The sequence below is a fragment of the Bombina bombina genome, chromosome 7 (genome assembly GCF_027579735.1).
Source record: "Bombina bombina isolate aBomBom1 chromosome 7, aBomBom1.pri, whole genome shotgun sequence".
Classification (NCBI taxonomy): Eukaryota; Metazoa; Chordata; class Amphibia; order Anura; family Bombinatoridae; genus Bombina; species Bombina bombina.
In genome coordinates, this window is record NC_069505.1 from 580,193,610 (window position 1) to 580,265,698 (window position 72,089).

General features: G+C 39.0%; 1 protein-coding gene across 1 annotated transcript; it reads right to left on the reverse strand.

Annotated features, from left to right (window-relative positions):
- Nucleotides 1-23,719: 23,719 nt before the first annotated feature.
- Nucleotides 23,720-51,112, reverse strand: FLOT1 (flotillin 1). The gene is made up of 13 exons (XM_053722036.1): nt 50,958-51,112; nt 48,751-48,796; nt 43,769-43,844; nt 43,561-43,651; nt 35,883-36,026; nt 35,596-35,715; nt 33,274-33,369; nt 32,532-32,684; nt 31,935-32,116; nt 31,283-31,328; nt 31,035-31,172; nt 30,761-30,925; nt 23,720-24,459 (listed from the first exon to the last, which is right to left on the reverse strand). The coding sequence occupies exons 2-13, from the start codon at nt 48,794-48,796 to the stop codon at nt 24,427-24,429; spliced, it is 1,290 nt and encodes a 429-aa protein (XP_053578011.1). The 5' UTR covers nt 50,958-51,112; the 3' UTR covers nt 23,720-24,426.
- Nucleotides 51,113-72,089: the final 20,977 nt, after the last annotated feature.

Genomic DNA, 72,089 nt, shown 5'->3' on the forward strand with positions numbered 1-72,089 from the left:
AGTACAGTGTGATCATTGTCAGTGTATAGATACTCATCATTATTATTTAGTGCAGTGTGTTTATTATCAGTGTATAGATAATCATCATCATTATACAGTGCAGTATGATTATTATCAGTGTATAGATACTTATTATCATTATACAGTGCAGTGTGATCATTATCAGTGTATAGATACTCATAATCATTATACAGTGCAGTGCGATCATTATCAGTGTATAGATAATCATCATCATTATACAGTGCGGTATGATTATTATCAGTGTATAGATAATCATCATTACACAGTGCAGTGTGTTCATTATCAGTGTATAGATACCCATCATCATCATACAGTGCAGTGTGTTCATTATCAGTGTATAGACAATCATCATCATTATACAGTGCAGTGTGTTCATTATCAGTGTATAGATAATCATCATCATTATATAGTGCAGTATGATAATTATCAGTGTATAGATACTTATCATCATTATACAGTGCAGTATGATTCTTATCAGTGTATAGATAATCATCATTATACAGTGCAGTGTGTTCATTATCAGTGTATATATACCCATCAACATTATACAGTGCAGTGTGTTCATTATCAGTGTATAGATACCCATCATCATTATACAGTGCAGTGTGATCATTATCAGTGTATAGATACTCATCATCATTATACAGTGCAGTGTGTTCATTATCTGTGTATAGATACTCATCATCATTATACAGTGTAGTGTGATCATTATCAGTGTATAGATACTCATCATCATTATACAGTGCAGCGTGATCATTATCAGTGTATAGATACTCATCATCATTATACAGTGCAGTGTGCTCATTATCAGTGTATTGATACTCATCATCATTATACAGTGCAGTGTGTTCATTATCTGTGTATAGATAATCATCATCATTATACAGTGCAGTGTGTTCATTATCAGTGTATATATACTCATAATCATTATACAGTGCAGCATGTTTATTATCAGTGTATAGATATGCATCATCATTATACACTGCAGCATGTTTATTATCAGTGTATATATACTCACATCGTTATACAGTGCAGTGTGCTCATTATCAGTGTATAGATACTCATCATCATTATACAGTGCAACATGTTCATTATCAGTGTATAGATACTCATCATCATTATACAGTGCAGTGTGATCATTATCAGTGTATAGGTACTCATCATCATTATACAGTGCAGCAAGCTCATTATCAGTGTATAGATACTAATCATCATTATACAGTGCAGTGTGTTCATTATCAGTGTATAGATACTCATCAGCCTTATACAGTGCAGTGTGCTCATTATCAGTGTATAGATACTCATCATCATTATACTGTGCAGTGTGATCATTATCAGTGTATATATATACTCATAATCATTATACTGTGCAGTGTGATCATTATCAGTGTATAGATACTCACATAATTATACAGTGCAGTGTGCTCATTATCAGTGTATAGATACTCATCATCATTATGCAGTGCGATCATTATCAATGTATACTCATCATCATTATACAGTGCAGTGTGATCATTATCAGTGTAAATATACTCATAATTATTATACAGTTCAGTGTGTTCATTATCACTGTATAGATACTCATCATCATTATACAGTGCAGTGTGATCATTATCAGTGTATATATACTCATAATCATTATACAGTGCAGTGTGTTCATTATCAATGTATAGATACTCATAATCATTATGCAGTGCGATCATTATCAGTGTATACTCATCATCATTATACAGTGCAGTATTTATTATTAGTGTATATATACTTACATCATTATACAATGCAGCATGTTTATTATCATTGTATAGATACTCATCATTATACAGTGCAGCGTGTTTATTATCAGTGTATAGATACTCATCATCATTATACAGTGCAGTGTGATCATTATCACTGTATAGATACTCATCATCATTATACAGTGCAGTGTGATCATTATCAGTGTATAGATACTCATCATCATTATACAGTGCTGCGTGTTCATTATCAGTGTATAGATACTCATCATCATTATACAGTGCAGTGTGATCATAATCAGTGTATAGATACTCATCATCATTATACAGTGCTGCGTGTTCATTATCAGTGTATAGATGCTCATTATCATTATACAGTGCAGTGTGCTCATTATCAGTGTATAGATACTCCCATAATTATACAGTGCAGTGTGATCATTATCAGTGTATAGATACTCATCATCATTATATATTGCAGTGTGCCCTTTATCAGTGTATAGATACTCATCAGCATTATACAGTTCAGTGTGATCATTATCAGTGTATAGATACTCATCATCATTATACAGTGCTGCGTGTTCATTATCAGTGTATAGATACTCATCATTATTATACAGTGCAGTGTGATCATTATCATTGTATAGATACTCATCATCATTATACAGTGCTGCTTGTTCATTATCAGTGTATAGATGCTCATTATCATTATACAGTGCAGTGTGATCATTATCAGTGTATAGATACTCACATCATTATACAGTGCAGTGTGACCATTATCAGTGTATAGATACTCATCATCATTATATAGTGCTGCGTGTTCATTATCAGTGTATAGATGCTCATTATCATTATACAGTGCAGTGTGATCATTATCAGTGCATAGATACTCACATAATTATACATTGCAGTGTGCTCATTATCAGTGTATAGATACTCACATCATTATACAGTGCAGTGTGATCATTATCAGTGTATAGATACTCATCATCATTATACAGTGCAGTGTGATCATTATCAGTGTATAGATACTCACATCATTATACAGTGCAGTGTGATCATTATTAGTGTATAGATACTCATCATTATACAGTGCAGTGTAATCATCAGTGAATAGATACTCATCATTATACAGTGCTGCGTGTTCATTATCAGTGTAAAGATACTCATCATCATTATACAGTGTAGTGTGATCATTATCAGTGTATAGATAATCATCATCATTATACAGTGCAGTGTGATCATTATCAGTGTATAGCTACTCATCATCATTATACAGTGCAGTGTGATCATTATCAGTGTATAGATAATCATCATCATTATACAGTGCAGTGTGATCATTATCAGTATATAGCTACTCATCATCATTATACAGTGCAGTGTGATCATTATCAGTGTATAGATAATCATCATCATTATACAGTGCAGTGTGATCATTATCAGTGTATAGATACTCACATCATTATACAGTGCAGTGTGATCCTTATCAGTGTATAGATACTCATCATCGTTATACAGTGCAGTGTGATCATTATCAGTGTATAGATACTCATCATCATTATACAGTGCAATGTGATAATTATCAGTGTATAGATACTCACATCATTATACAGTGTAGTGTGATCATTATCAGTGTATAGATACTCATCATCATTATACAGTGCAGTGTGATCATTATCAGTGTATAGATAATCATCGTTATTATACAGTGCAATGTGATCATTATCAGTGTATAGATACTCACATCATTATACAGTGCAGTGATATCATTATCAGTGTATAAATACTCACATCATTATACAGTGCAGTGTGATCATTACCAGTGTATAGATACTCATCATCTTTATACAGTGCATTGTGTTCATTATCAGTGTATAGATACTCATCATCATTATACAGTGTGTAGCGTGTTCATTATCAGTGTATAGATAATCAACATTATTATACAGTGCAGTGTGATCATTATTAGTGTATAGATACTCATCATCATTATACAGTGCAGTGTGATCATTATCAGTGTATAGATACTCATCATTATACAGTGCATTGTGATTATTATCAGTGTATAGATACTCATCATCATTATACAGTGCAGTGTGATCATTATCAGTGTATAGATACTCATCATCATTATACAGTGCAGTGTGATCATTATCAGTGTATAGATACTCACATAATTATACAGTGCAGCGTGTTTATTATCAGTGTATAGATACTCATCATTATACAGTGCAGTGTGATAATTATCAGTGTATAGATACTCATTATCATTATACAGTGCAGTGTGATCATTATCAGTGTATAGATACTCATCATCATTATACAGTGCAGTGTGATCATTATCAGTGTATAGATACTCATCATTATACAGTGCAGTGTGATCATTATCAGTGCATAGATACTCACATAATTATACATTGCAGTGTGATCATTATCAGTGTATAGATACTCTCCATCATTATACAGTGCAGTGTGATCATTATCAGTGTATAGATACTCTCCATCATTATACAGTGCAGTGTAATCATTATCAGTGTATAGATACTCTCCATCATTATACAGTGCAGTGTGATCATTATCAGTGTATAGATACTCACATCATTATACAGTACAGTGTGATCATTATCAGTGTATAGATACTCATCATCATTATACAGTGCAGTGTGATTATTATCAGTGTATAGATACTCATCATCATTATACAGTGCAGCATGTTTATTATCAGTGTATAAATACTCACATCAATATACAGTGCAGTGTGCTCATTATCAGTGTATAGATAATCATCATCATTATACAGTGCAGCATGTTTATTATCAGTGTATAGATACTCATCATTATACAGTGCAGTGTGATCATTATCAGTGTATAGATACTCATCATCATTATACAGTGCAGTGGGCTCATTATCAGTGTATAGATAATCATCATTATTATACAGTGCAGTGTGATCATTATCAGTGTATAGATACTCATCATCATTATACAGTGCAGTGTGATCATTATCAGTGTATAGATACTTAGTATTATTATACAGTACAGTGTGTTCATTATCAGTGTATAGATACTCATCATCATTATACAGTGCAGTGTGATCATTATCAGTTTATAGATGCTTATCATCATTATTCAGTGCAGTGTGATCATTATCAGTGTATAGATACTCATCATCATTATACAGTGCAGTGTGATCATTATCAGTGTATAGATACTCACATCATTATACAGTACAGTGTGATCATTATCAGTGTATAGATACTCACATCATTATACAGTGCAGTGGGATCATTATCAGTGTATAGATACTCATCATCATTATACAGTACAGTGTGATCATTATCAGTGTATAGATACTCATCATCATTATACAGTGCAGTGTGATCATTATCAGTGTATAGATACTCATCATTATACAGTGCAGTGTGATCATTATCAGTGTATAGATACTCATCATTATACAGCGCAGTGTGATCATTATCAGTGTATAGATACTCACATCATTATACAGTGCAGCATGTTTATTATCAGTGTATAGATACTCACATCATTATACAGTGCAGTGTAATCATTATCAGTGTATAGATACTCACATCATTATACAGTGCATTGTGTTTATTATCAGTGTATAGATACTCATTATACAGTGCAGTGTGATCATTATCAGTGTATAGATACTCATCATTATACAGTGCAGTGTGATCATTATCAGTGTATAGATACTCATTATACAGTGCAGTGTGATCATTATCAGTGTATAGATACTCTCCACCATTATACAGTGCAGTGTGATCATTATCATTGTATAGATACTCTCCATCATTATACAGTGCAGTGTGCTCATTATCAGTGTATAGATACTCACATCATTATAGAGTGCAGTGTGATCATTATCAGTGTATAGATACTCATCATCATTATACAGTGCAGTGTGATCATTATCAGTGAATAGATACTCATCATCACTATACAGTGCAGTGTGATCATTATTAGTGTATAGATACTCACATCATTATACAGTGCAGTGTGCTCATTATCAGTGTATAGATACTCACATCATTATACAGTGCAGTGTGATCATTATCAGTGTATAGATACTCACATCATTATAGAGTGCAGTGTGATCATTATCAGTGTATAGATACTCATCATCATTATACAGTGCAATCATTATCAGTGTATAGATACTCACATCATTATAGAGTGCAGTGTGATCATTATCAGTGTATAGGTACTCATCATCATTATACAGTGTGTAGCGTGTTCATTATCAGTGCTTGAGGCAGCATATCATTTCAATGCATTGAGAGGAAACACGTTGTGCTTTAATGGCCATATTGCTATACCACTTATGGTCAACAGGGGCTGCCAAATTCTTTTACTGAAGCTAGTATTCTGGAGCATAAAATAATGTCCCTCCTCCTCTTCTGATAAAAAAAAGGCATCCTCACCACACAGCAAATCTCTCACCCACTCTTTATTCAGAAAATACACCCACTCACTCTTGTTCCTTAGCACGTGGTTTACACCAATCATTTTACCTTATTTATTGTGGTTCACATAAAGGGTTAAAAGCAATGTTCACTTCTGGATTTGCACAGATCTTTAATGTTCTGCACTTTCACAACAAGAAATACAGCTCCAAAAAAGAGCCGAATTCTGCGAGCGGCTGCCTTCTTCTGCATTCAGAAGCTAATCGCTATTTCTGCTATCTTATAAAGTGATTTTCAGCTATGTTTACAATTTTCAGTAACAAAGATTGAATTAGTTTACCGGAGCACTCAGTTAATAGTATTTAGTGCATATGGTTTAAAAAAAAAAAAAAAAAAAGTTTATCCAGGAAATTAAAAATAGGTCATTAAAGGGACAGTGAAGTCATAATTAGTCATTCATGATTCAGACAGAGCATACAGTTTTAAACAACATTCACGTTTACTTATTATTATTTAATTTGCTTCCGTCTCTTGTTATCCTTTGCTGAAAGGTTTATCTAGGAAAGCTCAGGAGCAGCAAATAACCTAGGTTCTAGCTGCTGATTGGTGGCTGCATATATATAACGATTGTCATTGGCTCACCCATGTCTTCAGTTAGAAACCAGTAGTGCATTGCTGCTCCTTCAACAAATGATACCAAGAGAATGAAACAAATGTAATAATAGAATTAGACTGGAAAGTTGTTTAAAATTGTAAGTTCTTGCCTAAATCATAAAATACATTTTTTGGGGTTTCATGTCCCTTTAAATCTAAAAACAATGCAGAGATGATACTGTGATGACAAACATTGGATATATCACAGGATAATCACTGGAAAGTGCACCTGCTCCACAAGGGCAAATAAGTAGCTATATAAAGCTATTTAAAGGGACAGTCTAGTCAAAATGAAAGTGAAGATAAAGTTTCTTCCGTTTCAAGACATAATTGCATTATTTGCTGCTAACATAAGTTAATCGCTAAGTTTTTTTGAAGATATTTTTTTATAGCTTTTTTATCAATATATAAAACTCCCTACCGTTATGATGCCTGACTCCTCCCAAATACTATTTCCTGCTTTCCTTGTCTGACGTATAGATTAGTCCCACCTGCTTTCTACGTCTGTCTAAAGCGCATTCACGAGGCTCAGTGAAACTGCACATGATTGGACAAATTGTGCAGACAAACTCTTTATAATCAATATTCCCCATAACACTGTCATATAAGGGGCGAGTTGTTCTTAGAATCCTCAACTCACCACCGGGATTCCATAAAAGCAGATAAACCAAAATCACACCCAGACATCAGGCGGAACCATACAATTAGTACACACTTCGGAATGCTGCATCACTCAACATTAGGGCCACCAGAAGTTGCAGCTTCTAAATAACATAGTGTGTTGTCCGTATTAGAGGCGTCCGCAAGAACTATATCTCGTAATATGGGAAACCATATCTAAAAGGAGCGCGCGTGTACCCAGAAATGAAGAACTAAAGAGTAGCGCATGCGCATATCATCAAGTCGGCAGATGACGTGGAGTGACGGCTGCCTAATGGACAGAATTTCAAGTGGCTGATAGAAAAACGTGATCAAGAGCAGAGAAAAAAAAACGGTTGATTTTGCGGAATTGGAAACAGAGAGTTAAAACGGCGATTACTTTTTTCCAATAATTTTTAAAATAAATAATTAATTTTGATCTAAGATTAATATTTGAGATAGACATCAAGGTAACTTTACCTTCACTTTAAAGTTTCATGATTCTTGGTATTCTTTGTTGAAAGCTAAACCTAGGTAGGCTCATATGTTAATATCTAAGCACTTGAAGGTTGCATCTTATCTCAGTATCTTTTGATAGTTTTTCACAGCTAGACAGCGCTAGTTCATCTGTGCCATATAGATATCAGTGTGCTTCACCTTTAATACATTATAGTAATATTATCCTATTGCTATAATTGCCCATAGTAAATAGGAAGCTGTATAAAGTTGGGTACATTTTTGAAAACCTTATAGTTTCCTTATTAGCGCAATTACGTTATTATACTATAGTACTAATGAACAAATACTCACTAACATATGGGTTTTGACTGCAATAACAGTCAATCTGCAGACAATGTTACCAGAGGTTATTCATGTGTAGTGTAGCAATTACTATTGTGTCCAATTGCCAATTTGCCATACTGTGGCCTTTAAAATTTTACTACTGTATCAGTAACTTATATAAACTAAGGAGCTCTTACTGTTCAATAATCTGTATTACTTACTTATTAAAGGAATATGAATCCCACATTTTTTCTTTCGTGATTCAGAGAAAGCGTGTCATTTTAAGCCACTTTCTAATTTACTTCTATTATCATTTTTTCTTCGTTCTCTTGGTATCTTTATTTGAAAATGCAGGAATGTAAGCTTAGGAGCCAGACCATTTTTTTTCAGGACCCTGGGTAGCGCTTGCTACATTTAGCCACCAATCAGCAAGCACTACCCAGGGTGCTGAACCAAAAATAGGCCGGCTCCTAAGCTAACATTTGTGCTTTTTCAAATACCAAAAGAAGGAAGAAAAATTGATAATAGGAGTAAATTAGAAAGTTGCTTAGAACTGCATGCTCTATTTGAATCATGAAATAAAAATTGGGTTTAATATACCCTTTAAAGGGACACTGAACCCAAAAAATTTCTTTCGTGATTCAGATAGAACATGAAATTTCAAGCAACTTTCTAATTTACTCCTATTATCAAAATGTCTTCATTCTCTTGGTATCTTTATTTGAAATGCAAGAATGTAAGTTTAGATGCCGGCCAATTTTTGGTGAACAACCTGGGTTCTTCTTGCTGATTGGTGGATAAATTCATCCACCAATAAAAAACTGCTGTCCAGAGTTCTAAACCAAAAAAAGCCTAGATAACTTATTTTTCAAATAAAGACAGCAAGAGAACAAAGAAAAATTGATAATAAGAGTAAATTAGAAAGTTGCTTAAAATTGCATGCGCTATCTGAATCATGAACGAAAAAATTTGGGTTCAGTGTCCCTTTAAATAAACAAAATTGTCTTGTACTGGAAAATAGGATTGTATAAAAGAGGCTGCATTAAATAATATTATTGCATTTTGCTGTTGTATCATACACAGCACACCCTATTTTATTTAACCTTTTAACGCCGTTATGGCGTTCTATACTTTCCTAACCGTACCAAGCTTTAGGGCCGTTAGGACGGAATAGAACGTTCGTAGCCGTTTGGCTGTCCTGAAGCATTTCCAGGATGCGATCGCGGTCTGGAGGGCGTGCCCAGCATCATAGCGACGCCCCCCTGACCCGATCCCATCATTGAAATCTCATGATCGCATGCACGATCGCAGGATTTAATTTTGTTTACATAGGAAAGTTTGTCCAATGTAGACAAATTAACCTTGTCATCAAAAGGGTTAATAATAATAACTGTCTCTTAAATGCTAAATTTGCTCTGAACCAGGGATAGGCACGGACCAAAACTGTGGCGGACACCAAGGTAGATTTCAAATTAATAACATCACAAATCTCAAATCACAATTCACAACCTTACTATACATTATATTTCTGATTAATTATAAAGCTCCAAAGATACAAGCTGCATTGGTATGTGTGTGGCTTGGTCTTTCCTTGTTTTGTAATGTAAAAGGGTGAAATAGAGCAATACATGGGGAGGAATCATTCATATGACTCCTAGAACTGTCACTATTTTATTCACAATGCTAATTAATTCCCATGAACAAAAGGTAGTTTATTATTTTTCTTATATTTTTACATTCTAAGTTCCCCTAACCCAGGGGTGTCCAAACTTTGCTCTCCAGAGGTTTTGGAACTACGTTTCCGATGATGCTCAGCCAGCATTTTATCTAGCTGAGCATCATGGGAAATGTAGTTCCAAAACCTCTGGAGAGCAAAGTTTGGACACCCCTGCCCTAACCCCTTCCATGTTTGCTAACCCCTTCTATGTTATAGCAAACATGGAAAGGGGAACTTAGAATGTAAAAAAGTAAGAAAAAAATACCTACCTGTTGTTCATCAATCAACATGGGAATTAATTAGCATTGTGAATATATTACTAGATCCACCATGTGCATTCACATTGCTTGTTTTCTGTTTCATTTAAAAAAAAAATAATTTAATGTCAAGCTTTTCTTTTCAGTTATAATTTCATAGGTGCTGCATTTTATATATTGCAAATCAGAAATCAACAGAAGACATTATTAAATGGACACTGAATCCAATTTTTTTCTTTTGTAATTCAGAAAGAGCATGCAATTTTAAGCAACTTTCTAATTTACTCCTATTATCAATTTTTCTTCGTTCTCTTGCTATCATTATTTGAAAAAGAAGGCATCTAAGCTTTTTTGGGGGTTTCAGTACTCTGGACAGCACTTTTTTATTGGTGGATGAATTTATCCACCAATCAGCAAGGACAACCCAGGTTGTTCACCAAAAATGAGCCGGCATCTAAACTTACATTCTTGCATTTCAAATAAAGATACCAAGAGAATGAAGAAAATTTGATAATAGGAGTACATTAGAAAGTTGCTTAAAATTTCATGCTCAATCTGAATCACGAAAGAAAATTTTTGGGTACAGTGCCCCTTTAATCAATCAAACAGCATGAAAAGCTTGTTTCTTTTATTTTTAAAAACGTTTTTAATTTTAGATTCATTATATAAGATCATAGAAAACACACTTTTTTTTGGCATTAAACCTTTTGATGGTCTCTCTCAAATTCTTATTATGTACTCATAAATAAACTCCCCTTTCTAAAGTTTAAAAAAGGGAGTTTATTTAAAAAAAAAAATGCACAGTGAGCCACTCAGGATTGGAACAGATATATACTATACAAAATATATAACTAGTAGCAACTAGCAAGTAGTATTAAACATTAAAGTAAAATAATTTTATTTAAAATAGGACAGCTGCAGCCTGCATTTTGCACAGCACAGGTTTCAGACTCAGTCTTACCGTGCAACAATGACATTTTTTTTTAAAGTAATCTATCTATTCTTCTAGTTCTTGTGCTCTTGCCTTCTTCGTTATCTTCTTCCCTCTCAGTCTCACGTCTCTACTAGCTCACTCGTCACTAAATTGTTTCCCCGTCACTACAGACAGTGACCCTCTCACTCTGAGCTGAGACTGAGCGCAGCGTCAAGTGACGGGGGCGTGGCACGCAAAACAAACCTGGCTGGTGCTGCGAGCATGCGTCAAGGAGGAGACTCAGGGTCAGGGAGAACAAATCTGACCATTCTTGGACCATTTCCACTGCAAACGGGTGGCGGACATAGGAAGGGCCTGTCACATACACCAGTGTCCGTGTACGGATACCTTGCTGATCCCTGCTCTGAACACTCTGATATACACACAGTATTGTGTACTATGTAGTTGCTACAGTATGGCGTTGTAAAACGCTAATGAATCTATTTCAGCTTAGAAGCGTTTAAAGTGATGGTAAATTCTCCCGTTTATAGTAGATGGAGTTTAATTCATTAGTTGTAATAAAGATGCACTATAACCTACTTTTTAATATTGATATGAAATTCAAATACCCTGTGCCCCGCCGCCCACTTCAAAAGTCAATTTTTCTGTGAGCTAACTGTCTGAATTGTTGTCTAATCAGTGCTCTAGCTACAACAAAAGTACCATAAGGCGAGAGTGGTATTTGGAGAACAATTCAAACCTTTAGCTCGGCAGGGCGCGGGTATATGAATTTCATATCTTTATTAAAAAGTAAGTTATAGCTCATGTTCATTATAACTGATGAATTAAACTCCATGTAAAATATTACTAACATTCCAGATCTGTTTTTATAAAGGGAGAGTTTACCAATTTAAGCTACCTCTAATTTGTTCAGATAAGTGAACTATCCAATATTGAGTAAGGTAAATCACAATATAATCTTAATCTTAAAAAAGGGTTCCCATTATCCTTCTCCCCCCCCAATCACTGTGAATTTTCAGCTATGCTCTATACCAGTGATTTTTAACCTTTTTTTTTGCCGTGGCACACTTTTTTACATTAAAAAATCCTGTGGCACACCACCATCCCAAAATTTTTAAAAAAATCACACATTGTAGCCTAATACAGCACATATATATACACATACACACAAACACACACATACTGTATGTATTGTGCTGTTATGCCATGCTTCCTACAACCTACCCCTGTGCTGGGAGTAAAAAACAAGAAAAGTTTAAAAAATATGTCACACTGTTGTCAGTCTGCCGTGGCACACCTGAGGATCTCTCACGGCACACTAGTGTGCCATGGCACACTGGTTGAAAAACACTGCTCTATACCAGTAATGGCTAATCTTGGCACTCTAGATTTTTAAGAACTACATTTCCCATGATGCACTCTGAAGTCCAGTTGAGCATCATGGGAAGTGTAGTTCTGAAACATCAGTACCAAGGTTCACCAGCACTGCTCTATACTTATCTGGTATCATTGAACTCTGAACTAAAAAAGAGCATAGGAAAAAAAAATTGTTTTGCTTACCTGATAAAATTATTTCTTCAAAATATGTCCATGGGTTCATCTTAATTACTGTTGGGAATATCACTCCTCGCCAGCAGGAGAAGGCAAAGAGCACCACAGTAAAAACTGTTAAGTATCACTTCCCTACCCATAAACCCCAGACCAAAAGTAAATGGAGAAAGAAAAGCAACACAAGGTGCGGTGGTGTCTGAGGTTTAGTCAAAAACGCTTTAAAAGATAAAAAACAAAAAGGGTGGGTCCATGGACTCACCATATCTTGAAGAAATAAATTTATCAGGTAAGCATAAATTTTGTTTTCTTCTAAAGATGTGGTGAGTCCACGGGTTCATCTTAATTACTGTTGGGAACCAATACCCAAGCTAGAGGACACAGATGAATAGGGAGGGATAAGAATCAGCAAGCCTAAACGGAAGGCACCACCGCTTGAAGAACCTTTCTCCCAAAAGCTGCCTCAACCGAGGCAAAAGTATCAAATCTGTAAAATTTGGAAAAAGTATGTAAAGGAGACCAAGTTGCAGCCTTGCAAATTTGCTCCATAGAAGTTTCATTTTTGAAAGCCCAAGAAAAGGCTACGGCCTGGTGGAATGAGCCTTAATTCTCTCAGGAGGCTGCTTCCCAGCAGACTCATATGCCATATGAATCACACTTCGCAACCAAAAAGCAAGAGTAGAAGCAGACGCTTTCTGACCTCTATTTTTCCCAGAAAAACAAAGAGAGCAGAAGACTTGCGAAAGTCCTTAGTCGCCTCCAAAAAGAACTTAAGAGCACGGACCACGTCCAAATTATGTAACAGACGTTCTTTATCCAAAGATGGCTTTAGACACAGAGAAGGAACAACAATCTCCTGATTAATATTTTTAGTAGAAACAACTTTGGGAAGGAATCTCAACTTAGTGCGAAGAACAGCCTTATCTGCATGAAAAATAAGATAAGGAGAATCAAACTGCAAGGCGGAAAGTTTGGATACCCTCATCGCAGAAGAAATCGCCAACAGAAACAAAACCTTCCAAGATAGTAACTTAATTTCAAGAGAATGCATTGGCTCAAACAGATGCGGCTGCAAAACCTTAAGTACAAGATTAAAGCTCCAAGGTGGAGCAACAGCTTTAAACACAGGCCTGATTCTGATCAAACACTTATGCAATAGCACAGATAAATTTGACCCTTCAAAGTGCTAACAGATAACCATTTCTACAGACCCTACTGGAGAAAAGACTAAATTCTTGGAATCCTAACCCTACTCCAAGAGTAGCCCTTGGATTCACACCAATAAAGATATTTCCTACATATCTTCTGGTAAATCTTCCTAGTAACAGGCTTACAAGCCTGAATCATAGTCTTAATTACTGACTCAGAGAATCCACGCTTACACAGAATCAAGCGTTCAATCTCCAAGCAGTCAGCTTCAGAGAAACAAGATTTAGGTGGAGAAAGGGCCCCTGAAGAAGACGGTCCTTCCTCAGAGGTAACCTCCACGGGAGTAGAGACAGCATCTCCACTAGGATCGCATACCAGATCCTTAGGATCACCAATACCCTTTCCTGTCTTATGTGAGTGATCACCCGAGGAAGAAGAGCAAAAGGTGGAAACAGATAGGCCATACTGAAGTTCCAAGGGACTGCCAGCGTCTATTAGGCAGGCCTGAGGATCCCTCTATCTGGAACCGTACTTCGGAAGCTTGGCATTTGGTTGAGACGCCATCAGATCCAACTCCGGAATCCCCCATTTGGAGATCAACCTGGAGAACACCTCCAGATGAAGTTCCCATTCCCCTGGATGGAAAGTCTGTCTGCTTAGGAAGTCCGCTTTTCCAATTGTCCATGCCCGGGATGTGAATGGCAGAAAGGCAACAACAGTGATCTTCCGCCCACTGAATGATCCGAGACACCTCCCTCATAGCTAAAGAATTCTGAGTTTCCCCCTGGTGGTTAATGTAAGCCACTGAAGTTATGTTGTCCGATTGAAATCTGATGAACTTGCTCAAGGCCAACTGAGGCCAAGCCAACAGCACGTTGTAAATTGCTCTCAACTCTAAGATGTTGATCAGTAGTTTGGACTCCTCTTGAAACCAAAGACCCTGTGCCTTTAGGGAATTCCAGACTGTTCCCCAGCCCACTAGACTGGCGTCCGTGGTCACTATCACCCATGAAGGTCTCAGAAAGCAGGTGCCCTGAGACAGGTGTTCCAGAGGGAGCCACCACAGAAGAGAATCCTTTGTCTTCTGATCTAGAGTTAACTTTGGGGATAGATCCATATAATCTCCGTTCCATTGACTGAGCATGCACAACTGCAGGGCTCTCAGATTAAATCCAGCAAATGGGACAATGTTAATGACGGCCACTATCAGACCAATTACTTCCATACATTGGGTGACTGAAGGGCGAGCCGTCTCCTGCAGGGATCAACAAGATGAAAGGAGCTTTGCTGTTCTGGTCTCTGTCAGAAAGATTTTCACCAGAACAGAATCTATGATCGTCCCTAGGAAAAAATACCCTTTGTCACCGGAACCAGGGAACTCTTTTCCAAATTCACTTTCCACCCGTGTGACCGGAGAAAGGACAATAACATCTCTGTGTGAGATGCTGCTTGCGGAAAGAAGGGGCCTGAATCAGAATGTCGTCCAGGTAGGGAGCCACTGCAATACCCTTGGACCGGACCACCTCTAAGAGGGCTCCTAGAACCTTTGAGAATATCCCAGGAGCGGCGTAGCAAGGCCGAATGGAAACTGAAAATGTTGGTCTAGAAAGGCAAACCTCAGGAACTTGTGATGATCCCTGTGGATGGGAATATGCAAGTATGCATCCTTCAGATCTATGGTCGTCATGAACTGACCTTCTTGGATCAATGGGAGAATCGTACAAATGGTTTCCAGGATGGGACCCTGAGGAATTTGTTGAGACATTTTAAGTCTAGAATTGGACAGAAAGTCCCCTCTTTTTTTGGGAACCACAAAGAGGTTTGAGTAAAACCCCAGACCCTGTTCCTGCTTTGGAACAGGGACAATCACTCCCAGGGACAAAAGATCTTGGACACACTTTAAGAATGCCTCTCTCTTTATCCGGTCTGCAGATAATCTGGAAAGGTGAAACCTGCCCCTGGGAGGACAACTTTTGAACTCTAACCTGTAGCCCTGAGAAACAATTTCCACAACCCATGGGTCTGGAACTTCTTTTATCCAGACCTGAGAGAACTGAGACAGTCTGCCCCCTACCTGAGCCAAGCCTAGATCGGGGGTAACCCCTTCATGCAGACTTAGAGTCGGCCACAGGCTTCTTGGCCTGCTTCCCCTTATTCCAAGACTGATTTGGTTTCCAGGATGGCTTGTTATTGTCCTGTTTGGACGAGGACGAGGATGGCTTTCCTCTAAAATTCCAAAAGGAACGAAAATTAGTCTGACGTCCCTTTTAGTTTGTTCCTCTTATCCTGGGGCAGAAAGGACCCCTTTCCACCTGTAATGTCGGAAATGATTTCCGCCAAACCCGGTCCAAATAAGGTCTTCCCCTTGTAAGGAAGTGCCATCAGCTTTACCTTAGACGAAACATCGGTTGACCAAGACTTCAACCATAAGGCCCTTCTGGCTAAAACTGCAAAACTGGAAGCCTGTAATATAAGAATTGGCTAACTTGAGAGCTCTGATCCTGTCCTGAATCTCGTCTAAAGGCGCCTCTTCCTGGAGAGAGTCCAACAAGGCCTCAAACCAATATGAAGCTGCACTAGTCACCGTGGCAATACATACTATTGGCTGCCATTGGAGACCAAGATGTACATAAATCTTTTTCAGATAAGCCTCCATCTTTTTATCCATGGGATCTTTGAAAGAGCAACTATCCTCAATAGGTATAGTAGTTCTCTTGGTCAGGGTAGAAATGGCTCCTTCTACCTTGGGTACCGAAGACCAAGACTCCTTGATAGATGACTCTACCGGAAACATTTTCCTAAACACTGGTGACTGAGTAAACAGATACCTTATTATCTGAATTCTTAGACTTAGAAACTCGGCTAAAGCTGCAGATACCGCTGAGGATACATGTGCAGCTATCTCTGCCTTTAAAAATGCTCCACTGGGAGTTAGTGAGAACCCACAGGACACAGTGTTAGACGCCATAGAGGCTTGGGATGAAATAGGGGATGGTCCTGGTAACACCTGGACAGTATCCTCCTGAGAGACATTAGGTTCCACATTAAAAAACTTATCTTTACCCTGTAATGTTTGTTTAAGACAGGAGAAACAGAATTGCATGGGTGCTGCAATTTGTGCATCTAAACACAATAAACAAGGATTGAATTGAGCGGACTCCTGATCCATGTCAGACATGCCTGTTATTATCCCCATGGCCGTTACCGTGTGCAGTTAGCGTCAACCTCTAAAGATAAAGCAGTAACAAAATTGAATGGCCAAAAAACCCCTATACCTGCCTAAAGGGGAGAAATAAACACTGCTAATGGTTAACAATAAAGCAGTCTATGTCGACAGATGAGCGTTGTCACTCCGACTAAACCTCCCTCCACACCTCAGTATACTGAGGCTCCCTTACCACCACGTGCAACGGGATCCTCTGACTTCTCTTTGTATGCGCTCCCTCACCAAACACAGCCGCATATAAAGAAACTGCCTCCGTAGTGAGCAGAGCAGAGATAAAGGCCTGATTACCTAAGCAGACGTAAGGGAGGCACGAAAACCTTGCACGGGACGAGGAAGGAGCGGGGCATAGCCAAACTGAATCCACTAGTCGCTATAGTGTGAAGAGAAAATAACGCATAGTTTTTGCAATGTACCCAATACACAGCACCCACCTAAAAACAAGCCCTCAGGTTATAATTAACCATATCAGCCTCTCAATAAAGCACTGTGCCTGCAGACATGTCTTAGCAAAGCCCTTACACCAGGGGTGAGCTAATATAGTCCCTATATACATAGCAAGGCAGAAAGTTTCTCAAGTGCCCCTTCTCCCACCTAGAAGACAAGCACTTCCCTGCTCAGCTGTCCAACATGAAAACAGTCCCTAGGTATGAGAGGACACCTCTTCCTCACAGAGACCAGGTCAAATTGCAGATAAAGTAACTAACTTTGGAATCTGAGGTTAGGGCAGCAAATGTGGGGAAACACAGCAAGTACCTCTTTGCAAGTTCCCCACTGATTTAAAGCCACCACAGCTCAACCTCAAAGACTAACATGGAGTATAGCTATACCCTGTAAACTTCCTTGAAGTAATCCATCACAGAAATAACTATTTTAATTACACACTAAACTTCACCTCCTCCATGCACGAGAGGCAAAGAGAATGACTGGGGTTTATGGGTAGGGACGTGATACTTAACAGTTTTTACTGTGGTGCTCTTTGCCTCCTCCTGCTGGCGAGGAGTGATATTCCCAACAGTAATTAAGATGAACTTGTGGATTCACCATATCTTTAGAAGAAAAGATATGTAATGTTCAGTACAATTACTCATGTAATGTATTCATATCAAGCTACTGGGAATAATTAAGCATCTCTTTGTTAAAGGGATATAAACCCTATTTCTTTCATGATTGAGATAGAGCATGTGATTTTAAATAACGTTCCAATTTACTTTCTGTTTTGTTCTCTCTGTATTCTTAGTTGAAAAGGATACTGAGGTAAACCCATGACATGCCTGTTATTGACTCACCTGATGTGCTCAGCTAGCTCCCAGTAGTTCATTGCTGCTTCTTCAAAAAAGGAATGAAGCAAATTAGAAATTTGTTTAAAATTGTATTCTAAATTTAACCATGAAAAAAAATGTTGGATTATATGTCCTTTTAAAGGGACATAAAACAAGTTAGGATAGAGACAAAATAATATATGTTCATTAATTACTTTACCTGCAAATTTATACTGCAGTGCCTTGCCATTAACCCTTTCTTTTTAGTTTCTGAATTGTAAAGCTCTAACTCCCCCCACACATTTCCTTCTATGACTGTATCTATTTCTATTGTTGCTTTGGTAGAATGCAAAAGTGAATACGGATTATCTGCTGGAGCATGCCTAAGAAGCTGTGAACTCAGCTGAAATACAACACCTGTGTCTAAACACTGATAAGGGGGGTGAAGTTGTCTGCTCCAGGCAGCTTAGCTATGTAATTCATTTTGCTTATTTTCAAAAATTATTTTAAAATACTTGCCAGCAATTTTTGAACAATTTTTTTATGCTATTTTAAATTAACCCTTTTAGGATATGCAGAGATCTCAAACCTGTTTTATGGCACTTTAAAATAACTGCCCACTGCTCAATTTACAAGTATAGAATTCCCAACAGTATATTTTCTATATATTGCAACTGCATTTATATGGTTATTAAATTATCCTGTAATAAAAACAAACAGGAGACAATGTTCCATGAGTTGTCAGTGTAATTACCCATGTAGAAATACACAAAGCCTAATACACATGTCTATGTCTGCTTTCTGCTTTCGGAGTTGTGTAGCTTCGCCAGAGACTGCATGTGGACCCGTCATCACACTACAATATTTATCAGCACAATATTGCCATCTCAAAGGAAAGCAACGGTCAGAAAAATATAACGATTTAAAACAATCTCATTACAGTAGTATTTCTTTAAAAAAATAAAAAATGAAAACGAGGCTGCAACCAAAGTAGGTTAACAAGTGGCTCATTTGATACCGAGTCTGGGATGATTTAAAGGGCTATCCTGCAATAAATGTGAAAAACCCTATAGTGTATATAGTGCATCACAACACAGCACACAGGTCACATATAGAACAAAGCTTGCCCCAGAAAATACCTCTGCTCAGATGGGTCAAAGATTACACTTGACTCAAATGTGCACAAATGTCACAATGTGACATGCTACTAGCACGTACATAGATTGGTGACTCACCAGATACCCAGCAATTGCTCCCTGAGGATAATGGTCCCCTGCCTCTACCTGCCCTGCACAAATCACATGCAGACGTCCCTGAGTGGTAACTTTACAGTCCATACTGTAACTAACAGATTAGACTTCCGTGGGAAGGCCATAACTGGCCAACAGGAGGAGGCTTGGGAACTTCCCAGCGACACCCATGGCATGCTGATTAGCAAAACTCAGTGTAAGAGCATTATATGCACAGCTGCACCTTCCCTAACCCTCTCTTCCGGGTACCATCCATTGAGGGCCAAATTAATAAATCTTGTAGCACACCTCTGTCTATGGGGCCGAATTACCATTGCGCAAGTGGACATGATCCGATATTACGGATTATGTCTGCTGCACATCGATAAATGCCGACAGCATACGCTCTCTGCAGTTATCATTGCACCAGCAGTTCTTGTGAACTGCTGGTGCAATGCCGCCCCCTGCAGATTGGCCGCTAGCAGGGGGTGTCAATCAACCCGATCGTATTCGATCGGGTTGATTTCTAGCGATGTCTGTCCGCGGCCTCAGAGCAGGCGGAAAGGTTATGGAGCATCAGTCTTTAGACCGCTCGCTGCTTCATAACTTGTGTTTCCGGCGAGCCTGAAGGTTCGCCAGAAACACGGGCATCAAGCTCCATACGGAGCTTAATAAATATGCCCCTATGTCTTCTCCTAGATGAGACAAAAAATACTGGGAGGGAAGAGGGATATTTGAAAGCTCTGGTTTGGGGTGTCTTTGCCTCTTCCTGGTGGTCAGGTGATATATTTCCAGAGAGTAAGGATTTTTCGTGGACTCTCACTACCAATAGAAAGAAATATTGAATTTCATCAAATAAAAATTTGTTTTCTTTTTCTAGAAATACCTACATATTCTTCTTGAGTTTGCTTCTTTGCCCACAAATCCTAAAATAGTTTCCATCTCGAACTTAAAGGGACACTGAACCCATTTTTTTTCTTGTGATTCAGATAGAGCATGCAATTTTAAGCAACTTTGTAATTTACTCCTATTAACAATTTTTCTTCATTCGTTTGCTATTTTTATTTGAAAAAGAAGGTATCTAAGCTTTTTTTGTTTCAGAACTCTGGTTAGCACTTTTATTGGTGGATGAATTTATCCACCAATCAGCAAGAACAACCCAGGTTGCTCACCAAAAATGGGCCAGCATCTAAACTTACATTCTTGCATTTCAAGATACCAAGAGAATGAAGAAAAATTGACAATAGGAATAAATTAGAAAGTTGCTTAAAATGACATGCTCTATCTGAATCACGAAAGAAAAAATTTGGGTTCAGTGTCCCTTTAACAAAAAAAGTTTGTCGTCATTTCAGCAGTACAGTCTCTATGTTTTAGCCAGTCAACAGACCGAGCGCCTTTTCTGCTGAAGTTTTGTATGTAATATATTTTTAATAGAATAAAACCACAAAACAAACAGTGTATAAGTACCTTTAATAATCAATATAACTGTAATATATATAAGGCTGTAACTTTTGGAGAGCAGGTACTAAATTCACAGTTAGAAGAACCTTCAATTCAATTCACAATGAAACACACAACTAAGAATAAAGGAACAGTCGGCGGCCATCTTAGGACAAATAAATCTAGCCAATAGCTAGTCAGTTCGAGAGCAGCCGCAGGTCTGGGGTTGGCACACACAGAAATCTGAAGAAGGCAGAGCACCATGCTATTTATATATTTATATAGGGGAACCATCTTTGATTTGGGTTGATATTACCTTGGTGGGCATGTCACAGACTATATTGTGAAAACAAGGCTACTTTCTTTGAGGGGTTTTTGATTTACAAGGTGGGGAAGCGTAGGAAGAAATCTTTCAAAACACAGACATATTGAGAAAGTATTAAGGCATTGTCTAAGGCTTTAGAGGTAGCTAAGGGCAAATTGGAAAGAGATTTTAGTGTAAAAATAAGATTTCATTTTTAAACAAAATGCATCGTCTCTCAGGCATTTTTCAACCAGCAAATTAAAGGGACATGAAACCCAATTTTGTTCTTTCATGATTCAGATAGAGAATACAATTCTAAAAAAAGTGTCTTATTTACTTTTATTATCAAATTTGCTTTGTTCTCATGTTATTCTTTGTTGAGGAGGTATCTAGATAGGTAGCGTGCACGACTGGGGCACTACATGACAGGAAATAGTGCTGCCATCTAGTGTTCTTGCTAATGTATAAGATTGTTGTAAAACTGCTGCCATATATTACTGAAGACTCCTGAATTTACCTTCCTGCTTTTTAACAAAGGATAACAAGAAAACAAAGAATATTTGATAATAGAAGAACATTGGAAAGTTGCGTATAATTTTATGCTTTATCTGAATTATGAAAGAAAAGTTTGGGGTTTTATGTCCCTTTAAGGTTATAATCCCAGGCTCACAGCATTGTATCTCCTGAGAGGGACATAACCGCTGAGCCAATCGGTACATAGTCACCGTGTCCAGTGAGCCAATCGGTACATAGTCACCGTGTCCAGTGAGCCAATCGGTACATAGTCACCGTGTCCAGTGAGCCAATCGGTACATAGTCACCGTGTCCAGTGAGCCAATCGGTACATAGTCACCGTGTCCAGTGAGCCAATCGGTATATAGTCACCGTGTCCAGTGAGCCAATCGGTACATAGTCACCGTGTCCATTGAGCCAATCGGTACATAGTCACCGTGTCCAGTGAGCCAATCGGTACATAGTCACCGTGTCCAGTGAGCCAATCGGTACATAGTCACCGTGTCCAGTGAGCCAATCGGTATATAGTCACCGTGTCCAGTGAGCCAATCGGTATATAGTCACCGTGTCCAGTGAGCCAATCGGTACATAGTCACCGTGTCCAGTGAGCCAATCGGTACATAGTCACCGTGTCCAGTGAGCCAATCGGTACATAGTCACCGTGTCCAGTGAGCCAATCGGTACATAGTCACCGTGTCCAGTGAGCCAATCGGTACATAGTCACCGTGTCCAGTGAGCCAATCGGTATATAGTCACCGTGTCCAGTGAGCCAATCGGTACATAGTCACCGTGTCCAGTGAGCCAATCGGTATATAGTCACCGTGTCCAGTGAGCCAATCGGTATATAGTCACCGTGTCCAGTGAGCCAATCGGTATATAGTCACCGTGTCCAGTGAGCCAATCGGTATATAGTCACCGTGTCCAGTGAGCCAATCGGTATATAGTCACCGTGTCCAGTGAGCCAATCGGTACATAGTCACCGTGTCCATTGAGCCAATCAGTACATAGTCACCGTGTCCAGTGAGCCAATCGGTATATAGTCACCGTGTCCAGTGAGCCAATCGGTATATAGTCACCGTGTCCAGTGAGCCAATCGGTATATAGTCACCGTGTCCAGTGAGCCAATCGGTATATAGTCACCGTGGCCAGTGAGCCAAGAGCAAATTTGAAAAGGACCTAAAGCCCCAAAAATGAATGTCAAGATTCAGCTAGAGCTTGCAATTTTAAATAACTTTCCAATTTACTGATCTATTTTGATTAGTTCTCTTGGTATCCTTTGCAGAACATGATACCTAGGTATGCTCAGTAGCAGCAATGCACTGCTGGAAGCTAACTGCTGATTGGTGACTGCACATAATTATTTGTGATTTGTTCACCTGATGTGTTCAACCAGCTCCCAGTACTACATCGCTGCTCTTTCAACACCAGATTTTAAGAGAATGAAGCAAATTGGAAAGTGGTTTGAAACAGTATGTTCTATCTGAACTATACAAAATGGGTTTATGTCCCTTTAAGAATAGGCCCTATTTAATAACTAGTGGGTGCACAAGGTCTTATAGCCACTGATGCTTAATTTGTGGTTGCAGGCTTCAAAAGGTACATTAACATCTTAAAGGGGCATTTAAAACTAAATACATGTTATACGGATAGTATTGAGGTTTTTCCGCTCCTCTCTCCAGTCAAGGGTGACACCATGAACAAGGACAAACAAACAATGGCACTAGAAAGGCTTTTCTCCCAAAAAAAGTAATATGATTGTGGGTAATATATACCTAATAACAAATGGTGCTTGTGCATAAATTCCAAATCAGAACAAACAGTGGAACAAAAGATATTCCACACGAATGTATGCACTTGTAGCACTCTAGGCCCAGACTAATAGGCAGAAAAATTCCAAGGTTAAAACTTAACCTTTATTCGAAAGTCTATAAGAATAGGGTAAACACATGAAATCTAGTTTTCACTACATTCCAGTGCCGACGCGCTCTCACGTGTGCACCTGCAGTGTAACCTAGGTTCCAATATGGCAGCACCCATGATTAGAGGGAGGTGCTCCTTCAGATACCTGCAGTGTAACCTAGATTCCAATATGGCAGCACCCATGATTAGAAGGTGCATGAAATGTGTTTAGTTTCTAATGTCCCTTTAATAAAGGGAACTCTTTCTTTTTAACAACATAGCAGGTTTTACTTCTAAAACGAATGCCCATATCTGCTAAAGAAATTAAAGCGTTTTTACTTTTACACTAAAATGCCCCTTTCAATTTTGTGTTAGTAGGTGAAAGCTTGATGATGACGCAGACACATGGCACATGGTAGCCATTTCATTTTGAGCATTTAGTCCAGTCCTGCATGCAACATAGGGAGTGAAAAGCGTTTTTTGCATACGGATTTCCATTCACTCAATGGCATTCCCAGAAGCAACACAAATAAAATACAGTAAAAAAAATTAAACACTATGGCAATAAAATGATAACAATCTAACGAAGAGCCTAACATGAAGAATATTCACAGGAACAGATTCCATGTTGAAAACAACATTAATAGATAGTTGATAGCATCGATCGCTACGGTTTCTAGGAAATCCTCGGACATTACGACATGCGTCCTGGCTTCTTATACCCGGCCTGAAAATAATAAACAAAATCTGTTAACAGAGATAATAATGGAGAATAATTAAAGACATTTTGTAGATGATCCATTTATACCGCCCATCTGGGAGTGTTTTTGTAACAATGTATAGTTTTGCTTATTGTTTAATAACATCATGCTGATTTTCAGACTCCTAACCAAGCCCCAAAGTATCAGATGTAGACTGAAGTCTACAGACTCCTACTTGCCACTGTTTGTGTAATGGGTCTTTTCATATGCAGGGAAGGGGGAGGAGGGTAGGGTCTACTCTTTCTGCTTTCCCAACCCCTTTCACTGGGTGTCCCAGCCTAACCTCACTAATAGAGCTAGGTAAGTTTTTAAAGTGTTTTATACAGGAAGTCTATATCAGTATCTGTGCATATTCTTCTGTATAGCAGTGTCTATTACATGCAGTTATATGAATATGGTGTACACTGTCCTTTTAATTTTGGAGTCGGCACTTACATTTTTAACAAGTGAAAAGCGCACATGTTTCAGAATTAAAATAATAGGAAAAGGGGCCAAAATAAATAATGAAAATATATTGCAACACTCTTTTACTACACATTTTATATTACAATCTCAAAGTGGTTAGTATCCCTTTAAAAAAATGGAAGAGGAAATTTTACTTTTACCCAAAAAGACCTTTAACATCTTGCATTTTTTTTTGTGTATAATTATATTGTTATTTCCAATTAATTACTTTCATTTAAAGGGACATGAAACCCAAAGTTTTTTCTTTCATGATTCAGATAGAGCACAAGATTTTAAGCAACATTCTAATTTCCTTCCATTTTCAAGAAGGGTCTAGCTGCAGACTGGAGCTCCACTCAAGACAGGAAACATGTGACCTCCACTGACTCTAGACAGGAAACATGTGACCTCCACTCAAAGCTTTTTTTTTTTTAAAAAAAACTTTAATGTAACAAACAACCTAGTGGTTGTGGTGGTTACCTTATAAATGACAATCAGCATAAACCACTGAGTGCACATTAAGAAGAACAAGAAAGCTGCAAAATGTTTCGTTTTCAGAATGATTGTCTATAGGTTGTTTGTTACATTAAAGTTGATTTAAAAAAAAAAAAAAAAGCTTTGAGTGTAGGTCACGTTTCCTGTCTAGAGTCAGCGGAGGTCACATGTGAGTGAGTGGAGGTCACAGGTTTCCTGTCTAGAGTGGAGCTCCAGTCTGCAGCTAGACTACTTTGCCATTTTCTAATTTGGTTTGTTAGCTTGGTATCCCCTTTGTTAAAAAGAATACCTAGGGTAGGCTCAGGAGCTGCCGATTGGTGGCTGCACATATATGCCTCATGCTATTGGCTGACTCAATGCATTCAGCTAGCTCTCAGTAGTGCATTGCTGCTTCTTCAACAAAGGATACAAAGAATGAAGCAAATTGGAAAATAGGAGTAAATTAGAACGTTGTTTTAAATGGTATTCTCTGTCTGAATCATAAAGGAAAACTTTAAATATTAGATTATGCAAAAGAGAATAACACAATACATTAAATGCAGTGAAAGTGAAAACTTAATTTTATTATATGTTTCCCCCCCCCAAAAAAAAATTAAGATTAATTTAGCTACATTTTTAAACTTTTTTTTTTTTAAAAGGGAAGGAAACACGGACAAAGTTTGCCAGCCTGATCTTTCCATTCAGGTCAACATTCGCTTTAATAACTGAACAATGCTGAATTGTGCAAAAGAATCTTGGCCGGAGTAACACCAGCGCATAATTAATCCGATTTAAAAAAAAAGTCTTTACTGAAGCATGACAGGAGGGAGGTGTTAAAGGGACAGTATAAACCAATTTTCATACAACTGCATGTAATAGACACTACTATAAAGAAAACTATGCACAGATGCAGATCTAAAATCCAGTATAAAAACCTTTTAAAAAAAAGTACTTAGAAGCTCTCAGTTTAGCACCGTTGATGAGGTTAGGATGGAACACCCACTGAAAGGGGCTGGGAAAACAGAAACAGCAGACCCCTCCTTCCCTGCATATGAAAAGACCTATTACACAAACAGGAGCCGCAGGAATCTGTAGACATCAGTATACATCTGTAACTTTGGGGCTTGGTTAGGAATCTGAAAATCAGCACAATGTTATTAAAAAATATGCAAAATCATACATTGTTACAAAACCCTCCCAGATGGGCTGTATAAATGGATCAGCTACAAAACATTTATGCAAAGAAAAATCTAGTGTACAATGTCCCTTTAAAGAGAGAATTTATGACAAAGCAGAATGTGCCAACTTAGGGTGTAGTCTCTTTTACGCTACTTGTACCTTTCACATAGTCAATTTCTTCTGTATTATGATCACATGAAAACCGGCTGTGCAATATCAGGTCATTTGCCTCTGAACAACAGGAAAAGCCGACCACACATGCACATTTCAGGTTGGTGTTAGTGATGTGCTGTAGTGCACAAGCGGTGGATAACACGTGCACGTATGTATGTAACAATGTTATACATGTAGTGTTTAAGACACGTGCATGCCCCTGAACCTACCTCAGTATAGTCTCATGGAAAGGAACAAAGTTTCAACAAACATAACATTTTATAAATACATTGGATTTTTTTTTTTTAAATAGTATGGTCAAATTATGAAAGTTTAAAGGGAATTAAAAGTCAGAATTAAACTTCCATGGTTCAGATAGAGCAAGTCATTTAAAGGGGCAGTCAATGCCAGAATTTTTGTTGCTTAAAAAGATAAATAATCCCTTTATTACCCATTCCCTAGTTTTGCATAACCAACACTGTTATAGAAATACACTTTTTACCTCTGTGATTATCTTGTATCTAAGCCTCTGCAGACTGCTCCTTATCTCAGTTATATTAATATACTTTTTACCTCTGTGATTACCCTGTATCTAAGCCTCTGCAGACTGCTCCTTATCTGTTATATTAATATACTTTTTACCTCTGTGATTACCTTGTATCTAAGCCTCTGCAGACTGCTCCTTATCTCAGTTATATTAATATACTTTTTACCTCTGTGATTACCCTGTATCTAAGCCTCTGCAGACTGCTCCATATCTGTTATATTAATATACTTTTTACCTCTGTGATTACCTTGTATCTAAGCCTCTGCAGACTGCTCCATATCTGTTATATTAATATACTTTTTACCTCTGTGATTACCCTGTATCTAAGCCTCTGCAGACTGCTCCTTATCTGTTATATTAATATACTTTTTACCTCTGTGATTACCTTGTATCTAAGCCTCTGCAGACTGCTCCATATCTGTTATAGTAATATACTTTTTACCTCTGTGATTACCTTGTATCTAAGCCTCTGCAGACTGCTCCTTATCTCAGTTATATTAATACACTTTTTACCTCTGTGATTACTCTGTATCTAATCCTCTGCAGACTGCTCCTTATCTGTTATATTAATATACTTTTTACCTCTGTGATTACCCTGTATCTAATCCTCTGCAGACTGCTCCATATCTGTTATATTAATATACTTTTTACCTCTGTGATTACCTTGTATCTAAGCCTCTGCAGACTGCTCCATATCTGTTATATTAATATACTTTTTACCTCTGTGATTACCTTGTATCTAAGCCTCTGCAGACTGCTCCTTATCTGTTATATTAATATACTTTTTATCTCTGTTATTACCTTGTATCTAAGCCTCTGCAGACTGCTCCTTATCTGTTATATTAATATACTTTTTACCTCTGTGATTACCTTGTATCTAATCCTCTGCAGACTGCTCCTTATCTCAGTTATATTAATATACTTTTTACCTCTGTGATTACCTTGTATCTAAGCCTCTGCAGACTGCTCCTTATCTGTTATATTAATATACTTTTTACCTCTGTGATTATCTTGTATCTAAGCCTCTGCAGACTGCTCCTTATCTCAGTTATATTAATATACTTTTTACCTCTGTGATTACCTTGTATCTAAGCCTCTGCAGACTGCTCCTTATCTCAGTTATATTAATATACTTTTTACCTCTGTGATTACCTTGTATCTAAGCCTCTGCAGACTGCTCCTTATCTCAGTTATATTAATATACTTTTTACCTCTGTGATTACCTTGTATCTAACCCTCTGCAGACTGCTCCTTATCTCAGTTATATTAATACACTTTTTACCTCTGTAATTACCTTGTATCTAAGCCTCTGCAAACTGCCCCCTTATTTCAGTTATTTTGACAGACTTGCTTTTTAGCCAATCAGTGCTCACTCCTAGGTCACTTCACATGCATGAGCTCAATGTTATCTTTATGAAACACATGAACTAATGCCCTCTAGTGGTCAAAATGCATTCAGATTAGAGGCAGCCTTCAAGGTCTAAGAAATTAGCATATGAACCTCTTAGAATTAGCTTTCAACTAAGAATACCAAGATAAAGCTAAATTGGTGATAAAAGTAAATTGGAAAGTTGTTTAAAATGACATTCCCTATTTAAATCATGAAAGTTTTTATTGGACTTGACTATCCCTTTAAAAATAAAATTGTTATCAGCATACCTAGATAGGCTGAAGAGTGTGCACGTGTCTTGAGTACTACATGGCAACAGTGTTTACAACAATATTATATAGTGGAGCGAACATAGCTGCTAAATAGTGCTCGACATGTGCACGCTCCTGAGTATATCAAGATCTACTTGAAGTCGTTGGATTCTGATTAAAGCCTCTGTCAGTAAAATAGAAAATAAACAATTTTTAAAGAACAGTAGCTAATTCTTGGAAGAGTGTGCACGGCCTTATGTGCACACTTTCTGAGGCAGCAGCTCCTACTGAACATGCGCAAGTGTTCACGGCTCATATATGTATATGAATTTGTGATTGGCTGACGCCTGTCGCGTGATGCCCAGGACTAGGAAATTCATTAGAAGAAAAAAAAATCATTTAAAATTCAAAATAAAATATTATTGCATTGTCTTTGTATTACACATCTGTTGATTATGCAGTTCTACTGTATTTAATGGGTCTTTCATTTTTTTCCATGTCCCTTTAATTTTATTTAACGTCCTTTTAATAAGTCAAATCACCTGGGGTCAAATCACAGAGGAAAAAAAAAAAGGAAGAGAGAGATAGTTGAAAACAAACTTTTAATCAATACACTTCCCATAATTCATCTCTCTGTCGATCTTATAACCACAGATAAAAAGAGGCCGCAGCCTAAGTGTTTAACATCCTAAAAACAGCCATACAGGAAAGACATCAGATGTGCATAAGAGCCAGTAGAGAGGGCAAAGGGACACAGAACACAAAAATGTTACGATTTGCAACACCTTTACAATTTGCTTCTATTATTTAATTTGCTTAGTTCTCTTGGTATTCTTTGTTGAAAAGCATACCTAAGTAGGCTCAGGAGCCTAGCCTGGCTGCACCGATATGCCTCTTGTCATTGGCTCACTGATGTGTTCAGCTAGCTCCCAGTAGTGCATTGCTACTCCAACAAAGGATACCAAGAGAATGAAGCAACATTGATAATAGACTCTAAATTGGAAAGTGGTTTCAAAAATGCATGTTCTATCTGAATCGTAAAAAGAAATATTTTTGGGTTTTATGTCCCTTTAATACTAAAGGTGTAAATGCGATTTATTCCTCTCCATAAGTATATCCTAAAGAAGTGACGGACAACTTCCTAATACATGAGGTAGCAGATCAATATATTAGTAAGCACCACATATATATTTATGGCTACTAAACACATGAATAATTTCCTACAAATGGCCACTGACACTGGGTCAGATTTCAGTACGGTTTCAGGGTACCCTCTTTCTACTGTTCTCCCCTCTTCTGAGTCGTTACCATCTCGTTCGACCACCCATGAGGAGCCCCCAAAGCACACGTTCAGTTACGCTTTTTCCCCGAGGCACAAAAACTATTGTACACATTCATAGTTTTATTCTTTCCCCCAGAGGCTGCACAGACGGCTGTGTGTGACAAACAAACAGTATGGAACTTATCAAAAGGGACAGGACTTATTTATCCTTTTGCTGCATTTAAAAGAGGGTTTTGAAAATGTGTATTGCATTTTTTTTTTTATTGAAAAGCAGATGTTCCTCTGCTGAAAAAGGACCGTTAAATACTGCAGACTTGCATAATCAGAAAATGTATAATAAGAATAATATTAAAGTAGTAGAATATTTTCTGGCAAATTTCAAAGTTATTTCCATTTTCCCTGCCACCTGTATCATATGACAGCAAATGTGAAATGGATGAGTAATTGTGAAGACAATCGTTTTTGTAAGGAATGAATAGTAAAGGAGACGCTGACCTACAACAAACAGGAGATGGCTATTTGGCATAAAAGATGGCAGCACAATTACCTGGTTAATGCTGATGCCAGTCAGTTTCTCTACTGTTTCCGGCAGACGGCTGAGTATATCCAACATCTCGCTTGTTATCTTGGAAGCGCCCACCTCACTGCCCCCACTGGACACCATTGTAATCTTTTTTGTTTGCATCAAGGGTCTGGTGATCTCCTCCGCTACCTGAAACAAGAGATGCAAGAAGTTACAGCAGGTGATGGCCTCTTCGAGGATTAATAAAAACGTTACGTTATGAGATTAGTAGCGGCAAGAACAGGAAGCCAACACTTACCTCAGGAAGTTTCTCCAGCAACATATTCACCATAGCCGCATCTTGGTAATCTTGGAAGGCTTCAGCTTTTTTAGCCATCTGTTCGGCATCGGCTATTGCACGGACCTCCACGGCGTAAGCTTCAGCCTCTCCCTTCACCTGCAAACAAATGTGAGAGCGGGACGTTATGAGAAAAAGAAAAAAGTGAAAAGAATATGAACGAACGGATGAACAAAGCAAGGCTGGTCTTCTATCACTCGCAGACTTACCCTGATAACTTCTGCTTCCGCCTCTGCCTGGGTGACCAGCCTCATTCTGTAGGAGCAAGTGAATACGAGAATAAATTAGAGAGTATGTGTGACAGCGAGATAGACGAAGAGACAGAGAGACACAATCAGAGATAACTAGGAGAGAGATGAGAGAATGTGAGACGCAGGAGAGGGAGAGTGAAAAAAAGAAACCTAATATAGTAAGACAGGGGATGTCACACTGAGTATCTCAGTTATATTACAATGTATATCAGATCTTCCCGCTCTCACCTCTCCATTTCTATCACTTCTCTAACCCCTCGGTTACTCATTAACTAATCTTGGTGCCCTAATCTGTCTTTCTGTTCCATTCCGCTGCTCTCTCTCTCCACTGCTCCCATCCTCTGCGCACGCTCTCTCTCTCTCTGGTTCCCTTCCTCTGCGCGCGCGCTCTCTCTATACGCTCCGATTTTCTGCGAGTGCTTGCTCTTTCTCTACGGCTCCCATCCTCTACGCGCATGCGCACTCTCTCTCTATGGTTCCCATGCTCTGTGCACTGTCTTTCAACGGCTCCCATTCTCTATGCGCGCATGCACACTCTCTCTCTCTACGGCTCCCATCCTCTGCGCGCTCCGTCTCTCTACGGCTCCCATCCTGTAATATTCTCTCTCACCTTTCGGCCTCTGCAATCTTTTCCAGTCGGAAGCGCTCAGCATCTGCTGGCTTCTTTATCATAGCTTCGAGTTCTTTCTCCTTTCGGGATATTTCTTGTTCCTGTAACTGGATCTGCTGTGTCCTCTCTACCACCTGCACCTGAACTTTCTGCTCCTCAATTTTTTGCTTGGTCTTAGCCACCTGTTGGGACAAGGCTACAATTGGTTATTTCTCTGTTGCTCCCCCATGCAGTGACAGAAAGATGGAAGGTATAAGTCTGTCCCTCCCCATACAGGGTGACACAGACAGAAGGGAGCTATGAGTCTGTCCATCCCCTGCAGGGTGACACAGACTGAAGGGAGATATGAGTCTGTCCCTCCTCCTGCAGGGTAACACAGTGACAAAGACATAATGAAACTGAGTCTGCCCCTCCCCCTGCAGGGTGACACAGTGACACAGACAGACAGGAGCTATGAGTCTGTCCCTACTCCTTCAGAGTGACACAGACAGAAGGGAGCTATGAATCTGTCCCTACCCCTGCAGGGTGACACAGACAGAAGGGAGCTATGAGACCCCCGCAGGACAACAGACAGAAAACAGCTAGGAGTCACATTACCTGTAGCTGATAAGCCATTTCACTTTCCGCTTTCCTTGTGTTCACCTCCATGTCGTATGTTGCTTTCTTCAGCTCAAAATCTCTTTGCGCTTTTGCCATTTCAATCTCGTTAACGTACTGAGCCGATACCTTTGCTTGCATTGCCTCTGCCTCCTGCAACAAACAGCACATTTCTGTATAAGTAACCCTGACTTTTCCAGATCTAAATCACTGTAAGTTATTTAACAAAATGGTTTATGTTGACCCTCTAACACTTTTTTTTAAACAAAAACTACTGATAATTTTTATTACGAATATTAAAAAGGTAATAGACTTATCATGCAATCTGTTACTACTGTAGATGACTGCTAGGCAACATAATCTGAAGCAAGACAAAACATTTTGTTCACTACCCTGTACAAACTCCAATAAAGACTCACAGATAGCAGTGTGAAAACTTCTAATTACCAAAAAGCAATGGCAAAGCCATGCATGTCTGCTACTTCTGAACAAAGGGGATCCCAGAGAAGCTTTTACAACCATTTGTGTTATGACTGCACAAGCGGTATGTAAATAATTTCAGTGAGAACTCCAAAGTTAAGGATTTTTTTATATGACTGCATTTGGCAGCGAAATGGTGTCATGAAATATACCAAAATGGGCTTAGTCATTGTTAACACATTATCAAGGAAACCAATTTTACAGTACACGGTCCCTTCAAGACCACTAACTTTCCTACAATGTAAATTCCTGCACATCTTACCTTGATTCCTGCATCTCTCTTGGCTATTGCCTCACCAATTCTTGCGTCTTTCTGTACTTGCGCCGTCCTCGCTTTTCCGAGAGAATGAAGATAATCCTAAGGGATGGAAAATCATAAACATGTGGACAGCAGGCACTAAAATCACAGAAATTTTCAAGGAAACATACAACTAGTAATGAAAAACAGTCAGCGGCCATATTGTGACCAATTAACCTTGTCAGCTAATGGTTAGTCAGTTCAGGAGCAGTCGCAGGTCTGAGGAAAGCTGAGTGACCTGCAGTATATATAGGGGTGCCAGTTTTCATTTGGGTTTGTTCGCATGTCAGAAACTACAGGGAGTGCAGAATTATTAGGCAAATTAGTATTTTGACCACATCATCCTCTTTATGCATGTTGTCTTACTCCAAGCTGTATAGGCTTGAAAGCCTACTACCAATTAAGCATATTAGGTGATGTGCATCTCTGTAATGAGAAGGGGTGTGGTCTAATGACATCAACACCCTATATCAGGTGTGCATAATTATTAGGCAACTTCCTTTCCTTTGGCAAAATGGGTCAAAAGAAGGACTTGACAGGCTCAGAAAAGTCAAAAATAGTGAGATATCTTGCAGAGGGATGCAGCACTCTTAAAATTGCAAAGCTTCTGAAGCGTGATCATAGAACAATCAAGCGTTTCATTCAAAATAGTCAACAGGGTCGCAAGAAGCGTGTGGAAAAACCAAGGCGCAAAATAACTGCCCACGAACTGAGAAAAGTCAAGCGTGCAGCTGCCAAGATGCCACTTGCCACCAGTTTGGCCATATTTCAGAGCTGCAACATCACTGGAGTGCCCAAAAGCACAAGGTGTGCAATACTCAGAGACATGGCCAAGGTAAGAAAGGCTGAAAGACGACCACCACTGAACAAGACACTCAAGCTGAAACGTCAAGACTGGGCCAAGAAATATCTCAAGACTGATTTTTCTAAGGTTTTATGGACTGATGAAATGAGAGTGAGTCTTGATGGGCCAGATGGATGGGCCCGTGGCTGGATTGGTAAAGGGCAGAGAGCTCCAGTCTGACTCAGACGCCAGCAAGGTGGAGGTGGAGTACTGGTTTGGGCTGGTATCATCAAAGATGAGCTTGTGGGGCCTTTTCGGGTTGAGGATGGAGTCAAGCTCAACTCCCAATCCTACTGCCAGTTTCTGGAAGACACCTTCTTCAAGCAGTGGTACAGGAAGAAGTCTGCATCCTTCAAGAAAAACATGATTTTCATGCAGGACAATGCTCCATCACACGCGTCCAAGTACTCCACAGCGTGGCTGGCAAGAAAGGGTATAAAAGAAGAAAATCTAATGACATGGCCTCCTTGTTCACCTGATCTGAACCCCATTGAGAACCTGTGGTCCATCATCAAATGTGAGATTTACAAGGAGGGAAAACAGTACACCTCTCTGAACAGTGTCTGGGAGGCTGTGGTTGCTGCTGCACACAATGTTGATGGTGAACAGATCAAAACACTGACAGAATCCATGGATGGCAGGCTTTTGAGTGTCCTTGCAAAGAAAGGTGGCTATATTGGTCACTGATTTGTTTTTGTTTTGTTTTTGAATGTCAGAAATGTATATTTGTGAATGTTGAGATGTTATATTGGTTTCACTGGTAAAAATAAATAATTGAAATGGGTATATATTTGTTTTTTGTTAAGTTGCCTAATAATTATGCACAGTAATAGTCACCTGCACACACAGATATCCCCCTAAAATAGCTATAACTAAAAACAAACTAAAAACTACTTCCAAAACTATTCAGCTTTGATATTAATGAGTTTTTTGGGTTCATTGAGAACATGGTTGTTGTTCAATAATAAAATTAATCCTCAAAAATACAACTTGCCTCCTAATAATTCTGCACTCCCTGTATATTATAAAAAAAATACTATGGAGAGGTTTGGAATTTGGCATTTTAAAAAAAGCAGCCATTTTTGATGGGGGGGGGGGGGACTGCAACAAGAGGTTTTGGCAGAAGCAGAGCAGATTAAGATATAGTCTATGGCTTTAGAAGTAGCGAAGGACAATATAAAATAGATGCAGTCAGGGTAAAAGTTGTGCTTTCACAAGCAGTGAATTGGCGCTTGTGAAAAAGACGCAGCAAATGAGCCAATCAGGAGTGGCATACGTTTACATATATCCTGCTTGGGAGAACAACCTTAACTATTGCATTATATATTTAATATTTTTGTGAATGTGTAAATTGCAAAAATGCTTTTAACTTTTAGAAAAAGTTTGTATGCATATCAGATAACTTAACCGAACACCATTGACTTCAGCAGCCATTTCCTTACCTGATCATCGTGGATATCTTTCAGCGTGTAGCTAACAACACTGATACCCATGTTAACAAGGTCAGACGAGGCCACCTTGAACACTTGCTCTGAAAATTTTTGTCTGTCCTTGTAGATTTCCTGGGAAGGAAGAGAAGAATAAAGTATTGAAAGGTAAAAGGAAATAAATCAGGCAAGTGGGAAACGAGAGAGAAAGAGAGAGAGGAAACGAGAGCGAGGAAACGAGAGCGAGGAAACGAGAGCGAGGCAAAAAAAAAAAAAAAAAAACTACTTTCTTTCAGACTCACCTCCACTGTCATATGAGCCATAATAGCTCGCTGGTGGCCCTCCAGTGTCTCAAGGGCAATATGGGCCACCTCATTTTCACTCTTCCCCAGGAACATCTGGCAGGCAGCAGCCAGCATTTCTTTGTTCTGCCCCTGGATTTTCACCTGTTGGGGATGAGCATGAAAAATTAAATAACTGAGAAGGATATTGATGGATACAATGGAGAGTGAGATGAGGAAGGTGAGGTGGGAATGACGAAAAACCATTAGCAGAGTGCGGTATGGGAGGAGAAGGATCAAGAATGATGAAGTGATGATCTAGGTGGTCTTCTGGAGGACATAAGATAGTCAAAGGATGGATGGGTTAAGGAAAGGAGGAAAGGGGAGATAAAATGTAAGTGGGAGATGAGTGGGGAAAAGTGAGTTTGAGCGTAGGGAGGAGAGAGTAATAAAAGAAGAAGGGATGGCAGGTGTAACAATTAATAAGAACAAGAAAAGCAAAGCTAAAAAGTAATTGAGTGGAAATTAGAGACAAAGAGTATGATTGAGGATAAGAATGGGAAGGGAGGGAAACCCACATTTTTTTCTTCCATGATTTAGATAGAGCATACAATTTTACAAATTTTTTTAGTTAATATACAGAAAGAGAAGTGTACTTTCATGAAGTATATCAGTCTGATCCAGCCTAACAAGTTCAGTCCAGCCTCTAGAGGGATATGGCTGCACCTCACTAACGAGGCCCACAGAAGGCCGAAACAATTGTCTGGGGTTGCCATTTTCCTTCTTCAGAGGATTGCCTGGTATTTTTCGGGACAGGACTATCCTTTTTAGGCATTATCAGACCGATCTATTTCAGCAAAATTTCTCCTCTGTGAAAGGCACAATTGAGCTAAACGAGGCTGCTCCCAGGTGGTAACACCATAAAACAATCTGAGCTGCTGTTCGATCTTGGCTGAATGCTTCTCTTTCTATATAACATTTCCAATTTACTTCTATTATCAAATTTGCTTAATTCTTTAGGTATCCTTTGTTGAAGGAACAACACTGCACTACTGGGAGCTAGCTGATCACATTGGGTAAGCAACATATATGTGCAGCCACCGATCAACAACTAGCTTCCAGTAGAGCATTGCTGCTCCTGAACCTACCCAAGTATTTAAAAAAAAAAAAACATAATTTATGTAAGAACTTACCTGATAAATTAATTTCTTTCATATTGGCAAGAGTCCATGAGCTAGTGACGTATGGGATATACAATCCTACCAGGAGGGGCAAAGTTTCCCAAACCTCAAAATGCCTATAAATACACCCCTCACCACACCCACAATTCAGTTTAACGAATAGCCAAGTAGTGGGGTGAAAAAGAAAGGAGTAAAAAATCATAACCACCATAAAAAGGGTGGGTCTCATAGACTCTTGTCAATATAAAAGAAATGAATTTATCAGGAAAGTTCTTACATAAATTATATTTTCTTTCATGTAATTGGCAAGAGTCCATGAGCTAGTGACATATGGGATAGAAATACCCAAGATGTGCAACTCCACACAAGAGTCACTAGAGAGGGAGGGATAAAATATTAACAGCCATTTTCCGCTGAGAATATTAAATCCACAACCAAAAAAATAAGTTTTTCTCATAAATGAAAGGAAAAAAAACTTAAAACATAAGCAGAGGAATCAAACTGAAACAGCTGCCTGAAGAACTTTTCTACCAAAAACTGCTTCCGAAGAAGCAAATACATCAAAACGGTAGAATTTAGTAAATGTATGCAAAGAAGACCAAGTTGCTGCTTTGCAAATCTGATCAACTGAAGCTTCATTCTTAAAAGCCCACCACGTGGAGACCGATCTAGTAGAATGAGCTGTAATTCTCTGAGGTGGGGCCTGACCCGACTCCAAATAAACCTGATGAATCAAAAGCTTTAACCAAGATGCCAAAGAAATGGCAGAAGCCTTCTGACCTTTCCTAGAACCAGAAAAGATAACAAATAGACTAGAAGTCTTCCTGAAATCTTTAGTAGCTTTAACATAATATTTCAAAGCTCTTACCACATCCAAAGAATGCAAGGATTTCTCCAAATAATTCTTAGGATTAGGACACAAAGAAAGGACAACAATTTCTCTATTAATGTTGTTAGAATTCACAACCTTAGGTAAGAATTTAAATGAAGTCCGCAAAACTGCCTTATCCTGATGGAAAATCAGAAAAGGAGATTCACAAGAAAGAGCAGATAATTCGGAAACTCTTCTAGCAGAAGAGATGGCCAAAAGGAACAACACTTTCCAAGAAAGTAGTTTAATGTCCAAAGAATGCATAGGCTCAAAAGGAGGAGCCTGTAAGGCCTTCAAAACAAAATTAACACTCCAAGGAGGAGAGATTGATTTAATAACAGGCTTGATACGGACCAAAGCCTAAACAAAACAGTGAATATCAGGAATCTTAGCAATCTTTCTGTGAAGTAAAACAGAAAGAGCAGAGATTTGTCCCTTTAAGGAACTTGCAGACACACCCTTATCCAAACCATCCTGAAGAAACTGTAAAATTCTAGGAATTCTAAAAGAATGCCAGGATAATTTATGAGAAGAACACCATGAAACGCTATAATAAATCTTCCTAGAAACAGATTTACAAGCCTGTAACATAGTATTAATCACTAAGTCAGAGAAACCTCTATGACTAAGTACTAGGCATTCAATTTCCATACCTTCAAATTTAATGATTTGAGATCCTGATGGAAAAACGGACCTTGAGACAGAAGGTCTAGCCTTAATGTAAGTGGCCAAGATTGGCAGCTGGACATCCGAACAAGATCCGCATACCAAAACCTGTGAGGCCATGCTGGAGCTACCAGCAACACAAACGATTGTTCCATGATGATTTTGGAAATCACTTTTGGAAGAAGAACTAGAGGCGGGAAGATATAAACAGGTTGGTAACACCAAGGAACTGCTAACGCATCCACTGCTTCCGCCTGAGGATCCTTGGACCTAGACAGGTACCTGGGAAGTCATCAGATCCATTTCTGGAAGACCCCACATCTGAACAATCTGAGAAAACACATCTGGATGGAGCGCCCACTTCCCCGGATGTAAAGTCTGATGGCTGAGATAATCCGCTTCCCAATTGTCTATACCTGGGATATGAATCGCAGAAATTAGACAGGAGCTGGATTCCACCCAAGCAAGTATTCAAGATACTTCTTTCATGGCTTGGGGGACTGCGAGTCCCACCCTGATGATTGGCATATGCCACAGATGTGATATTGTCTGTCTGAAAACAAATGAATGGTTCTCTCTTCAACAGAGCCTTGAAGATAGCACAGAGTTCTAAAATATTGATTGGTAACCTCGCTCCTTGAGGTTTCCAAACCCTTGTGCTGTCAGAGATCCCCAGACAGATCCCCAACCTGAAAGACTTGCATCTGTTGTGATCACAGCACAGGTTGGACGAACAAAAGAGGCCCCTTGAACTATACAATGGTGATCTAACCACCAAGTCAGAGAGAGTCAAACATTGGGATTTAAGGATATTAATTGTGATACCTTTGTATAATCCCTGCACCATTGGTTCAGCCCCATTGGTTCAGCATACAAAGCTGGAGAGGTCTCATATGAAAACGAGCAAAGGGGATCGCGTCCGATGCTGCAGTCATGAGACCTAAAACTTCCATGCACATAGCCACTGAAGGGAATGACTGAGACTGAAGCTGAAACCAATTTTAATTGTCTCTTGTCTGTAAGAGACAGAGTCATGGACACTGAATCTATCTGGAAACCTAAAAAGGTGACCCTTGTCTGAGGAATCAAAGAACTTTTTGGCAAATTGATCCTCCAACCATGTCTTTGAAGAAACAAAACTAGTTGATTCGTGTGAGATTCTGCAGAATGTAAAGACTGAGCTAGTACCAAGATATCGTCAAAATAAGGAAATACCACAATACCCCGTTATCTGATTACAGAGAGTAGGGCACCGAGAACCTTCGAAAGGATTCTTGGAGCTGTTGCTAGGCCAAACGGAAGAGCGACAAATTGGTAATTCTTTTCTAGAAAAGAGAATCTCAGAAACTGATAATGGTCTGGATGAATCAAAATATGAAGATATGCATCCTGTAAGTCTATTGTGGACATATAATGCCCTTGCTGAACAAAAGGCAGAATAGTCCTTATAGTCACCATTTTGAAAGTTGGCACTCTTACATAACTATTCAAAATTTTCAGATCCAGAACTGGCCTGAAAGAATTTTCTCTCTTTGGGACAATGAATAGATTTGAATAAAACCCCAGACCCTGTTCCTGAAACGGAACTGGTATGATTACCCCTGAAAGCTCCAGGTCTGAAACACACTTCAGAAAAGCTTGAGCCTTTACTGGATTTACTGGGATGCGTGAGAGAAAAAACACCTTCTCACAGGATCCTCCTGAATCCAATTCGATACCCTTGAGAGACAATACACTGAATCCAATGATTTTGAACAGAATCTGCCCAAATGTTTTGGTAGCATCTTAATCTGCCCCCTACCAGCTGAGCTGGAATGAGGGCCGCACCTTCATGCAAACTTGGGGCTGGCTTTGGTTTCGTAAATGGTTTGGATTTACTCAAACTTGAAGACGGTTTCCAATTGGAACCAGATTCTTTGGGGGAAGGATTAGGTTTCTGTTCCTTATTTTGTCGAAAGGAACGAAAGCGGTTAGAAGCTTTAGATTTACCCTTAGGTCTTTTATCCTGAGGCAAAAAAACTCCCTTCCCCCCAGTGACTGTTGAAATAATCAAATCCAACTGAGAACCAAATAACTTATTACCTTGGAAAGAGATACTAATCTAGACTTAGATACCATGTCAGCATTCCAATATTTGAGACAAAAAGCTCTTCTAGCTAAAATAGCTAAAGACATAGATTTAACATCAATTTTGATGATATAAAAAATGGCATCACAAATAAAATGATTAGCATGTTGAAGCAAGCGAACAATGCTAGACAAATCAGGATCCGTTTCCTGTTGCGCTAAACTTTCCAACCAAAAAGTTGATGCAGCTATAACATCAGCCATAGAAATGGCAGGCCTGAGGAGATGACCAGAATATATATATAAGCTTTTCTTAGATAAAATTCAAGTTTCCTATCTAAAGGGTCTTTAAAAGAAGTACTATCTTCCATAGGAATAGTAGTACGTTTAGCAAGAGTAGAAATAGCCCCATCCATCAACTTTGGGGATCTTTTCCCAAAACTCCAATCTAACTGCTGGCAAAGGATACGATTTTTTTAACCCTTGGAGAAGGAATAAAAGAAGTACCAGGCCTATTCCATTCCTTAGAAATCATATCAGAAATAGCATCAGGAACTGGAAAAACCTCTTGAGTAACCACAGGAGGTTTATAAACAAAATTTAAACGTTTACTAGTTTTAATATCAAGAGGACTAGTTTCCTCAATATCCAATGTAATCAACACTTCTTTTAACAAGGAACGAATATACTCCATTTTAAATAAATAAGTAGATTTGTCAGTGTCAATATCTGAGGAAGGATCTTCTTAATCAGATAGATCCTCGTCAGATGAGGATAATTCAGTATGTTGTCGGTCATTAGAAATTTCATCAACTTTATGAGAAGTTTTAAAAGACCTTTTACGTTTATTAGTAGGCGGAATGGCAGACAAAGCCTTCTGAATCTCATCAGCAATAAAATCTTTTATATTCACAGGTATATCTTGTACATTAGATGTTGAAGGAACAACAGGCATAGTACTATTACTGATGGACACATTCTCTGCATGTAAAAGCTTATCATGACAACTATTACATACCAAAGCGGAATATATAATCTCCACAAATTTACAACAAATGCACTTAGCTTTGGTAGAACTGTTATCAGGCAGCAGGGTTCCAACAGTGGTTTCTGAGACATCTGAGGCAAATGTAAGAGAAAAAAACATATAAAGCAAAATTATCAATTTCCTTATATGGCAGCTTCAGGAAAGGGAAAAAAATGCAAACAGCATAGCGTATATCGTCGATCTAAATAAGGGAGGTAGGAGATGAATCTCCACGACCGATAACAGAGAACCTATAAAATAGATCTCCCGTGAGGAAAACCATTGCATTCAATAGGTGATACTCCCTTCACAACCCTCTGACATTCACTGTACTCTGAGAGGAATCGGGCTTCAAAATGCTGAGAAGTGCATATCAACGTAGAAATCTTAGCACAAACTTACTTCACCACCTCCATAGGAGGCAAAGTTTGTAAAACTGAATTGTGGGTGTGGTGAGGGGTGTATTTATAGGCATTTTGAGGTTTGGGAAACTTTGCCCCTCCTGGTAGGATTGTATATCCCATACGTCACTAGCTCATGGACTCTTGCCAATTACATGAAAGAAAAGGGTACGAAGAAAACAAAGAAAATAATAAAAGTTAATACTGACTTCATTGTCCCTTTAAGGAAAGAATGAATGGATGACAAAAGTAAAAAAGGAGAAACAAAGATAGTAAGACAATGCAAGAAGGTGTGGTGTTCACAAACGAGAGAAAAACAGCCCAAAGAGAGGACAGGATAGAAGAGGAGGAGAAGGAATGATAAAAAGAATAATAGAAAATATTCGAGGAAACTTTGAGAGGAAGAGTAAGGTTGGGGGGAGAATGGAGGATGATAGTAAGAGTAAGAAGGATAAAATAAGAAAAAGGACAATGACAGAAGGAGAGAGCAAATCTGGCTTATTGGAAGAAAGAACAGAAGAAGAAAGGGAGAGAAAGGTGAACGGGAACAAAGAAGAGATGAAATGCCAAAAGAAAAGGAAAGCTACAAACATGAGAGAGGAAGAGAGAAGAGGAAGGGAGAGGTGAAGATGACTGAAGTAGGACAAAGAGGAGGATGGATGAAAATCCCAAATTAAGTGGTGTGTGAGTTTGATAGGAAGAATGAGGTTGAGGGTAAGCATGGAGGACAGGATGAGTAAAAGAAGAAGACAATAAAGGGTTGATAAACTAAAGTTCTCCGCTCAGGTGAGATGATCGAAGATATTTTGTCAGTACGGTGAGATGTCTCCCAAAATGTTACAAACAATTTAACCTTGAGAGAGGTTTATCTCACTATGCAGAGTTCTGCATAAAAATTAAAATAGAAGTTCTAAAAAAAAAATCCATTGTGTTATATCCCCCACATGCCGGCAAGTTTTTGATCATCAGTCCGTAAAAGAGGAGGAGGGCATGTGTGGTGTAGAAATATTAGAGGAAGAAGGGAAAAAGAAAAGTCAAGGAAGAATGTAGGGTGGGAAGGTTAAAGAGAGAAGAAAGTAAAACGTAGATAGTATGTGGGGGTAGTTTGAGAAGAAAAGTAAAGTTGACGAGTAGATTGGGAGGTTGGCAAGTGCAGGATGAAGAGCAACGCATGAGAAGGGTGATATTGGGGTATAAAAAAATTGGAGCAAGGAAAAAAGTTATGGGTGAGAATGAGACTAAAAAGCAAGGAAGGTCAAGAAGGTGGGGGGTGGACAAATGGGAGGAAGAAGGTGATAAAGGATGATGATAGGAGGGGAGGACAAGGACACAATAGCGAAAATTAGAAGAGGACACAAAGGACTAAGAGAAGCAGAAAAATAAAGACTGCAAAAGGATGAGGAAGCGGGTTTGATAGCAAAAAAATGAGGAGAATGTGTGGAGGAAAGTGAGGCAAAAGGAGATTTTTTCCGGAATTGTGGTTTACCTGGGCAATGCCAGTGACGGAGATAGGCACCCCATGACGGGTATAAACCTTCTCGCTCTTCACATTTAGTGTCAGTGTGTTCAGTGAGATCCTAAGTGGTTAAACAATAATATCTGTAAGTTATGCAGAATAATAAAGGGTCATTACTTGTGCAGGACAGGAGCTATATGGTCAAAAGGATCATTCACGTTTTATAGATCTGACTCACCTCTGTATTTGTTGTATACACGGCAAGACAAACACGCGACCACCGGCGATCATCACAGGAGGAGTGCGACAAAACCCTGGACAGAGATAGGAGTGAGGGGGAGGCTGGCACTGCTGCTGTCTAAACTGTACTGTGTATACATGTCATGGTGTAGTAGTGTGTGTGAGGGGGAGGCAAGCACTGCTGCTGTCTGCATTGTACCTGTGCTGTGTATACATGTCATGGTGTAGTAGTGTGTGTGAGGGGGAGACTGGCACTGCTGTCTGTACTGTACCTGTGCTGTGTATACACGTCATGGTGTAGTAGTGTGTGTGAGAAGGAGGCTGGCACTGCTGATGTCTGCACTGTACCTGTGCTGTGTATACATGTCAGGGTGTGATAGTGTGTGTGTGTGTGTGAAGGGGCTGGCACTGCTGTCTGCACTGTACCTGTGCTGTGTATACATGTCATGGTGTAGTAGTGTGTGTGAGAAGGAGGCTAGCACTGCTGATGTCTGCACTGTACCTGTGATGTATATACATGTCATGGTGTAGTAGTGTGTGTGAGGGGAGGCTGGCACTGCTGCTGTCTGTGCTGTACCTGTGCTGTGTATTCATGTCATGGTGTAGTAGTGTGTGTGAGGGGAGGCTGGCACTGCTGTTATCTACACTGTACCTGTGCTGTGTATACATGTCATGGTGTAGTAGTGTGTGTGAGAGGGAGGCTGGCACTGCTGCTGTCTGTACTGTACTGTACCTGTGCTGTGTATATATGTTATGGTGTAGTTGTGTGTGTGAGGAGGAGGCTGGAACTGCTGCTGTCTGCACCTGTGCTGTGTATACATGTCATGGTGTAGCAGTGTGTGTATGAGGGGGAGACTGGCACTACTACTGCCTGCACTGTACCTGTGCTGTGTATACATGTCATGGTGTAGTAGTGTGTGTGTGCACTGTACCTGTGCTGAGTATACATGTCATTGTGTAGTAGTGTGTGTGTGAAGGGGAGGCTGGCACTGCAGCTGTCTGCACTGTACCTGTGCTGAGTATACATGTCATGGTGTAGTAGTGTGTGTGTGCACTGTACCTGTGCTGAGTATACATGTCATTGTGTAGTAGTGTGTGTGTGAAGGGGAGGCTGGCACTGCAGCTGTCTGCACTGTACCTGTGCTGAGTATACATGTCATGGTGTAGTAGTGTGTGTGTGCACTGTACCTGTGCTGAGTATACATGTCATTGTGTAGTAGTGTGTGTGTGAAGGGGAGGCTGGCACTGCAGCTGTCTGCCGTGTACCTGTGCTGTGTATACATGTCATGGTGTAGTAGTGTGTGTGTGTGAGGGGGAGGCTGGCACTGCTGCTGTCTGCACTGTACCTGTGCTGTATATACATGTCATGGTGTAGTAGTGCGTTTGGGGGGGGGGGAGGCTGGCACTGCTGCTGTCTGCACTGTACTTGTGCTATGTATACATGTCATGGTGTAGTAGTGTGTATGAGGGGGAGGCTGGCACTGCTGCTGTCTGTACTGTACCTGTGCTGTGTATACATGTCATGGTGTAGTAGTGTGTGTGAGGGGGAGGCTGGCACTGCTGCTGACTGCACTGTACCTGTGCTGTGTATACATGTCATGGTGTTATAGTGAGTGTGAGGCTGGCACTGCTGCTGTCTGCACTGTACCTGTGCTGTGTATACATGTTATGGTGTAGTTGTGTGTGTGAGGAGGAGGCTGGAACTGCTGCTGTCTGCACTGTACCTGTGCTGTGTATACATGTCATAGTGTAGTAGTGTGTGTGTGTGAGGGGGAGGCTAGCACCACTGCTGTCTGTACATGTGCTGTGTGTACATGTCATGGTGTAGTAGTGTGTGTGAGGGGGAAAATGGCACTGCTGCTGCCTGCACTGTACCTGTGCTGTGTATACATGTCATGGTCTAGTAGTGTGTGTGAGAGGGAGGCTGGCACTGCTGCTATCTGTGCTGTGTATACATGTCATGGTCTAGTAGTGTGTGTGAGAAGGAGGCTGGCACTGCCGCTGTCTGCACTGTACCTGTGCTGTGTATACATGTCATGGTGTAGTATTGTGTGTGAGGGGGAGCCTGGCACTGCCGCTGTCTGCACTGTACCTGTGCTGTGTAGTAGTGTGTGTGAGGGGGAGGCTGGCACTGCTGCTGTCTGTACTGTACATGTGCTGTGTATACATGTCATGGTGTAGTAGTGTGTGTGAGGGGGAGACTGACACTGATGCTGTCTGCACTGTACCTGTGCTGTGTATACATGCCATGGTGTAGTAGTGTGTGTGAGGGGGAGGCTGGCACTGCCGCTGTCTGCACTGTACCTGTGCTGTGTATACATGTCATGGTGTAGTAGTGTGTGTGAGTGGGAGGCTGGCACTGCTGCTGTCTGCACTGTACCTGTGCTGTGTATTCATGTCATGGTGTAGCGGTGTGTGAGGGGAGGCTGGCACTGCTGATGTCTGCACTGTACCTGTGCTGTGTATTCATGTCATGGTGTAGTAGTGTCTGTGAGGGGAGGCTGGCACTGCTGCTGTCTGCACTGTGCCTGTGCTGTGTATACATGTCATGGTGTAGTATTGTGTGTGAGGGGGAGGCTGGCACTGCTGATGTCTGCACTGTACCTGTGCTGTAGTAGTGTCTGTGAGGGGAGGCTGGCACTGCTGCTATCTGCACTGTGCCTGTGCTGTGTATACATGTCATGGTGTAGTATTGTGTGTGAGGGGGAGGCTGGCACTGCTGCTGTCTGCACTGTACCTGTGCTGTGTATATATGTCATGGTGTAGTAGTGTGTGTGAGGGGGAGGCTGGCACTGCTGCTGTCTGCACTGTACCTGTGCTGTGTATACATTTCATGGTGTAGTAGTGTGTGAGAGGGGGAGGCTGGCACTGCTGCTGTCTGTACTGTACCTGTGCTGTGTATACATGTCATGGTGTAGTAGAGTGTGAGAGGGAGGCTGGCACTGCTGCTGTCTGTACTGTACCTGTGCTGTGTATACATGTCATGGTGTAGTAGTGTGTGTGAGGGGGAGGCTGGCACTGCTGCTGTCTGTACTGTACATGTGCTGTGTATACATGCCATGGTGTAGTAGTGTGTGTGTGTGAGGGGAGGCTGGCACTGCTGCTGTCTGTACTGTACCTGTGCTGTGTATACATGTCATGTTGTAGTAGTGTGTGAGGGGGGAAATGGCACTGCTGCTGTCTGCACTGTACCTGTGCTGTTTATACATGTCATGGTGTAGTAGTGTGTGTGAGAGGGAGGCTGGCACTGCTGCTGTCTGCACTGTACCTGTGCTGTGTATACATGTTATGGTGTAGTTGTGTGTGTGAGGAGGAGGCTGGAACTGCTGCTGTCTGCACTGTACCTGTGCTGTGTATACATGTCATAGTGTAGTAGTGTGTGTGTGTGAGGGGGAGGCTAGCACCACTGCTGTCTGTACATGTGCTGTGTGTACATGTCATGGTGTAGTAGTGTGTGTGAGGGGGAAAATGGCACTGCTGCTGCCTGCACTGTACCTGTGCTGTGTATACATGTCATGGTCTAGTAGTGTGTGTGAGAGGGAGGCTGGCACTGCTGCTATCTGTGCTGTGTATACATGTCATGGTGTAGTAGTGTGTGTGAGAAGGAGGCTGGCACTGCCGCTGTCTGCACTGTACCTGTGCTGTGTATACATGTCATGGTGTAGTATTGTGTGTGAGGGGGAGCCTGGCACTGCCGCTGTCTGCACTGTACCTGTGCTGTGTAGTAGTGTGTGTGAGGGGGAGGCTGGCACTGCTGCTGTCTGTACTGTACATGTGCTGTGTATACATGTCATGGTGTAGTAGTGTGTGTGAGGGGGAGACTGACACTGATGCTGTCTGCACTGTACCTGTGCTGTGTATACATGCCATGGTGTAGTAGTGTGTGTGAGGGGGAGGCTGGCACTGCCGCTGTCTGCACTGTACCTGTGCTGTGTATACATGTCATGGTGTAGTAGTGTGTGTGAGTGGGAGGCTGGCACTGCTGCTGTCTGCACTGTACCTGTGCTGTGTATTCATGTCATGGTGTAGCGGTGTGTGAGGGGAGGCTGGCACTGCTGATGTCTGCACTGTACCTGTGCTGTGTATTCATGTCATGGTGTAGTAGTGTCTGTGAGGGGAGGCTGGCACTGCTGCTGTCTGCACTGTGCCTGTGCTGTGTATACATGTCATGGTGTAGTATTGTGTGTGAGGGGGAGGCTGGCACTGCTGCTGTCTGCACTGTACCTGTGCTGTGTATATATGTCATGGTGTAGTAGTGTGTGTGAGGGGGAGGCTGGCACTGCTGCTGTCTGCACTGTACCTGTGCTGTGTATACATTTCATGGTGTAGTAGTGTGTGAGAGGGGGAGGCTGGCACTGCTGCTGTCTGTACTGTACCTGTGCTGTGTATACATGTCATGGTGTAGTAGAGTGTGAGAGGGAGGCTGGCACTGCTGCTGTCTGTACTGTACCTGTGCTGTGTATACATGTCATGGTGTAGTAGTGTGTGTGAGGGGGAGGCTGGCACTGCTGCTGTCTGTACTGTACATGTGCTGTGTATACATGCCATGGTGTAGTAGTGTGTGTGTGTGAGGGGAGGCTGGCACTGCTGCTGTCTGTACTGTACCTGTGCTGTGTATACATGTCATGTTGTAGTAGTGTGTGAGGGGGGAAATGGCACTGCTGCTGTCTGCACTGTACATGTGCTGTTTATACATGTCATGGTGTAGTAGTGTGTGTGAGAGGGAGGCTGGCACTGCTGCTGTCTGCACTGTACCTGTGCTGTGTATACATGTCATGGTGTAGTAGTGTGTGTGAGGGGGAGGCTGGCACTGCTGCTGTCTGCACTGTACCTGTGCTGTGTATATATGTCATGGTGTAGTAGTGTGTGTGAGGGGGGAAATGGCACTGCTGCTGTCTGCACTGTACCTGTGCTGTGTATATATGTCATGGTGTAGTAGTGTGTGTGTGTGTTAGGGGAAGGCTGGCACTGATGCTGTACCTGATACAACCATGGCTTCATTTGGTCCACACGTATAGAACACCATCTAATGATAAGATAGTAAGGAATTAATCAATAAGATGTATGTAAGAGAGTCACAATACTTATTACACTCTATATACACGAGATAACTATACACAGATACACAGTCTGCACAATCACTTGACTATTCAATGCCCTCTGCTTTATCAAATTGTGGAAAACCAGATATGTTGCAAAACTTCCTCTTTGCTCAGGAGACATCTTGTGTCATGTGTACAGAATACTGTTAGTTATTTGGTAAAGGTCAGGATGGAAATCATTTACAGAACAGAAGAATTAAATAATGTGGTTATGATCTGATTTTTCAGGGTGTAAGATTCAGTGGTGATTTAATAAAAAATAAAAAAAAGACACAACATTCTTTTTTTTCTTTGTTGTTTGTTTTTTTTTTTTATTTATTTTTTAATAGAAAAACTGATTTGTCAGTTCAAAAAAAAAAAAAAATGTGTTCAGGATTTAAAGGCTTGTTCCTTTCCATAGGATGTTGTCACTTTCAGCTAGTGAGGAATAGAGACTTTAGTATTAGCAGAGTACAAAAGATTATTTTTCACTATGTAATATATAAATTTAAAATTGCCTTAGCTGGCATATTTTTATGCTAGAAAAACAAAAAACAAACAAAAAACGTATTAATGCAATTTCATACATATGAAAGTGTTTTGTATTTTGTCACAGTGAACAGCATTCAGAACAGAATATCTACCTATAATATTCATTTTCCTCAAACTGTAACTGAGCAGTGTTTGGTTCTCACTTCATCTGTCTTGCAGAATGCTCACCTCTATCAAATATTTTCATAGCATACTTCCCACCAACAGTCTTACAGCACTCTAATCTTCTGCAGCCTATGCCCTCCCCCCTGTCAGCAAACTGAAAGAATGCTCACCCCAGAAAATATTCTCACAGCTTGCTCCCCATGCACCCCACCGGCCAGCTGCCCCGCAGTCTGCCTGCACCCCACCGGCCAGCTGCCCCGCAGTCTGCCTGCACCCCACCGGCCAGCTGCCCCGCAGTCTGCCTGCACCCCACCGGCCAGCTGCCCCGCAGTCTGCCTGCACCCCACCGGCCAGCTGCCCCGCAGTCTGCCTGCACCCCACCGGCCAGCTGCCCCGCAGTCTGCCTGCACCCCACCGGCCAGCTGCCCCGCAGTCTGCCTGCACCCCACCGGCCAGCTGCCCCGCAGTCTGCCTGCACCCCACCGGCCAGCTGCCCCGCAGTCTGCCTGCACCCCACCGGCCAGCTGCCCCGCAGTCTGCCTGCACCCCACCGGCCAGCTGCCCCGCAGTCTGCCTGCACCCCACCGGCCAGCTGCCCCGCAGTCTGCCTGCACCCCACCGGCCAGCTGCCCCGCAGTCTGCCTGCACCCCACCGGCCAGCTGCCTCGCAGTCTGCCTGCACCCCACCGGCCAGCTGCCCCGCAGTCTGCCTGCACCCCACCGGCCAGCTGTCTCGCAGTCTGCCTGCACCCCACCGGCCAGCTGTCTCGCAGTCTGCCTGCACCCCTCGGCCAGCTAGTCCCCCCACCAGCTGTCTACGTGCCCGTAGCTCCCTCAACTGTATACCAGGTTACGCCGCTGTCTCACAGAGTGCTTCCCCAAGTAGTTTTGCTGCAAGCACCTGTATATACAATGTTATCTGTCCTACACCTTCCTTCCCTCTTATTAACCATCTCAGCGTCTCCTTAATTTTCCCAACGTGCAGCCTTCTCTTCCCCCAAAGCCAGCAGTCTCCAAGCTTCTAAAACAGAAGCCAATACCTAGACATTCTGAGCAAAGACACTCATGTTAAATGGGTTTATATTTATTTAAAATGCATTTAGGCTACATAAATGACACAAATACTATATACTATGTATAAGTGTATATAAACACATATATAATGCATGCACATAAATGAATTATAATGTATGCATTATAGACAGACATGTTATGTAATATACTTTCACTGTATAGAGATAATTGCACTAATATATCTATTTATGTTACACACCCATCACTGCAGATGTCACTGCCCAACACACCCAGCAATACACCCAAGTATTTAATGAGCCATAAATATGTTCACATCTCTCCCTATTTTATTAGTATATAGATATTTATATACACCCAGTCTAAGAACTATCAGACACAGAAAGCAATAAATATACATATATAGAAATATATCACCTTGTTGATCTTCCTGCTGTGACTCAGTCCTCCTGCAGCTGCTGTTAATTTATTCCTTTTTTTTTAATAAATATTTCCCTTTCTCTGTCTTTCTCTTCCTTTTACTATCCCTTGCTCTCTATCACCCAACTCCACCCTTTACCATCCCCCGTTTGTTTTTCTTATTCAAAACTAAGGCTAGAGAAGCCAGAAAATGACAAGAAAGCTGAACTACTGACCAGCGCCATCTTCAGGACGGACTGACTTACTGCATTAATACTGCAGCAATATGGTGTATGGTTTTAACGTGGTTGTAAAATTGGGATATGAAACACAAAAAAATGTATTTTGTGATTCAGACAGAGAATACAATAATAATAATAATAATAATAATAATAAAAAAAAATCTAATGAATATGAAATAGCTGTTTTTTGCATCAATCCATTGTTTAAAATAATATACGATACCCATATAAGTGGGCTGATTCTGCAGAAGTAGCAGACCTCCTAATCTTATCGCTCTATACATTAAAGGGACATTGTACACTAGATTATTATTTGCATAAATGTTTTGTAGACGATCCATGTATACAGCTCATCTGCTATTGTTTTGTGCAACAATGTATAGTCTTGGTTATTTTAAATAACATTTTCCTGATTTTCAGACTCCTAACAAAGCCCAAAAGTTTTAGCTGTATACGGCTGTCTACCGATTTTTGCTTGCTCATGTTTGTCTAATGGGTCTTTTCATATGCAGGGGAGGGGGGAAGATCCCCTAACCTAATCAACAGTGCTAAATTGGGAACTTCTAAGTAAGTTTTTATACTGGATTTTTATATCATATTCTTCTTTATAGCAGTGTCTATTACATGCAGTTATATGAAAATTGGTGTATACTGTCCCTTTAATGCATCTGTATCTTAAAGGGACATCAAACCCAAATTTTTCTTTCGTGATTCAGATAGAGCATGAAATTTTAAGCAACTTTCTAATTTACTCCTATTATCAAATGTTCTTTATTCTCTTGTGGCTAGATTTAGAGTTGGGCGGTAGCCGTCAAAACCAGCGTTAGAGGGTCCTAACGCTGGTTTTTACCGCCCTCTGGTATTTGGAGTCAGTCAGGAAAGGGTCTAACGCTCACTTTACAGCCGCGACTTTTCCATACCGCAGATCCCCCTACGCCATTTGCGTATCCTATCTTTTCAATGGGATCTTTCTAACACCGGTATTTAGAGTCGTGGCTGAAGTGAGCGTTAGAAATCTAACAACAAAACTCCAGCCGCAGAAAAAAGTCAATAGTTAAGAGCTTTCTGGGCTAACGCCGGTTTATAAAGCTCTTAACTACTGTGCTCTAAAGTACACTAACACCCATAAACTACCTATGTACCCCTAAACCGAGGTCCCCCCACATCGCCGCCACTCTATTAAATTTTTTAACCCCTAATCTGCCGCTCTGTACACCGCCGCCAGCTAAATTATCCCTATGTACCCCTAATCTGCCGCCCCTAATACCGCCGACACCTATATTATATTTATTAACCCCTAATCTGCCCCCCCCCAACGTCGCCGCCACCTACCTACACTTATTAACCCCTAATCTGCCGAGCGGACCGCACCGTTACTATAATAAAGTTATTAACCCCTAATCCGCCTCACTCCCGCCTCAATAACCCTATAATAAATAGTATTAACCCCTAATCTGCCCTCCCTAACATCGCCAACACCTAACTTCAAGTATTAACCCCTAATCTGCCGACCGGAGCTCACCGCTACTATAATACATTTATTAACCCCTAAAGCTAAGTCTAACCTTAACCCTAACACCCCCCTAAATTAAATATAATTTAAATCTAACAAAATAAATTAACTCTTATTAAATAAATTATTCCTATTTAAAGCTAAATACTTACCTGTAAAATAAACCCTAATATAGCTACAATATAAATTATAATTATATTGTAGCTATTTTAGGATTAATATTTATTTTACAGGCAACTTTGTATTTATTTTAACCAGGTACAATAGCTATTAAATAGTTAATAACTATTTAATAGTTACCTAGTTAAAATAATTACAAATTACCTGTAAAATAAATCCTAACCTAAGTTACAATTAAACCTAACACTACACTATCAATAAATAAATTAAATAAACTACCTACAATTATCTACAATTAAACCTAACACTACACTATCAATAAATTAATTAAATACAATACCTACAATACCTACAATTAAATACAATTAAATAAACTAACTAAAGTACAAAAAATAAAAAAGAAGTAAGTTACAAAAAATAAAAAATATTTGCAAACATTAGAAAAATATTACAACAATTTTAAACTAATTACACCTACTCTAAGCCCCCTAATAAAATAACAAAGCCCCCCAAAATAAAAAAATGCCCTACCCTATTCTAAATTTAAAAAGTTCAAAGCTCTTTTACCTTACCAGCCCTGAAAAGGGCCCTTTGCGGGGCATGCCCCAAAGAATTCAGCTCTTTTGCCTGTAAAAAAAAACATACAATACCCCCCCCAACATTACAACCCACCACCCACATACCCCTAATCTAACCCAAACCCCCCTGTAGTGTTAGGTTTAATTGTAGGTAATTGTAGGTATTTTATTTAATTTATTTATTGATAGTGTAGTGTAAGGTTTAATTGTAACTTAGGTTAGGATTTATTTTACAGGTAATTTTGTAATTATTTTAACTAGGTAGCTATTAAATAGTTATTAACTATTTAATAGCTATTGTACCTGTTTAAAATAATTACAAAGTTGCCTGTAAAATAAATATTAATCCTAAAATAGCTACAATATAATTATAATTTATATTGTAGCTATATTAGGGTTTATTTTACAGGTAAGTATTTAGCTTTAAATAGGAATAATTTATATAATAAGAGTTAATTTATTTCGTTAGATTTAAATTATATTGAACTTAGGGGGGTGTTAGTGTTAGGGTTAGACTTAGCTTTAGGGGTTAATCCATTTATTAGACTAGCGGCGAGATCCGATCGGCAGATTAGGGGTTAATTATTGTAGGTAGCTGGCGGCGACGTTGTGGGGGGCAGATTAGGGGTTAATAAATATAATATAGGGGTCGGCGTTGTTAGGGGCAGCAGATTAGGGGTACATAGGTATAATGTAGGTTGCGGCGGTATATGGAGCGGCAGATTAAGGGTTAAAAAAAATATGCAGGTGTCAGCGATAGCGGGGGCGGCAGATTAGGGGTTAATAAGTGTAAGGTTAGGGGTGTTTAGACTCGGGGTACATGTTAGGGTGTTAGGTGCAGACATAGGAAGTGTTTCCCCATAGTAAACAATGGGGCTGCGTTAGGAGCTGAACGCTGCTTTTTTGCAGGTGTTAGGTTTTTTTTCAGCTCAAACAGCCCCATTGTTTCCTATGGGGGAATCGTGCACGAGCACGTTTTTGAAGCTGGCCGCGTCCATAAGCAACGCTGGTATTTAGAGTTGCAGTGGCGGTAAATATGCTCTACGCTCCTTTTTTGGAGCCTAACGCAGCCATTCTGTGAACTCTAAATACCAGCGGTATTTAAAAGGTGCGGGGGGAAAAAAGCACGCGTAGCTAACGCACCCCTTTGGCCGCAAAACTCTAAATCTAGCCGTTGGTATCTTTATTTGAAATGCAAGAATGTAAGTTTAGATGCCGGCACAATTTTGGTGAAAAACTTGGTTTGTTCTTGCTGATTGGTGGGTAAATTCATCCACCTATAAAAAATGCTGTCCAGAGTTCTGAACCAAAAAAGCCTAGATGCCTTCTTTTTCAAATAAAGATAGCAAGAGAACGTAGAAAAAAATGATAATAGGAGTAAATTAGAAAGTTGCTTAAAATTGCATGCTCTATCTGATTCATGAAAGAAAAAAATTTGGGTTCAGTGTCCATTTAACTCTCTGTCTGCACACAATGGCATGCACTTAGAATAAATGAGAATGTAAAAGTTTATACAGATAAAACTAGTTTTGGCATAGGTGGTGTGGATACAACATGCAAAATCATTTTTTTTTTATAATCATATCTTTTACTTAAGGTAATGTGCAAGTTGAACATTCTTACATTCAAGAATTGTATAAACAGTGCTGAAGACGCCAACTTTCATGTAAACAGGCATCTTAACATAGTAAAAACTGTGGGAAAATTTAATGGAACATATTATTATTATTATTATTATTATCATTTATTTGTATAGCGCCGCCAAATTCCGTAGCGCTGGGTACAGTCTATTACATGCAGTAATATACATGTAATAGACTGTACACAGTCTATTACATGCAGTAGTATACAATGACAAAGATTTGTGATAAAATACAAAACATAACAAAACAAAACAAATCTAGTACAGGAGGAAATGGGTCCTGCTCCGGAGAGCTCACAGTCTATAGGTTTAGGGTGCAGAGACATAAGGGGTAGCTTGTTACATCGGTTGTTTTTGCAGCAGTGAGTCAGGCAGTTCATGTATTAGTTTGGTTCGGATGCGGGATGGAGGAGAGATGGTAAGCCTCTCTGAATAGGTGGGTTTTCAAGGATCGTCTGAAGCTATACAAGGTTGGAGACAGTCTTATGGATCGGGGTAGAGAGTTCCAGAGGACAGGAGCAGCATGTGCGAAGTCTTGGAGGCGGGAGTGGGACGTAGAGATAACAGGAGTGTAGAGACGTAGGTCAGAGGTTGATGAAGAGGACGGGATGTAGAATATTTCACGATGAGAGAGGAAATATAGTTGGGAGTTAGACTGTTGAGTGCTTTGTAGGTTAGGGCTAATACTTTACATTGTATTCTGGAGTGTATGGGGAGCCAGTGTAGAGACTGGCAGAGTGGAGCAGCTGATGTAGATCGTCGACTTAGGTGGATGAGTCTAGCAGAAGCATTCATAATAGATTGGAGGGAGGAGAGGCGGTGTTTTGGAGGGCCATTTAGGAGTAGGTTGCAATAATCAATGCTTGACAAAATGAGGGAATGAATAAGTATTTTTGTAGTTTTTTGAGTAAGGAAGGGACGAATTCTGGAAATGTTGCGTAGGTGTGAACGGCAGGATTTGGTGAGCGTTTGTATATGTGGGTTGAATGTGAGTTCTGAGTCTAGTATGACCCCAAGGCAGCGGACCTGGGGTGAGGTGTTGAGAATAGAGTCTCCAACCATCAGAGAAATGTCAGGTGTTGGATGTCTCGAAGAGGGGGGATAAGAAGCAGCTCAGTTTTGGTCAGATTGAGTTGGAGGTAGTGTGAAGACATCCAAGGGAAAATTGCAGAGAGGCAGTCAGAAATCTGGTTGAGTAAAGAGGGAGAGATATCAGGAGAGGAAAGATAGATTTGGATATCATCAGCATATAGGTGGTACTGGAATCCAAAGGAGGCTATACGTTTTCCAAGGCAGGATGTATAAAGAGAGAAAAACAAGGGGCCCAAGACAGAGCCTTGCGGTACCCCAACTGAGAGAGGCATAGGATCACAAGATATGTTGTTAAAGGAAACTGAAAACGAGCGGTTTGAAAGATATGATGCAAACCAGGAGAGGGCTGTGTCTCGGATGCCAAATGAATGTAGTATTTTTAGGAGGAGAGGATGGTCAACTGTGTCAAAAGCTGTGGACAGGTCAAGGAGAATTAGTAAGGAGTAATGGCCTTTTGCTTTAGCTGATAACAGGTCATTTGTTACTTTAGCAAGAGCGGTTTCTGTTGAGTGTTTAGGGCAGAAACCAGATTGTAGTGGATCAAGTAAAGAGTTAGTTGTGAGAAATTGAGTTAGCCGATTATAGACTAGTCATTCCAATAATTTTGAAGCAAAGGGAAGTAAGGAGACCGTAGTTAGAAGGCATGAAGGGGTCAAGCGAGGGCTTTTTTAGGATTGGTATGATTGATGCATGCTTGAATGTGTCAGGAAATGTGCCAGCGGTGAGAGATTGGTTAAAGAGATGAGACTTAGAACAAAGTCTTCTGAAATTATACCTCAATTTTTAATTTTTATGTATCTATATTTTAAAATTATCAGTAGTAAATATCTAGTAAAATGATTTAGTGTTATGTATTTATTACTATGACACTTTCTGGAGGTATGCTATAAAACAGATATTAAAGGTACAGTAAAGTCAAAATTAAACAACACTAGTTTGGTATAGTCTTATAAAATAGGAAAAGAGTCAAGCCCCTTCTTAATATATTGTATAGGCCGATAAGAAAATATGGCCAAGAAGAGGTTAAAATCACAGAGAATTAAAAAACTGTTTGATGCTAATACCTCAATGTGGCTCATTCAGGATATCTCTCTATCCACAATGCCCAGACCTCATAATACAGATCCATTTTGCTATTTTGGTAGAAAATGTATTTCATAAGGGATAACACATTCTGAAAAGTTGGAAGATAAGGTTTTTTTCCATTCTCTCGCTATGACCAATTTAGTTGCTGTCAAAAAATACGTAAGTAATATTTTCCTGGCCGAGGTCATTCGAGGTTAAGTCATGTGTAGGAGACCCACCACTGGGGAATATAATATATTATAATGTAAATCAGTGTTATAACGTATATCAGTATTACATTATATTTGTATAGTTCATCTTTATAACACTAATTCAGTGTTAAATTGGATGCCCAGTAACTGTATTTCCATAGCTCCTCTCTAGATTACACTGACACTGATACAGAGTGTGGTATCCTCTGAGGTGGGACCATTTGTAAAACATTGCATTTACAGGGCTCCTCTCTATTACATTGATACAGAGTGCGGTATCCTCTGGGGTGGGGCCATCTGCTAAACATTGCATTTACAGGGCTCCTCTCTATTACATTGATACAGAGTGTGGTATCCTCTGAGGTGGGACCATTTGTAAAACATTGCATTTACAGGGCTCCTCTCTATTACATTGATACAGAGTGTGGTATCCTCTGTGGTGGGACCCTCTGCTAAACATTGCATTTACAGGGCTCCTCTCTATTACATTGATACAGAGTGCAGTATCCTCTGTGGTGGGACCCTCTGCTAAACATTGCATTTACAGGGCTCCTCTCTATTACATTGATGCAGAGTGTGGTATCCTCTGTGGTGGGACCCTCTGCTAAACATTGCATTTACAGGGCTCCTCTCTATTACATTGATGCAGAGTGTGGTATCCTCTGTGGTGGGACCCTCTGCTAAACATTGTATTTATAGGGCTCCTCTCTATTACATTGATACAGAGTGCGGTATCCTCTAGGGTGGGGCCATCTGCTAAGCATTGCATTTACAGGGCTCCTCTCTATTACATTGATACAGAGTGTGGTATCCTCTGTGGTGGGACCCTCTGCTAAACATTGCATTTACAGGGCTCCTCTCTATTACATTGATGCAGAGTGTGGTATCCTCTGTGGTGGGACCCTCTGCTAAACATTGTATTTATAGGGCTCCTCTCTATTACATTGATACAGAGTGTGGTATCCTCTAGGGTGGGGCCATCTGCTAAGCATTGCATTTACAGGGCTCCTCTCTATTACATTGATACAGAGTGCAGTATCCTCCGGGGAGGGACCCTCTGTAAAACATTGTATTTATAGGGCTCCTCTCTATTACATTAATACAGAGTGCAGTATCCTCCGGGGAGGGACCCTCTGTAAAACATTGCATTTATAGAGCTCCTCTCTATTACACTGATACAAAGTGTGGTATCCTCTGCGGTGCGACCATTTCTAAAACATTGCATTTTTAGTGCTCCTCTCTATTACATTGATACAGCGTGTGGTATCCTCTGTGGTGGGACCCTCTGTAAAACATTGTATTTATAGGGCTCCTCTCTATTACATTGATACAGAGTGCGGTATCCTCTAGGGTGGGGCCATCTGCTAAGCATTGCATTTACAGGGCTCCTCTCTATTACATTGATACAGAGTGCAGTATCCTCCGGGGAAGGACCCTCTGTAAAACATTGCATTTATAGAGCTCCTCTCTATTACATTAATACAGAGTGCAGTATCCTCCGGGGAGGGACCCTCTGTAAAACATTGCATTTATAGAGCTCCTCTCTATTACACTGATACAAAGTGCGGTATCCTCTGCGGTGCGACCATTTCTAAAACATTGCATTTTTAGTGCTCCTCTCTATTACATTGATACAGAGTGTGGTATCCTCTGGGGTGGACCCTATGTTAAACATTACATTTATAGGGCTCCTCTCTATTACATTGATACAGAGTGCAGTATTATCTGGGGTGGGACCCTCTGTAAAACATTGTATTTATAGGGCTCCTCTCTATTACATTGATACAGAGTGCGGTATCCTCTGCGGTGGGACCATCTGTAAAACATTGTATTTATAGGGCTCCTCTCTATTACACTGATACAGAGTCCGGTATCCTCTGGGGTGGACCCTATGTTAAACATTAAATTTATAGGGCTCCTCTCTATTACATTGATACCGAGTGCAGTATTCTCTGGGGTGGGACCCTCTGTAAAACATTGTATTTATAGGGCTCCTCTCTATTACATTGATACAGATTGCGGTATCCTCTGCGGTGGGACCATCTGTAAAACATTGTATTTATAGGGCTCCTCTCTATTACACTGATATAGAGAGCGGTATCCTCTGGGGTGGGATTCTCAGTATTTGTATAGCTTTTATCTATATGATGCACCAGGCAGCTACCTCTGTAATAAGATTCTCAATAATTGACACACAGTCACCACTTGCATATTTGTTTTCTGTTCCTGGTACTGTCCTATTTTATGATACAGAACACATTGTTTACGTTCTTGTGGTTGATTTTCAGGTTTATAAATTCCAAGCAAACCAGGAAGAGACAAAATGCTGATGAACAGGAACAAAATAATGTTAATCACTGAAGTATTGTGATCATTTCATAACATCCTCTTTTACATACATCAATATGTACATTATTAAAGTATACTTTACAGTGCCACATGTTAATTATCAGTGTACAGTATAGATACACTGTATTATTATACAAAGCAGCACATACATTATCCGTGTATAGATACTCATCATTATTATACAACGCACTGTGCTCATTATTAGTGTATAGATACTCATCATCATTATAAAGTGCAGCATGTTTATTATCAATGTATAGATACCCATCATCATTATACAGTGTGGCATGTTTATTATCAATGTATAGATACCCATCATCGTTATACAGTGCAGTGTGATCATTATCCGTGTATAGGTACTCATCATCATTATACAGTGCAGTGTGATCATTATCAGTGTATAGATACTCATCATCATTATACAGTGCAGTGTGATCATTATCCGTGTATAGATACTCATCATCATTATACAGTGCAGTGTGATCATTATACAGTGCAGTGCAGTGTATAGATATTCATCATCATTATACAGTGCAGTGTGATCATTATCCGTGTATAGATACTCATCATCATTATACAGTGCAGTGTGATCATTATCCGTGTATAGATACTCTTCATCATTATACAGTGCAGTGTGATCATTGTTAGTGTATATCTACTCATCATCATTATACAGTGCAGTGTGTTCATTCTCAGCATATAGATACTCATCATCATTATACAGTGCAGGGTGTTCATTATCAGTGTATAGATAATCATCATCATTATACAGTGCAGTGTGTTCATTATCAGTGTATAGATACTCATCATCATTATACAGTGCAGGGTGTTCATTATCAGTGTATAGATAATAATCATCATTATACAGTGCAGTGTGTTCATTATCAGTGTATAGATACTCATCATCATTATACAGTGCAGTGTGTTCATTATCAGTGTATAGATACTTATCATCATTAATTATACAGTGCAGTATTTTCATTATCAGTGTATAGATACTCATCATTGTGTACAGAGATACAGTGTATTATTATACAAAGCAGCACATACATTATCAGTGTATAGATACTCATCATTATTATACAATGCAATGTGCTCATTATTAGTGTATAGATACTCATCATCATTATACAGTGCAGCGTGTTTATTATCAATGTATAGATACTCATCATCATTATACAGTGCAGTGTGATCATTATCCGTGTATAGATACTCATCATCATTATACAGTGCAGTGTGCTCATTATCAGTGTATAGATACTCATCATCATTATACAGTGCAGCGTGTTTATTATCAATGTATAGATACTCATCATCATTATACAGTGCAGTGTGATCATTATCCGTGTATAGATACTCATCATCATTATACAGTGCAGTGTGATCATTATACAGTGCAGTGCAGTGTATAGATATTCATCATCATTATACAGTGCAGTGTGATCATTATCCGTGTATAGATACTCATCATCATTATACAGTGCAGTGTGATCATTATCCGTGTATAGATACTCTTCATCATTATGCAGTGCAGCATGTTAATTATCAGTGTATAGATACTCATCATCATTATACAGTGCAATGTGTTCATTATCAGTGTATAGATACTCATCATCATTATACAGTGCAGTGTGATCATTATCACTGTATAGATACTCATCATCATTATACAGTGCAGTGTGTTCATTATCAGAGTATAGATACTCATCATTGTTATACAGTGCAGTGTGTTCATTATCAGTGTATAGATACTTATCATCATTAATTATACAGTGCAGTATGTTCATTATCAGTGTATAGATACTGATCATCATTATACAGTGCAGTGTGATCATTGTCAGTGTATAGGTACTCATGATCATTATACAGTGCAGTGTGTTCATTCTCAGCATATAGATACTCATCATCATTATACAGTGCAGTGTGTTCATTATCAGTGTATAGATACTCATCATTATTATACAATGCAATGTGCTCATTATTAGTGTATAGATACTCATCATCATTATACAGTGCAGCGTGTTTATTATCAATGTATAGATACTCATCATCATTATACAGTGCAGCGGGTTCATTCTCATCGTATAGATCCTCATCATCATTATACAGTGCAGTGTGTTCATTATCAGTGTATATATATTAATTATTATTATACAGTGCAGTGTGAACATTATCAGTGTATATATACTCATTATAATTATACAGTGCAGTATGCTCATTATCAGTGTATAGATACTTATCATCATTATACAGTGCAGTGTGTTTATTATCAGTGTATGGATACTCATCATCATTATACAGTGCAGTGTGATCATTATCAGTGTATAGATACTCATCATCATTATACAGTGTAGCATGTTTATTATCAGTGTATAAATACTTATTATCATTATACAGTGCAGTGTGATTATTATCAGTGTATAGATACTCATCATCATTATACAGTGCAGTGTGTTTATTATCAGTGTATAGATACTTACCATCATTATACAGTGCAGTGTGATCATTATCAGTGTATAGATACTCATCATTATTATACAGTGCAGTGTGTTTATTATCAGTGTATAGATACTCATCATCATTATACAGTGCAGTGTGATCATTATCAGTGTATAGATACTCATCATCATTATACAGTGCAGTGTGATCATTATCCGTGTATAGATACTCATTATCATTATACAGTGCAGTATGTTTATTATCAGTGTATACAGATTCATCACCATCATAATACAGTGGTGTGTGTTCATTATCAGTGTATAGATACTCATCATCATTATACAGTGCAGTGTGATCATTATCAGTGTAAAGATACTCATTATAATTATACAGTGTAGTATGTTTATTATCAGTGTATACATATTCATGACCATCATAGTACAGTGCTCTGTGTTCATTATCAGTGTATAGATACTCATCATCATTATACAGTGCAGTGTGATCATTATCTGTGTATAGAGACTCATCATCATTATACAGTGCAGTGTGTTAATTATCAGTGTATAGGTACTTATCATCATGAATTATACAGTGCAGTATGTTCATTATCAGTGTATAGATACTCATCATCATTATACAGTGCAATGTGTTCATTGTCAGTGTATAGGTACTCATCATCATTATACAGTGCAGTGTGTTCATTATCAGTGTATAGATACTCATCACCATTATACAGTGCAGTGTGATAATTATCACTGTATAGATACTCATCATCATTATACAGTGCAGTGTGTTCATTATCAGTGTATACATAATCATCATCATTATACAGTGCAGTGTGTTCATTATCAGTGTATAGATACTCATCATCTTTATACAGTGCAGTGTGTTTATTATCAGTGTATAGATACTTATTATCATTATACAGTGCAGTATGTTCATTATCAGTGTATAGATACTTATCATCATTATACAGTGCAGTGTGATCATTATCAGTGTATAGATACTTATCATCATTATACAGTGCAGTGTGATCATTATCAGTGTATAGATACTTATCATCATTATACAGTGCAGTGTGATCATTATCAGTGTATAGATACTCATCATCATTATACAGTGCAGTGTGTTCATTATCAGTGTATAGTTGCTCATCATCATTATCAGGGATAGGCAAGGTGTCCGTACACGGACACTGGTGTCCGTGTCTACCCCTTGCAGTGTCCGCCGCCCATTTTGCTGTGGAGAGGGAGGAGTAGAACAGATGAATGCTGGTCCTGACTTCTCCTTGACACACGTGGCATTATGTTTCGCAGGGTTGTGGCCACTCCCACGTGATGCTGCTTAGTACCGGGAAAATTACTGGTTATAGGATCAGTGGTATCTGCATCAGTATAATAACACCCAGCGCTATATAATGACACAGTAGTGACACTGGCACATGGGTATAGCCAGAGGAGGGCTGGTTATAGGATCAGTGGTATCTGCATCAGTATAATAACACCAAGCACTATATAATGACACAGTAGTGACACTGGCACATGCGTATAGCCAGAGGAGGGCTGGTTATAGGATCAGTGGTATCTGCATCAGTATAATAACACCCAGCACTATATAATGACACAGTAGTGATACTGGCACATGGGCAGGGATAGGCAAGGTGTCCGTACATGGACACTGGTGTCCGTGTCTACCCCTTGCAGTGTCTGCCGCCCATTTTGCTGTGGGGAGGGAGGAGTAGAACAGATGAATGCTGGTCCTGACTTCTCCTTGACACACGCGGCATTATGTTTCGCAGGGTTGTGGCCACTCCCACGTGATGCTGCTTAGTACCGGGAAAATTACTGGTTATAGGATCAGTGGTATCTGCATCAGTATAATAACACCCAGCGCTATATAATGACACAGTAGTGACACTGGTACATGGGTATAGCCAGACAAGGGCTGGTTATAGAATCAGTGGTATCTGCATCAGTATAATAACACCAAGCACTATATAATGACACAGTAGTGACACTGGCACATGCGTATAGCCAGAGGAGGGCTGGTTATAGGATCAGTGGTATCTGCATCAGTATAATAACACCCAGCACTATATAATGACACAGTAGTGATACTGGCACATGGGTATAGCCAGAGGAGGGCTGGTTATAGGGTCAGTGGTATCTGCATCAGTATAATAACACCCAGCACTATATAATGATACAGTAGTGACACTGGCACATGGGTATAGCCAGAGGAGGGCTGGTTATAGGGTCAGTGGTATCTGCATCAGTATAATAACACCCAGCACTATATAATGACACAGTAGTGACACTGGCACATGGGTATAGCCAGAGGAGGGCTGGTTATAGGATCAGTGGTATCTGTATCAGTATAATAACACCCAGCACTATATAATGACACAGTAGTGACAAAGGCTCATGGGTATAGCCAGAGGAAGGCTGCTTATAGGATCAGTGGTATCTGCATCAGTATAATAACACCCAGCACTATATAATGACACAGTAGTGACACTGGCTCATGGGTATAGCCAGAGGAAGGCTGCTTCTAGGATCAGTGGTATCTGTATCAGTATAATAACACCCAACACTATATAATGACACAATAGTGACACTGGCACATGGGTATAGCCAGAGGAAGGCTGCTTATAGGATCAGTGGTATCTGTATCAGTATAATAACATTCAGAACTATATAATGATGTTTTTAATTTGAAATGTACCTTGGTTCCTTCACTAAGGTCTTTACTTTAGAAAATGTCTGCCACAGCCTTTGTTCGTGTCTATCCCTGATCATTATACAGTGCAGTGTGTTCATTATCAGTGTATAGATAATCATCATCATTATACAGTGTAGTGTGATCATTATCAGTGTATAGATACTCATTATCATTATACAGTGCAGCATGTTTATTATCAGTGTATAGATACTCATTATAATTATACAGTGCAGCATGTTTATTATCAGTGTATAAATACTCATCATCATTATACAATACAGCAAGCTCATTATTTGTGTATAGATACTCATCATCATTATACAGTGCAGTGTGTTTATTATCAGTGTACAGATACTCATCATCATTATACAATGCAGTGTGTTCATTATCAATGTATAGATACTCATCATTATTATACAGTGCAGTATGTTCATTATCAATGTATAGATACTCATCATCATTATACAGTGCAGTGTGTTCATTATCAGTGTATAGATACTCATCATCATTATACAATGCAGTGTGTTCATTATCAATGTATAGATACTCATCATTATTATACAGCGCAGTATGTTCATTATCAATGTATAGATACTCATCATCATTATACAGTGCAGCATGTTTATTATCAGTGTATAGATACTCATCATCATTATACAATGCAGTGTGTTCATTATCAGTGTACAGATACTCATCATCATTATACAATGCAGTGTGTTCATTATCAATGTATAGATACTCATCATTATTATACAGCGCAGTATGTTCATTATCAATGTATAGAAACTCATCATCATTATACAGTGCAACGTGTTCATTATCAGTGTATAGATACTCTTCATCATTATATAGTACAGCGTGTTTATTATCAGTGTATAGATACTCATCATCATTATACAGTGCAACGTGTTCATTATCAGTGTATAGATACTTCAGACAAAACTAGGATTCTTGGATCCTATGGAGGTGCGCTGATCTAATAAGGGAACTGATGGTAGACAGAAATAGGCAGCACTCTTAATCGTATCCGTGAAGACAGAGTCCTAAAATAATTAAAAATAAAAGAGGCGCAACATAGGGTAATAACGTCAAAAGCAGAGGTAATCTGTGAAGCAGTGCCCCCCTCCAGGAAAACTACTCACAAGTGAAGCGGCACAACCAGGGTGCCTAACCAGGCAGCACGGGACTAAAAAGTCACCCAAAAGACTTAGGTGGAACGTCTGGAAGCCAACACCAACGTCAGGTGTACGTGGGAGGATACAGCAGTCACCTGCACAGCCAGATCTTAGGAGATCAGAGAATTGTGAGCGTCGAAGAGCAGCGCCTGAATCAGACCGGCTCAGCAAAAGTCTGTTTCCCACCAATAAAAATATCCAAGCAAGTAGTAATAGTTAAAAGTGTGATATTTATTTGAACACACTAAAATAACATCAACGCGTTTCTCAGCATCAACAATTGCTGTTTCATCAGGCTGTAATCTATAGATATTTACATCATTATACAGTGCAGTGTTTATTGTCAGTGTACAAATATTCATCATCATTATACAGTGCAGTGTGATCATTATCAGTGTATAGATACTCATCATCATTATACAGTACAGTATGATCATTATCAGTGTATAGATACTCATCATCATTATACAGTACAGTGTGTTCATTGTCAGTGTATAGATACTCATCATTATACAGTGCAGTGTGATCATTATCAGTGTATAAATACCCATCATCATTATACAGTGCATTGTGATCATTGTCAGTGTATAGATACTCATCATCATTATACAGTGCAGTGTGATCATTGTCAGTGTATAGATACCCATCATCATTATACAGTGCACTATGCTCATTATCAGTGTATATATACTCAACATTATTATACAGTGCAGTGTGATCATTGTCAGTGTACAGATACACATCATCATTATACAGAGCAGTGTGATCATTATCAGTGTATAGATACTCATCATCATTATACAGTACAATGTGATCATTGTCAGTGTATAGATACTCATCATCATTATAAAGTGCAGTGTGTTTATTATCAGTGTATAGATACTCATCATCATTATACAGTGCAGTGTGTTCATTATCAGTGTATAGATACTCATCATCATTATACAGTGCAGTGTGATCATTATCAGTGTATAGATACTCACATCATTATACAGTGCAGTGTACTCATCATCATTATACAGTACAGTGTGATCATTATCATTGTATAGATATTCATCATCATTATACAGTGCAGCGTGTTCATTATCAGTGTATACATGCTCATTATCATTATACAGTGCAGTGTGATCATTATCAGTGTATAGATACTCACATTATTATACAGTGCAACATGTTCATTATCAGTGTATAGATGCTCATTATCATTATACAGTGCAGTGTGATCATTATCAGTGTATAGATACTCACATCATTATACAGGGCAGTGTGATCATTATTAGTGTATAGATACTTATCATCATTATACAGTGCAGTGTGTTCATTATTAGTATATAGATACTGCTCATCATTATACAGTGCAGTGTGTTTATTATCAGTGTATAGAGTCTCATTATCATTATACAGTGCAGTGTGTTCATTATCAGTGTATAGATACTCACATCATTATACAGTGCAGTGTGATCATTATCAGTGTATAAATACTCATCATCATTATACAGTACAGTGTGATTATTATCATTGTATAGATATTCATCATCATTATACAGTGCAGCGTGTTCATTATCAGTTTTATAGATGCTCATTATCATTATACAGTGCAGTGTGATCATTATCAGTGTATAGATACTCACATTATTATACAGTGCAACATGTTCATTATCAGTGTATAGATGCTCATTATCATTATACAGTGCAGTGTGATCATTATCAGTGTATAGATACTCACATCATTATACAGGGCAGTGTGATCATTATTAGTGTATAGATACTTATCATCATTATACAGTGCAGTGTGTTCATTATTAGTATATAGATACTCCTCATCATTATACAGTGCAGTGTGTTTATTATCAGTGTATAGAGTCTCATTATCATTATACAGTGCAGTGTGATCATTATCATTATACAGTGCAGTGTGTTCATTATCAGTGTATAGATACTCACATCATTATACAGTGCAGTGTGATCATTATCAGTGTATAGATACTTATCATCATTATACAGTGCAGTGTGTTTATTATCAGTGTATAGAGTCTCATAATCATTATAGAGTGCAGTGTGATCATTATCAGTGTATAGATACTCATTATCATTATACAGTGCAGTGTGATCATTATCAGTGTATAGATACTCATCATCATTATACTGTGCTGCGTGTTCATTATGTCAGGATATCTGTGAATGTTATTAAATAATATGGGTACACCAAATAATTCATTTTATTTGTAAAACTCCAGATGTCACCGTAACAGACCAACCCCTCTCTCATTCATCAAAGGAATTGTTTGCATAGTTATATCAAAAAGAACAAACATTTGGTCTAATTAGTTCAGGCAGTCATTTCTTAGATCAGTGGGCCACTTTAAAGTAAATATTTTGAACCCCTCAGATGTGTAGGTCCATATATGGAGTTTCCTGCCAAAATGGATAATAGATTTACAGACCCCCTCACTGCTCAATACAGAGGGAGCCTAAAAGTCTGAATAAATCAGATAAGCAAACACTAAGGCACAGGAAATAGCCCTTAGCACATAGGTGATAAATTGTCCCTGCTGAGATCTAAATACACATAAGGCATCTGAACTCAAGTTACCTGTATGACATGGGGAAAAATAAATCTTACAAAAAGAATTGTGCCAAATTTTCATGTAATTTTAAGATACTCAAATGAACATGTATATTCAGATACATATTAAATATGAACATAAAAATCTGGGAGATTGTCTATGCCTAAGAAGGGTAATACTGGAAGCTGAAAACCTAAGAAGCATTGACTAATAGTAACATATTAGATAAATATTTGCTGAGCTTGATAAATACTGCAAATAGATGTATAAATATTTGACATTTTTACAACATTGTTTTTTTTTATTTTACAGACAAGAAGATGTCCTATGAATATTAGCCATAAACATGGATATCTTCTATTTTATCATAGAAATTGATAACATACTGGTGTTTGGTGTCAAATTGTACATTTTCTGTTATGCTAAATGAAATATAGATGCTGACAAGAGAGGTTTATTAATGCTAAAAGTTATAGTATGTTAAATAATCACTTTATAAGGATGTATTAAATTGTTAGCAATAGTGATGATGAGATCTGCATTTGTGGTTGTTTGCTGCCCCCTAGGGGATTAAAACTGGTATGACAGCCAAACGAATTGATTGTTTAAAACACATGCAAATCCACATAGCCAATCAAATGTTTCAGCTCGAAGGGCCAATAAATGTTAAGCTCCGTAAGGGCGAATCAGGGACAAGCTTCCGAAGAGCCTATCATCCTAATTTCACTAATGATTAGAATAAAAAGGGATGGGATTATATTGCGTGATATAACCCCAGGCAAGAGAGAAAAAGAGGACTCTGCAGAATTTTTGACTGAAAAACTGCTGTTTTGGGATCCAGTCTATTATAAAGCAACCTGGGCCTAATTTTTATCCATCTTGCAAAAATTACCTATTTTAATTTATGAGGGGAAATTGGATTTATTGGAGAAACTCTGGAAGCTGAAACATTGATTTGTTTATTTGGGTGATGTATGACTGTTCTATATTTTTAATATTTTAGACAAAGGTATTCTAAGACTATAGTCAAATTGCAGTTAGTAATTTTAAAAGGGCACTTTGTATTTTAGCTTGCATTCATAATCCTGTGTGGTTTAAAACTAATCTTTTGTTTGCCAAGTAATTTATAATTGTAGCCATATAAATATATTTTAGAATTTGATTTATTGCTGCTAAATAGTTTATTTCAGCTTAGATAAATTGGCATATAAACTGGCTGTTTACATTAAGAATATATATATAACTTCTGGTGTTTTAATTAGATGTATAGAATCATTTGTAGGCTAAATAGCTTAAGTGTATTTGTCTGGAAGTTAACAAACCATACCTTGGCATCTCATTGTGATATTTAAGTGCAATTCTGATTTGGGAGATTATTGTGAATAAGGTAATTTTTATGATCTTTGTATAGCGTATCATAACAGCATAAACATGTATAGTTTGATTTATAACCTGGTTCCTATAAATATAATTCAATGTGTCTATAAATTTTAACTAATATAAAGAATTTAGGAATGTACATTAATTTGAATTATTTTGTGTATGCATATATGTTTGTTTCAAGAATAATTATTAAATATATTATATATAACCCGGCCATATACTGACAATTATCAGTGTATAGATACTCATCATCATTATACAGTGCTGCATGTTCATTATTAATGTATAGATACTCATCATCATTATACAATGCAGAATGTTTATTATCAGTGTATAGATACTCATCATCATTATTCACTACAATGTGTTCATTATCAGTGTATAGGTACTCATCATCATTATACAGTGCAGTGTGTTCATTATCAGTGTATAGATATTCATCATCATTATACAGTACAATGTGTTCATTATCAGTGTATAGGTACTCATCATCATTATACAGTGCAGTGTGTTCATTATCAGTGTATAGATACTCATCATCATTATACAGTGCAGTGTGATCATTATCAGTGTATAGATACTCATCATCATTATACAGTGCAGTGTGATCATTATCAGTGTATAGGTACTCATCCTCATTATACAGTGTAGCATGTTCATTATCAGTGTATATATACTCATCATATTATACAGTGTAGCATGTTCATTATCAGTGTATATATACTCATCATATTATACAGTCCAATGTGTTCATTATCAGTGTATAGATACTCATCACTATTATACAGTGCAGCATGTTTATTATCAGTGTATAGATACTCATCATCATTATACAGTGCAGTGTGATCATTATCAGTGTATAAATACTCATCATCATTATACAGTGCAGTGTGATCACTATCAGTGTATAGATACTCATCATCATTATACAGTGCAGTGTGTTCATTATCAGTGTATAGATATTATCATCATTATACAGTACAGTGTGATCATTATCAGTGCATAGATACTCATCATCATTATACAGTGCAGTGTGATCATTATCAGTGTATAAATACTCATCATCATTATACAGTGTAGTGTGATCATTATCAGTGTATAAATACTCATCATCATTATACAGTGCAGTGTGATCATTATCAGTGTATAAATACTCATAAGTATACAGTGCAGTGTGATCATTATCAGTGTATAGTTACTCTACATCATTATACAGTGCAGTGTGATTATTATCAGTATATAGATACTCATCATCATTATACAGTGCAGTGTGATCATTATCTGTTTATAGATACTTATCATCATTATACAGTGCAGTGTGATCATTATCAGTGTATAGATACTTATCATCATTATACAGTGCAGTGTGATCATTATCAGTGTATAGATACTCATCATCATTATACAGTGCAGTGTGATCATTATCAGTGTATAGATACTCATCATCATTATACAGTGCAGTGTGATCATTATCAGTGTATAAATACTCATCATCATTATACAGTGTAGTGTGATCATTATCAGTGTATAGATACTCATCATCATTATACAGTGCAGTGTGATCATTATCAGTGTATAAATATTCATAATTATGCAGTGCAGTGTGATCATTATCAGTGTATAGATACTCATCATCATTATACAGTGCAGTGTGATCATTATCAGTGTATAAATACTCATCATCATTATACAGTGCAGTGTGTTCATTATCAGTGTATAAATACTCATCATCATTATACAGTGCAGTGTGATCATTATCAGTGTATAGATACTCATCATCATTATACAGTGCAGTGTGATCATTATCAGTGTATAGATACTCATCATCATTATACAGTGCAGTGTGATCATTATCAGTGTATAAATACTCATCATCATTATACAGTGCAGTGTGTTCATTATCAGTGTATAGATACTCATCATCATTATACAGTGCAGTGTGATCATTATCAGTTTATAGATGCTTATCATCATTATACAGTGCAGTGTGATCATTATCAGTGTATAGATACTTATCATCATTATACAGTGCAGTGTGATCATTATCAGTGT

Coding starts and splice junctions, on each gene's coding strand:
- FLOT1 (XM_053722036.1), bottom strand. CDS start 48,796: ATGGTGTTCTATACGTGTGGACCAAATGAAGCCATGGTTGTATCAG. Junction 43,652..43,768: donor TGTATACAACAAATACAGAG/GTGAGTCAGATC, acceptor TTAACCACTTAG/GATCTCACTGAACACACTGA. Junction 24,460..30,760: donor CTGGCATCAGCATTAACCAG/GTAATTGTGCTG, acceptor TATTATTTTCAG/GCCGGGTATAAGAAGCCAGG.